Consider the following 57953-nt stretch of genomic DNA (forward strand, 5'->3'; position numbering starts at 1 on the left):
TCATGAGTATAAAGCGGTATCGGAGATTAGCAGATTGGATTGTTCGGGGTTCTCTGTAACGTATAGAGACCTATCGGTTGGGGCAAAAAGAATTTCGGCGAGCAGTCGAAGGACATCCGTATAGATTTACGGTATATTCTTGCAATCGTTTGTATTGCAACAGTCAAAAACTGATAGACTTGCTTGACTATCGGCGAATCTCCATACTACCTTCTACAGCCAGACGCCCGGCGCGTTCTTGAGTAGGAAAGTACATAATACGACATAAAGTGGTAAATTCGATGTGAAAGCTTGAGGTGGAAGGTATTGGATTTTATTTTATTTTATTTTTATTTTTATGGAAAACGAAAATAAAAATTTTGAAGGATTTTTGGGAGAAGTTTCTGGTGGGGAGTCTTCTAAAGGACAAGGTATGCACATGGATCCGTCTATTGCTAGTTTGTTTCAAGCCTTCTCATTGTCAATGCAGCAACAGCAAAGCAATGATCGAAAGGAAGCTTTGGCAACCAAAGCATTGCAAGCAGTGGTCAATAAAATTGATCAATTTGATGGGAGGAATATTTCAAGGTATTTAAGATGTTATGTTCATGAAATGGAATTAAATCGGGTTTCTGAGAAGAAAATGGTTGCACTATTTGGACTTGCTACGATACCGGAGATAAGGGACCACATTACATTGATTATGGATCGTTGAGGGAATTCATGGGAGGATTTTTCACATGCATTGAAAGACGAATATTTCTTGGAAGATGCTGATCGCGTTACTAAGAAGCAGTTTCTGGGATGGATTGAACGGCCCAATAAGAATTTGCAAGCAACAGAGCTACTAAGGGAATTTGAGAGGCAGTACTCTCAATTATCGAAGGTAGAAAAATTGACATTGGAGCCGAACAAAGTTGATCTATTTCTTCAAGCTGTTGATGGAGAATTGCAAGAGAAATTAGAACCCCTTCTTGAAGACAAAGAAGAAGATGAAGGATTGACAATGAAGTGGAAGAACGTTGAAGATGCGATGGGGTTGCTTACAAAAAATGAAAGGAGGAAGGATAGGAGCAATATTCCGAAAACAGTACAAGCACCCAAAGCTCCAGTATGTACAACACCACCGACAATGCCTACAGTTCAACCTTCGACATCCTTGTCAAAGAAAGCAGATATGGGTATGGAAGAAATTATACGAGGAATGCGAGATCTTCAAATCAAATTGGCAAGACTTGAAGAGAATACTTCTATAAATAATTCGAAGAATGTTTCAAAACAAGGATATGTACAAAGATGCATTTGGTGTGATGATGCTTCACACACTAGAAAAGATTGCAATGAATTTAATAATATGATACGGCAGGGAATTATTTGCTGGAAAGATGGGAAGATAGCATTGAAAGATAGGGAGGATCTTCTTCAAACCAATTTTGGCAAGGGAGGAATGAGAGCATTGGTTCAAGATTACTTAAAAGAGCATGAAACAGTAGTACGAGAAAGTGCAAGTTATGGTGCTAGAGTAGATAATGAAATTGGTGGAAGTACGGAAATAAGTGAGTTTTGGGCTTTTTCCATTTCTACAATGCAAGAAAGGAAATTACCTTGAGAAGCGTTATTGAGAACTGCAGCTACAATACGAGGAAGAACAAGTTGGGAGGATCCTGTTGAGTCTCTTTCAGTTCATGCATATATTGCTAAGAGCCAACATGAAGCTTTGATGGAAGAAAAAAGACGAGGAAATTTTGATGATACTAGAGAAGAAAATTCTTTTAAGAGGCAAACTCGAGGAGACAAGGCTCGGGAGGCAGCTTCACAAGAATTGCCTGTAAAGGATACCTCAGCATCATTGGGAGAAAAAACAACAGAGACAAAAGATAAGGGCAAATCAATTGCTTATAAGCTACTTTCTGACATTGAAGCGGCAACAAATTTGAAAGGGGTGTTGGAAGAACGTATATTAAACGCTAAGGTAGAATTCACATTGAAAGAAGTTTTGGAAATTACAAAGAAGAAGTTTCATGATGTTATCATTGACAGCATTAAGCGAAAGAGGCAATTAATGGACGAAACTGGAATGAGTCATGCTATTGATGCAAGAATATATAAAGATGAAGAAGAGGTTGATATTGGTTACAAGCAATCAACAAATGAAAAGAACAGATATAATCAACAAATACGTTTTGAAGATTATAGTGATAAGGAAATAGAAACTTTGAACCATTATACTCGAAAGTATTCGGCAAAGGCAACTACTGAGGTATTGGTGAAAGTAGGAGATATAGAAGAACCAATTGTTGCTTTGGTGGACCATGATTCTGAAATAAATCTCATGTCTAAAGATCTTTATAAGAAGCAAAAATGGCCAATTGATATGGAACATGGATGGGCAATACGAGCAGCTAATAACACACGAGGCGAATTATATGAAGCTTGTCCAGATGTCAAAATTCGGATTGGGGATGTTGCGACGGAGCAACATTTCTTCGTTCAAGATACAACGTCTTATCCGTTGATTTTAGGACAACCTTATATCACGGCAACACAGATGGAAACAAAGGTACTTGACGATGGTTCTGCTTATACAAGGGTACGGAGCGAAGATGGGAGGAAAGTTGTACAATTTCTAACAGTACCTCCTAACCATGAACGGAATCGAGATAGGTTGAGGGAGAAATCATTGCCAAAGATTGTTGAAGGATTTAAGGATTTTGGGGAGGTACCAGTGTAAAGCGAGATTATGGAGGTACAAAAGAGGAGGTACTCTCGCGAGATGAAGGTGCCTTTGATGCGAGTTTTATTGGCATATTGGAGAATGGAAATATTATGTATAAGAAAGTTGATGATTTTAAAAGAAAAGAAAGAAAAAGATTATATGATATTGAAGGACAATTATGCAAGATAGATACATTGCAAGATGATGAGAGGATTTTGGGTGTTTATGAAGAAAATGGGCTGGAAGATTCATTGGAATTGATTACATCTATTGGGTTAGGGGATAATGATAAGATTGTTGAGATTCATTCGAGAGAGGTTTATACCATGCTTGAATCTTTTCAAGTACCAGAAGTCACAGTAGAGACGAGATATAAAACGACAGATAAGAAAGTAAAGCCTATTGCCGGACCATTACCAGAGGATTCTAAAGAACAAATGGGAGAAGTATCAAAAGAAGCAAGTTTAAGAGATCCAATGAATATTGGACATCAGTTTACTGAAGAGACTTTTGAAGAATTGAAGATTGGTTCTGATGGTTCTTTATTGCCGGAGGAAATTACTTGCTTCAAAAAGATGTTGGCTAAACAAGGTAGATCGTTTGCCTTCGAATCTCATGAAATTGGGTGTGTGGATCCAAATATTATAACACCTATGGTTATCTTCATTGTACCGCATGTACCTTGGAATCTAAGACCGATTCCAGTACCGAGGGCACATTTACCTAAATTAGTGTAAGTATTGAAAGAAAAGATAAAGATGAAAATATTAGAACCTTCATTTGCGCCGTATTCTAGTCGATGGTTTACGATACCTAAGAAGAAAGGGTCACTATGGTTTATTCAAGATATGCAACTGATGAATGCAGTAACTGTCAGGAATGCAGGAATTGGACCAATTGTGGATGAATTTGTTGAGGCATTTGCTGGAAGGGCGATCTATTCAATGGGTGACTTGTATTCAGGTTATGATCAATTTCAACTTACCGAAGGAAATAGAGATATGACAACAATGAGGACACCATTTGGATTGGTTAGAATGTGCACTCTTCCTCAAGGTGCGACCAACTCAGTTGCGCATATGATGAATGGAATGAATAAGGTATTATGAGATTTTATTCCATAAAAGACTATGCCTTTTTGGGATGATGATCCTATAAAAGGGTGCAGAGAAGGAGACAAGAATGAAACTTTAGATAAGAGGGGGTGTCGCAAATATGTTGTTGATCATATACAAAATTGTGAAAAGATTTTAACTCAGCTTGGAAAAGTTCATCTTATATTATTGGGTATTGTAGAACGGGTAAATTAGTTAGTGCTAAAATTTTGACTTTAGTAGATTAGAACTGTTATTGATGAAATCAGGAAACCAAGAGTCATGTCAAAGGTTCCAAGATACAGTTAACTGACAAAAACCATTTGAAATCTGAAAAAGGATATAGTAGGAGAAAGATTGATTAGCTTAGGCCAGACTTGTGAGTCTTAGAGCCGGGGTATGCTTGGGTGCTACCTCTTTTTTTTCTATTTCTTTCCTTTTGTATTTTGATGTTTTGTTGTGTTTATAAAGAGAAGTTTATGAGAATTGTGTGTTGATCACAGTGTTACAGTGAATGCTGTATTGGACCAGAATTGGTTCTATACATTACACATGAAATAGTGTTATAGATTGAGAGATGATAGTTTGAAAATGATTGAATGACCATTGAGTTGGAAAATATAAATGAAGTTAGAATTATAGAGAATTGCTAAGAAATTGAGAATGTTATAATTGAAGTTATTAAATTAGACATGGTACTGAAGAATTAATATTATACAATTCAGTGATTGGGAATTAACTTATTGAATATCAAATGATTATATTCAATTAATGGTGACCATTATAATTAACTCATGCGACAGTTCTTTCCCTTGTGTTTGAACCGATTTAAACTATACTTAATTCAGAAATTGTGGCAATTCGGATTTCCTGACTACATTTTGGCGCCGCTGCCGGGAAAAGACAACAGTTATGAGTGTTGAGCATTAATTGAGAAATTTGATATTGAATGAGGAGTTATAAGATTGGAAAATTGTGGTAATTATGATATGATTAAGAAAGAAGGAGATTATGAAATAATAGGGAAATGATGTTATGATACATCAACATGATTTTGATTATGAAAGACGTATTAAACAAAAACGAGACCAACAATTGAGATTGGCCACAAGGAATATAAACCGTATTGTGGGAGAAGTATTACAGAAAAGGAGGAGACGACAGAGTTGGATTAAATTGTGGTTGCATGCATGTCGACATATACGATCATATTCAATTCCTGAGAGGAAGGCAATATTTCAGAATTACATTCTTTTATCTAAATTACCTCATTCATTGGCAGGAGACTCTTCTAGTTTAATAGTTAAGTCTGTCAAATGATTTATAAAGAAAAGAATATTTACCAAAGAATTCGGCTCATTATTTCAAGGAGCATTATTGCCAAATAAATTTAAACAATTGGAGTTACCTGCTGAGGTATTAAGTAGCCCGCTGGAAGAGATTATTAAAGACATTGAACGAATTACGGAATCAGAAACTATCACACTTTCGATTTTACCACCAATTGTATTATTACCAATGGCATCGGGAGGTGTACCCAGTGTTCCTACAGGACCACCGGTACCACCAATAGGGCCAATTGGACCAGCAGTACTAATTTCTGTTCCAATGGGCCAAGTAAGAGATCGAACTACAAGTATAGCACCACTACCAATTTTTAGCGGATGGCCCGGTGCTGATCCAGATTAACATCTATCCCAATTTTTGACCGCTTGTGTAGCTAATAATGGACGAACAGAAGATGTGTGGTTAAGATGGTTACTTGCAACTTTGAAGGATATTGCTTTCGAATGGTATAATCGACAACCAGCGGGTTCGTTTTCAAATTGGGAAGCTTTAAGAGCTGCTTTTCTTCTTCATTTTAGACCAATCGGATATGAAGACCAATTGAGAGAACAATTAATGCGAAGTCATATGATAACAGGAGAGGCTGTGGAGTCATATTATGGGCGAGTAGCTGACATAATTCACTGTTGGCCTAATAATCATTTACCTAAAAATTTCATTTTATCAATATTGATCAATGGGCTCTACCCACCAGAATTGAAAATGTTTGTTAAGGAAAATCAACCCGCCACATTTGCATTATCACTTGTTAGAGCCAAAGTGTGGGAGGAATGTCATTATGACCGAATCCTAAATTCAAACCTGACACTAATTCCTACTCAAGGATCTTCTAAGTTTCCAAATTGGAGTAATTTAGCCAATAGTATTATTGGAGCAATGGCACCTGCGACCCATTCTACCGTACCAATCCAAGGGATACTTAACCCAGTTCCGTTACAAGCTGTACCATCTCTGATGGCGAGCACTTACCCTCAATTTGCACCGTATCAACCGCCTGGCGTTAATACGCAGGAATTACCTACGTTACCAGGTTCGAAAGAAACCAACGAAACGCTGTTATTGAATTTAACCAAGAAAATGGAAGAGTTGGCAGTAAATATGGCCAAAAAAAAAGAGAAACGACCAAAGCAGACCAATTTCCGAACCAATGTATGGTGTACCAATTGTAAGGGACAAGGTCATATGGTTCAAGATTGTCCTTCACCAGGAAACATGAAAATTCAATGTATGAATTGTGGGGGGAAGCATCCGACTAATAACTGTTAGTATTTGTCAAATCCACATTTTAATAATACCATGTCACCACCAATGTCATGGGATGTAAATCAAATTCAAGGGAGCAACCGTAATGGATGGAATGGTAATCGATTTAATAATCAAAACCGCAATTATTCTAATAACCAAAATTTTGGACCTAATTCTCAGAAGTTCCACCCAAATTAACGAAATTATCAAGGAAATAACGGGTTTATGCCCGAGTCTTCCTTACAAACGGGTCAACCAGGATCATTTACTCAGGCTACTTGGAACATAATAAGTCGTTACATCCCAATTGAAACTTCCAATATACCCAGTGGGACGGGACAAAAACCAGTTCATTGTTTTCGATGTCGCCAGTATGGGCACTATGCGAATGAATGTTCTAACTCTAGTGCTTCGGAAGAATATGCATCAATTTGTGGAAATTGTAAACAATCGGGACATACAACAGCCCAATGTAACGCATATTTTAATTTTAATAATCGCAATCAGCAGGTTCAAATTCAAAGTTCCCAAGAGGATACCAATCCAGTTCTTCAAGACTCTCCAGTTAATCATATTGAAGTGGTCCAAGCAGTACAAACTCGAGGTCAACGGAACCTTCAATCAATTCTTAAAAAGGATAAAATTATTGAAGAACAACCTGAACCAATTCAAAAAAAGGCGACTATATTCGCAAAACCAGCGAACCAATTGCGACCAGTATTGATTCCTACCGATTCATTCAATTCGACTCCAATTGCACCAGGAGGAGTCAATTCTCAATGTCCAGTACAATCAATTCCAATAGAAACAGTACCAACGTTATCGCGTATTCCAATATCCGCACCAATCGAACCACCTAATTCTATTTCGCAATCCAATAAGGTTCCGATATCCAATCTAATTCAGAGTATGCCAATTTCTAAGGGATTGAAGTTTCCAAAGACTCGACGGAAGAAAGCGTTTGGCATTACTACTGATTTAACTCCATTTGATATATTAAAGGATCTTGATGAAATCCAACCAGCTATTACCATGAAGCAATTATTGGCTATAGCATCAGAGTGTCGTTCTACTCTAACTTCTTCATTGATACGACGAAGACATCGAGACAAAGAGATTCATGAGGTGAGTTTAAATCATAATCCTCGAGCACCTATAATTGATGTTACTATTGACGGAGTTTTAATCTCAGGTGTCCAAGTAGACGGTGGTTCTAGCGTCAATCTGATGACAGAGGATATCATGGAGAAATTGGGTTTGACTAGGTTATTGCCTACTACTTTATTACTACGTATGGCGGATCATAGTAAAGTCCATCCGATGGGAGTTCTGGTAGATGTGGAGGCAATTATTGTGGAAATTGCATACAAGATCGACTGTGTAGTCTTTCAATTGAAGAGTTCAGCGTTATCATACATAATTCTATTGGGTAGACCTTGGTTATTTCATGCGAAGGCTCGTAATGATTGGGGTCGGGGGACCTTGACGATTGGGAAAAAGCACAATAAAATTGTTTTGCAAAGGTATCCAGTTTCCTATCATGGCGAATCACAAGTACCCTGCATAGAATTTACTTCAGAAGGACATAGTGAATCAAGCGACGATGAGGATCCATTTCATGGAAACGAACAATATGAACAAATTCAATCTCTTACAAAACATATAGGAGTTATTTATCAATGTGGTGGACCAGGGGAGTACTTAATTCACCAAGAAGATACTGACAATTCTGACCATGCCATTGCAAGATGGATGAACAATTACGCAGTCAACCATATTAGTGCGATGGAGCCAGAAATGGATGGTGCCAATTCATCAGAATTGGTAACGAGTTCAGAACCGGATGAACAACTAGAAGCACCGGAATTGGTAGAACCAGTTTGTCAGGAGATTAATCTGGGATTAGAGACCCAGAGTCAACCCATTCAAGTTTATGGTGGTATACAAGGACGAGAGCTTCAAGATTGGATCAATTTTTTTCCATAAGCATAAACCTGCATTTGCTTGGACTTACAATGATTTACGAGGGATACCGGCGGAAATTGCAGAACATAGAATTGTGTTAGAAGAAACTGCGAGACCAATTCGCCAAAGACGCCATCGACTGAATCCGAAGTATTCGCTGTTAGTAAAAGAAGAATTGGATAAATTATTACGAGTTGGATTTATTGACGAAGTTCCATATAGTGAGTGGGTTTTCCCAATTGTAATGGTACCTAAAAAGAATGGAAAAATCCGCATTTGCCAAGATTATCGCAAATTGAATGCTGTTACTAAGAAAGATTATTTTCCATTACCCTTTACGGACAGTATATTGGATGCAGTCGCTGGACATGAGTGTTATTCCTTTTTAGATGGGTTTTCAGGATATAATCAAGTAAAGATTGCTAAGAATGACCAATTAAAGACCACGTTTACAACTGATTGGGGTACCTACGCATATACAGTTATGCCATTTGGGCTATGTAATGCTCCAGCTACATTTCAACGTGTTATGACTCAGGCTTTTCATAAATATTTGCGTAGTTCCATGGAAATTTTCTTAGATAATTTCTGCACATTTAGTAAACGTTGTAACCACTTGAAATGGCTAGGCAATTATTTGGATCAATGTGATCACTTCGGTATATCTTTGAATTCCGAAAAATGTACGTTTGGTGTTCCTTCAGGGAAACTATTGGGGCATATTGTTTCCAAAAAAGGAATTGCTACTGACCCAGATAAAGTGAAAAAAATAGCCAATTTACTTAGACCCGATACAGTTGCTGGTGTGCGAGGTTTTGTGGGACATGTTAGTTATTATCGAAGGTTTATCCAATCATTTGCAGTAATTTGCCAACCCTTAACTAATCTTTTAAAGAAGCCAACATCCGATGGGATGAGTCCTATTTGGACACGTGAGTGTACCGTTGCTTTCAAGGACTTAAAACGCAGATTGGTATCCGCTCCAATATTGGTCTCTCCTTGCTGGACTAAAGTTTTTCATGTATATGTGGATGCATCCAATGTTGCAATTGGTGCGGTCTTAAGTCAAAAAGATGAAAAGAATTGTGATCATCTAATTTATTATGCAAGTCGGCAATTGGTTGCTGCTGAACGTAATTATACCACCACTGAGCGAGAAGCTTTGGGAATGGTTTATTCAGTTCAAAAATTTCGGCATTATCTATTGGGATATTCTTTTGTGTTCCACGTAGATCATGATGCTTTAAAATATATGATTAATAAACCTCAATTAAGTGGACAAATTGCTTGTTGGGTATTATTGCTACAAGAATTTAATTTTACAGTTATTGTCAGACCTGGTAAATCTCATGCCAATGCCGATCATTTGTCACGATTAACTAAGGAGATGGGAGATGACCCCGTTCCAGATTCCCTACCTGATGCTAATTTGTTTGCTGTTGATATAATTTTGGAAGAGTATGCCGATTTAATTCAATATTTAACATCACAAACATTTCCTATAACTTTTACGAAGACAATGAAGAAGCAATTGCTTTATAAGAGCACTCCTTACACAATGATTGGAAATGTACTGTATAAATAGGGCAAAGATGATGTCTTACGACGGTGTATATATCAAAGTGAAGTTGACTTAATTTTAGAAGGGTGTCACATGGATAGTTGTAGTGGTCATTTTGCTGGAGATGCTACGGCTCGAAAGGCCTTATTGGCTGGTTATTGGTGGCCTACAATGTTTGCGGATACCCATCAATATGTCCAGCGTTGTGACCCATGTCAGCGAATTGGTAGACCAACTGTTACGTCTGCAATGCCACTAGTACCAATTCTAGCTCAAACACCTTTTGAAAAATGGGGTATTGACTTTGTGGGACCAATTGCACCGGCTTCTCGCAATGGACAAAAGCGATAAATATTGGTCGCTACGGATTATGTTACAAAATGGACTGAGGCTGTTGCTACTCGAACTGATAGTGCTGCCACTGTAGCCAATTTTCTGTATGAAAATATTATTACCCGGTTTGGATGCCCTAAGGAATTAGTCAGTGACCGTGAAACTCATTTTATTAATAACACTATCGCTGCGTTAACAAATAAGTACGAGATCAAGCATCGTAAAACTTCTCCTTATCACCCTCGGGCCAATGGTCAAACTGAAAAGACTAATGGAATTTTATGTAAAATATTAAAAAAGATAATTTTGGGTGCTGGCACCGATTGGGACACAAAATTGTTTGCGGCTTGATGGGCTTATCGTACTGCTTATAAGGTTACGACCAATTCTATGCCTTTCCAATTGGTGTATGGGCAAGAGGCTATTTTACCAATTGAATTGGAAGTACCCAGTTTACGGATTGCAGTGGATGAACGCTTAGGTCATACAGCGTCGCTTCAATTTAGGTTATCTGAATTGGAGAAATTCGATGAGAATCCAGCTCACGCTTTGATGGTTATGGAAGCCATTCAAAAACGACGGAAAAGTTATTACGATAGCAAATTACAATTGAAAACTATTAAACCCAATGATTTGGTTTTGCTGTATGATAGCCGGTTTCAGAATTTTCCAGAAAAATTTCAAGTACGATGGCATGGACCTTACAAAGTTATTGACTGTTATCCTAATAGATCAGTACAATTGGAAGATTTTTCTGGCATTAAATTGCCTACACGTATTAATGGTTATCGGTTAAAGTTATATCATATGTAATTGTCTAATCAGTCCAAATTCATTATTATTTCCTCTTAACCCGAGGACGGGTATGTTTAATGATGACGAGGGGAGACCTGTTAAGTACGCCGTAATTTTGATGTAACCCATTGCAACTGATAGGAGAGAGGCACTTCTGAATCAGTACCTTCATTCTTGCAATTGTAGCCGAGCAATTGAGTACACCCAGAGTATTGAGTGTTTAAGACAAGAGTAAGATTGTTCAGTTGAGAAGTATTTCGTGAGAAAATACCGAAAGAGGTGTTTTTGTGTTAGGGTGAGAGGTTTTGTTATTAAGGTTTCACAATGGAGAGACATCTACCCAATTCCAGGGTCAACACAGTTCTGGTGATAAATGGGGAAGTGCTAAAGAGATGCTGTTATATCAAGTGGAGACACTCTTACCCCAATTCAACAGGTTGCATAGAATGGTGCATGAATTACAAGATAGTGATGAGCTGAGTAAAGATTTGGAGAATCAGAAGAAATTGGTTGCAACTCAATAGAAGACAATTGCAGAATTGGAAGAGAAGTTGGCTGAGAAAGTGACGAAGTATACAGAATTGGAGGTTAGGTTAAACAAAATGGACGAGGATTGGCGGATGGATAGAATGCTTCATCAAGCTGCAGAAGATCTTTCGAAGCAGGAACGAGATCTAGCAAGGACACAATTGTAGGAATCCCTAGAGAAATGTGCAAAATTGGAGAAAGACCATCAACAGACGTTGTTAGAAGTTGCTACAATACGGGATCGCATTAGAAATTTGGAAGCAGAATTGGATTTAACAAGACAATCGGTGAGTACTTCCAATTCTGAAGAAGTTGCAGAATTGAAGACCAAGCTTGATGACCATCATAAGTATATTGCAAGGTTGGAAGAGCAAGTGCGAGTGTTGGGATTTGCTAATGAAGACTTAACTGAGCAATTGGAAAAGGCAGAAGAAGAAGAAGAAGAAGAGGAAATCGAAGAACTCAATTTTCAGGTGCAAGCACCAGTTGAAACGATCTTATTGGATGAATTATCCGAGCCAACCAATGCTGACAACCAATAATATTAGGAGAATTGGTTCTAGAATTGGATGTTTGCGAGGACGCGGTACAGTTAGGAGTGGGGCTATGTAGAACGGATAAATTAGTTAGTGCTAAAATTTTGACTTTAGTAGATTAGAACCGGTATTGATGAAATCAGGAAACCAATAGTCATGTTAAAGGTTCCAAGATACAGTTAACTGACAAAAACCGGTTGGAATCTGAAAAAAGGTATAGTAGGAGAAAGATTGATTAGCTTAGGGCCAGACTTGTGAGTCTTAGAGTTGGGGTATGCTTGGATGCTACCTCTATTTTTTCTATTTCTTTCTTTTTGTATTTTGATGTTTCGTTGTGTTTATAAAGAGAAGTTTATGAGAATTGTGTGTTGATCACAGTGTTACAGTGAATGTTGTATTGGACCAGAATTGGTTCTATACATCGCACATGAAATAGTGTTATAGATTGAGAGATGATAGTTTGAAAATGATTGAATGACCATTGAGTTGGAAAATATAAATGAAGTTAGAATTACAGAGAATTGCTAAGAAATTGAGAATGTTGTAATTGAAGTTATTAAATTAGACATGGTACTGAAGAATTAATATTATACAATTCAGTGATTGGGAATTAACTTATTGAATATCAAATGATTATATTCAATTAATGGTGACCTTAACAATTAACTCATGCGACAGTTCTTTCCCTTGTGTTTGAACCGATTAAAACTATACTTAATTCAGAAATTGTGGTAATTCGGATTTCCTGACTACAGGTATGAAGTCCATATTTGGAGTATGAGAGGTTGTGATTGTTGGACATTTATGTGGATCTAACGATGTCGTATTGTAACACGAGTATACAGTGAAAATAAAAAGAAAGGGGAATTTTATTAATATTCAGTTACCTCGAATATTGGGAGCATCGACCAACTCCAGTACAAATACTGAGTGGTCAAGTTCAGGCACTCCGTTACAGTCAGCCGGGGCATACTGAAATGCTCCATTCAATTCCAATAACGGGAGTCAACAGGAAGAGAAGGACCAATTCACACGACGGGATCGAAGAGCCAATTGGATCCAATTTCGATAATCCAATCCGGGTCCTCTTATCCAATATGAGACCTGAATTGGCCGGTCAACCCAATGGAGTCTAATTACGGGAAATCCAGGTCTTACTACGGGTCTTAGCCAATCTGACGCGAGGACCAATTTGACCCAATTACGGGAACATCCAGGTTACTACGAGCATCTTTCCCAATATAGGACCTGAATTGGTCGGGCGACTCAATGTGGTCCCGATTACGGGGTTCGATTTTGTTTCAGGCTGTCCTGTTCTCTGTGCCATTTCAGGGAACGTTGATTTCGGTAAAAGGATCTCTTAAAGGTAAAAACGGGGGGAGAAAAGCTCTGACGGCGAGAGCCAATTTCGGATCTAAGCCTTGATGGCGAGAGCCAATTCCGGATCCAAGACGGAAGATTGAAGAAATTTAGAGGATAAGTTTAGGAGAGAGAATGGTTTTTGGGGGGTTTTTTTTTGGAATCGGGGGAGCTAGTTTTTGTCAAGCTTTTGTAAGGTGACTAGTTCGGTTTTCATGGGAGTTTTTTGAAGATCAAGGGAATTAGAGAGAGAAGCTTCATGCTTCGGGTCGGGGAAGGAAAGACATAGAATTTGGATTTTTCTTCTTCGTAGAGTTTTGGGAAGACTGAGGCAATTGCTGCTAAAGTCAGTGTTGTAATGGTGAATCGGGATTTTTAAATGAAGTGGGTTTGAATACTCTTGACTGTTTTGTAAAATCGAGTTACGTCTGTGATTGAAGGATTAAAAGGATGTCTATAGGATTGAGTATGCGGAGTGAATGAAATTTATTGGGTTAATCTAACAGGACAGTCAGTGGATACAAGATCGTAAGTACAAAGGGGTATTGAAGATTAACAGTTTGGGTTGTTTGAGGTTCTTTGTAACGTCTAGAGACCTACCGGCTGGGGAGATAAAAAAAAAAAGAATTCGACAAGCAGTCGAAGAGCATCTGTAAAGATTTACGGTACATTGTTGTAGTCGTTTATATTCCAGCAGTCAAAAACTGATAGACTTGCTTGACTATCGGCGAATCTCCATACTACCTTCTACAGCCAGACGCCCGGCGCGTTCTTGAGTAGGAAAGTACATAATACGACATAAAGTGGTAAATTCGATGTGAAAGCTTGAGGTGGAAGGTATTGGATTTTATTTTATTTTATTTTTATTTTTATGGAAAACGAAAATAAAAATTTTGAAGGATTTTTGGGAGAAGTTTCTGGTGGGGAGTCTTCTAAAGGACAAGGTATGCACATGGATCCGTCTATTGCTAGTTTGTTTCAAGCCTTCTCATTGTCAATGCAGCAACAGCAAAGCAATGATCGAAAGGAAGCTTTGGCAACCAAAGCATTGCAAGCAGTGGTCAATAAAATTGATCAATTTGATGGGAGGAATATTTCAAGGTATTTAAGATGTTATGTTCATGAAATGGAATTAAATCGGGTTTCTGAGAAGAAAATGGTTGCACTATTTGGACTTGCTACGATACCGGAGATAAGGGACCACATTACATTGATTATGGATCGTTGAGGGAATTCATGGGAGGATTTTTCACATGCATTGAAAGACGAATATTTCTTGGAAGATGCTGATCGCGTTACTAAGAAGCAGTTTCTGGGATGGATTGAACGGCCCAATAAGAATTTGCAAGCAACAGAGCTACTAAGGGAATTTGAGAGGCAGTACTCTCAATTATCGAAGGTAGAAAAATTGACATTGGAGCCGAACAAAGTTGATCTATTTCTTCAAGCTGTTGATGGAGAATTGCAAGAGAAATTAGAACCCCTTCTTGAAGACAAAGAAGAAGATGAAGGATTGACAATGAAGTGGAAGAACGTTGAAGATGCGATGGGGTTGCTTACAAAAAATGAAAGGAGGAAGGATAGGAGCAATATTCCGAAAACAGTACAAGCACCCAAAGCTCCAGTATGTACAACACCACCGACAATGCCTACAGTTCAACCTTCGACATCCTTGTCAAAGAAAGCAGATATGGGTATGGAAGAAATTATACGAGGAATGCGAGATCTTCAAATCAAATTGGCAAGACTTGAAGAGAATACTTCTATAAATAATTCGAAGAATGTTTCAAAACAAGGATATGTACAAAGATGCATTTGGTGTGATGATGCTTCACACACTAGAAAAGATTGCAATGAATTTAATAATATGATACGGCAGGGAATTATTTGCTGGAAAGATGGGAAGATAGCATTGAAAGATAGGGAGGATCTTCTTCAAACCAATTTTGGCAAGGGAGGAATGAGAGCATTGGTTCAAGATTACTTAAAAGAGCATGAAACAGTAGTACGAGAAAGTGCAAGTTATGGTGCTAGAGTAGATAATGAAATTGGTGGAAGTACGGAAATAAGTGAGTTTTGGGCTTTTTCCATTTCTACAATGCAAGAAAGGAAATTACCTTGAGAAGCGTTATTGAGAACTGCAGCTACAATACGAGGAAGAACAAGTTGGGAGGATCCTGTTGAGTCTCTTTCAGTTCATGCATATATTGCTAAGAGCCAACATGAAGCTTTGATGGAAGAAAAAAGACGAGGAAATTTTGATGATACTAGAGAAGAAAATTCTTTTAAGAGGCAAACTCGAGGAGACAAGGCTCGGGAGGCAGCTTCACAAGAATTGCCTGTAAAGGATACCTCAGCATCATTGGGAGAAAAAACAACAGAGACAAAAGATAAGGGCAAATCAATTGCTTATAAGCTACTTTCTGACATTGAAGCGGCAACAAATTTGAAAGGGGTGTTGGAAGAACGTATATTAAACGCTAAGGTAGAATTCACATTGAAAGAAGTTTTGGAAATTACAAAGAAGAAGTTTCATGATGTTATCATTGACAGCATTAAGCGAAAGAGGCAATTAATGGACGAAACTGGAATGAGTCATGCTATTGATGCAAGAATATATAAAGATGAAGAAGAGGTTGATATTGGTTACAAGCAATCAACAAATGAAAAGAACAGATATAATCAACAAATACGTTTTGAAGATTATAGTGATAAGGAAATAGAAACTTTGAACCATTATACTCGAAAGTATTCGGCAAAGGCAACTACTGAGGTATTGGTGAAAGTAGGAGATATAGAAGAACCAATTGTTGCTTTGGTGGACCATGGTTCTGAAATAAATCTCATGTCTAAAGATCTTTATAAGAAGCAAAAATGGCCAATTGATATGGAACATGGATGGGCAATACGAGCAGCTAATAACACACGAGGCGAATTATATGAAGCTTGTCCAGATGTCAAAATTCGGATTGGGGATGTTGCGACGGAGCAACATTTCTTCGTTCAAGATACAACGTCTTATCCGTTGATTTTAGGACAACCTTATATCACGGCAACACAGATGGAAACAAAGGTACTTGACGATGGTTCTGCTTATACAAGGGTACGGAGCGAAGATGGGAGGAAAGTTGTACAATTTCTAACAGTACCTCCTAACCATGAACGGAATCGAGATAGGTTGAGGGAGAAATCATTGCCAAAGATTGTTGAAGGATTTAAGGATTTTGGGGAGGTACCAGTGTAAAGCGAGATTATGGAGGTACAAAAGAGGAGGTACTCTCGCGAGATGAAGGTGCCTTTGATGCGAGTTTTATTGGCATATTGGAGAATGGAAATATTATGTATAAGAAAGTTGATGATTTTAAAAGAAAAGAAAGAAAAAGATTATATGATATTGAAGGACAATTATGCAAGATAGGTACATTGCAAGATGATGAGAGGATTTTGGATGTTTATGAAGAAAATGGGCTGGAAGATTCATTGGAATTGATTACATCTATTGGGTTAGGGGATAATGATAAGATTGTTGAGATTCATTCGAGAGAGGTTTATACCATGCTTGAATCTTTTCAAGCACCAGAAGTCACAGTAGAGACGAGATATAAAACGGCAGATAAGAAAGTAAAGCCTATTGCCGGACCATTACCAGAGGATTCTAAAGAACAAATGGGAGAAGTATCAAAAGAAGCAAGTTTAAGAGATCCAATGAATATTGGACATCAGTTTACTGAAGAGACTTTTGAAGAATTGAAGATTGGTTCTGATGGTTCTTTATTGCCGGAGGAAATTACTTGCTTCAAAAAGATGTTGGCTAAACAAGGTAGATCGTTTGCCTTCGAATCTCATGAAATTGGGTGTGTGGATCCAAATATTATAATACCTATGGTTATCTTCATTGTACCGCATGTACCTTGGAATCTAAGACCGATTCCAGTACCGAGGGCACATTTACCTAAATTAGTGTAAGTATTGAAAGAAAAGATAAAGATGAAAATATTAGAACCTTCATTTGCGCCGTATTCTAGTCGATGGTTTACGATACCTAAGAAGAAAGGGTCACTATGGTTTATTCAAGATATGCAACTGATGAATGCAGTAACTGTCAGGAATGCAGGAATTGGACCAATTGTGGATGAATTTGTTGAGGCATTTGCTGGAAGGGCGATCTATTCAATGGGTGACTTGTATTCAGGTTATGATCAATTTCAACTTACCGAAGGAAATAGAGATATGACAACAATGAGGACACCATTTGGATTGGTTAGAATGTGCACTCTTCCTCAAGGTGCGACCAACTCAGTTGCGCATATGATAAATGGAATGAATAAGGTATTATGAGATTTTATTCCATAAAAGACTATGCCTTTTAGGGATGATGATCCTATAAAAGGGTGCAGAGAAGGAGACAAGAATGAAACTTTAGATAAGAGGGGGTGTCGCAAATATGTTGTTGATCATATACAAAATTGTGAAAAGATTTTAACTCAGCTTGGAAAAGTGCATCTTATATTATCGGGTATGAAGTCCGTATTTAGAGTGCGAGAGGTTGTAATTGTTGGACATTTATGCGGATCTTACAGAAGAAAACCAGATCCGACTAAAGTTGATGCAATTGGAAGGATGAAAGAGGATTGTGGTTCTTTAACAGAGGTTCGCAGGTTTTTGGATGCATGTGTATTTTATCAAATCTGGATCCCTCATTTTGCTCACATAGCGGATCCATTATATGAACTGTTACGCAAGGGTTACCGATTTGAATGGAAAAAAAGGATATTCAGGCAATGCAAAGATTGAAGAAATTATTGATGTCACCTCCAATATTGAAGAAGGTTGATTATAAGTGCAATAGACCAGTGATTCTTACTATGGACGCTAGTCCAATTGCCATTGGATGGGCTGTGGGTCATGATGATTTCAGTGGGAATAGATTTGCAGTTCGGTTTGGGGCTAAAGTTTTAAGTATTCGTCAGCGTGCATATTCGCAAGTCAAAAGAAAACTTTGGGGAGTCGTTTCGGCTATGAAAACTGAAAAGGACTATTTGATTGGGGCAGTAGTAATAATTAAAACAGATTGCTTGCCATTGCTTGGAATGATTATTAACTGTTCAACGCCAGATATTGCAATGTTGAGATGGATTGCTTATATTAAGTCACTAAATCCAGAATTTAAGCATATTACTGGGAAAGGCAATTTAGTAGTAGACATGTTATCTTGAGCAAGATACGAGAGGGAGGACGAAATGGTTGAAGACATTGATGACGTTGGATTGAAATTCTATTCAATATCAAATCTCAACAGAGAAGACAGGTATTTCTTGAAGAATCTCATGAAGGAGAATTATTGGATATTGGTCATTATTTGAATACCTTGACTAAGCAGGAGAATTGGTCTATAGAAAAATTCAAACAAATAAGAAAAAAAAGCATATGGATTTTTACTTCGAGATGGATTCTTATGGAAGAGACCGAAGAAAGGAATTGAGATGCCACAACGAGTGATAGGCAAAAGGGAAGAAAAACTAAAATTATTAAAGGAGTTTCATGATAGTTTATGGGCAGGGCATAGAGGAATCTGGGCTACTTTTGCTAAACTCAAGGAACGATATTGGTGGAAAAATATGTATCGAGATGTGCTCTCATTTGTAGAGTCATGTGAAATCTGTCAATCGTATTCTAATATCCGACATCGAGATGGTCTTCATCCTACGTATCCTCTGGCTATTCATTTTAAATGGGTTGTTGATTTGGTTATTATGTCGGTTGGGTTATGGCAGATGAGATATTTGGTTTTAGCTTGTGAAGATTTATCAAATCAAGTAGAAGGAAGAGCATTGAGGACAAAATCTACAGAGGGGATTTGTAGGTTTTTGCTTGAAGATGTCATTTGCCACTACGGATGCGTAGGAAAAATCTTTGGAGATCATGGAGAATTAAATGCACAAGAAGCTCGTAAGTTCGTTGAAAGATGTGGAGTTAAACTATCACTGACTACTGCTTATAATCCGGAAGGGAATGCAAAAAGCAAACGTTGTCACCCACCGATTGTGAAAGCATTAATTAAAGCTTGTAATGGGAAAGTTAAAGAGTGGCCACGGCTTTTGTCATTTGCATTATGGGCTGATCGAACAACACATAGTTCGGTGACAGGATATATGCCAGTAGAACTTATGACAGGTCAAAAACCAATTATGCCAATTGAATAAAAGGTACTTACTTGGAGTATGCTACCATGGGAAGATGGATTGACAAGAGAAGAACTTCTGGCTATTAGGATTCGACAATTGGAGCAAAGAACAGAAGATGTCCAGATAGCATTGGAAAGGTTAAAAAGAGCAAGGTTACAAAACAAAGCGCGATTTGATAAGCAACATCGATTGAGACCAAAAGCAATCGAGGAAGGTGACTGGGTACTTGTTTATGACAATAGTCTGGATAATCAACATAGTACTTTGCGGAAATTTTCAAAACGTTGGTTTGGACCATATGTTGTAACAACTGTTCATGATAATGCGACTTATTCATTATAGTAGTTAGATGGTACAAAATTGAAAATACCAATTGCAGAGAAGCGAGTAAAAATATTTAAACGAAGACATGCGGAGATGAATATGGAAGACCTTAATGAAGGTTTAAAGATTTCGCAACAAGAAGATGAAAGTGATTTGGATAATGAAGGTGACGAAGACGAACTGGACAAAGACGTAGAAGATGTATTCTAAATCAAACAGCAATTGGATAAATTGGTGCATGCCAGAGGATGCACAGGTTCAGAGGGGGTGGATGTCGTGTTGTAATATGAGTATACAGTGAAAATAAAAAGAAAGGAGAATTTTATTAATATTCAATTACCTCGAATATTGGGAGCATCGACCAACTCCAGTACAAATACTGAGTGGTCAGGTTCAGTCACTCCGTTATAGTCAGCCGGGGCATACTGAAATGCTCCGTTCGATTCCAATAACAGGAGACAACAGGAAGAGAAGGACCAATTCACATGACGGGTTCGAAGAGCCAATTGGATCCAATTTCGATAATCCAATCCGGGTCTTCTTATCCAATATGAGACCTGAATTGGCCGGTCAACCCAATGGAGTCTAATTACGGGAAATCCAGGTCTTACTACGGGTCTTAGCCAATCTGACGCGAGGATCAATTTGACCCAATTACGGGAACATCCAGGTTACTACGGGCATCTTTCCCAATATTGGACCTGAATTGGTCGGGCGACTCAATGTGGTCCCGATTACGGGGTTCGATTTTGTTTTAGGCTGTCCTGTTCTCTGTGCCGTTTCAGGGAACGTTTATTTCGGTAAAAGGATCTCTTAAAGGTAAAAACGGGGGGAGAAAAGCTCTGACAGCGAGAGCCAATTTCGGATCTAAGCCTTGATGGCGAGAGCCAATTCCGGATCCAAGACGGAAGATTGAAGAAATTTAGAGGATAAGTTTAGGAGAGAGAATGGTTTTTGGGGGGTTTTTTTTTGGAATCGGGGGAGCTAGTTTTTGTCAAGCTTTTGTAAGGTGACTAGTTCGGTTTTCATGGGAGTTTTTTGAAGATCAAGGGAATTAGAGAGAGAAGCTTCATGCTTCGGGTCGGGGAAGGAAAGACATAGAATTTGGATTTTTCTTCTTCGTAGAGTTTTGGGAAGATTGAGGCAATTGCTGCTGAAGTCAGTGTTGTAATGGTGAATCGGGATTTTTAAATGAAGTGGGTTTGAATACTCTTGACTATTTTGTAAAATCAAGTTACGTCTGTGATTGAAGGATTAAAAGGGTGTCTATAGGATTGAGTATGCGGAGTGAATGAAATTTATTGGGTTAATCTAACAGGACAGTCAGTGGATACAAGATCGTAAGTACAAAGGGATATTGAAGATTAACAGTTTGGGTTGTTCGGGGTTCTTTGTAACGTCTAGAGACCTATCGGCTGGGGGGATAAAAAAAAAAGGACTTCGACAAGCAGTCGAAGAGCATCCGTATAGATTTACGGTACATTGTTGCAGTCGTTTATATTCCAGCAGTCAAAAACTGATAGACTGCTTGACTAACAGCGAATCTCCATACTACCTTCTACAGCCAGACGCCCGGCGCGTTCTTGAGCAGGAAAGCACATAATACGACAACGGAAGAAAACCAGATCCGACTAAAGTTGATACAATTGGAAGAATGAAAGAGGATTGTGATTCTTTAACAGAGGTTCGTAGGTTTTTGGGTGCATATGTATTTTATCGAATCTGGATCCCTCATTTTGCTCACATAGCGGATCCATTATATGAACTGTTACGCAAGGGTTACCGATTTAAATGGAAAAAAGGCATATTCAGGCAATGCAAAGATTGAAGAAATTATTGATGTCACCTCCAATATTGAAGAAGGTTGATTATAAGTGCAATAGACCAGTGATTCTTACTATGGACGCTAGTCCAATTGCCATTGGATGGGCTGTGGGTCATGATGATTTCAGTGGGAATAGATTTGCAGTTCGGTTTGGGGCTAAAGTTTTAAGTATTCGTCAGCGTGCATATTCGCAAGTCAAAAGAAAACTTTGGGGAGTCGTTTCGGCTATGAAAACTGAAAAGGACTATTTGATTGGGGCAGTAGTAATAATTAAAACAGATTGCTTGCCATTGCTTGGAATGATTATTAACTGTTCAACGCCAGATATTGCAATGTTGAGATGGATTGCTTATATTAAGTCACTAAATCCAGAATTTAAACATATTACTGGGAAAGGCAATTTAGTAGTAGACATGTTATCTCGAGCAAGATACGAGAGGGAGGACGAAATGGTTGAAGACATTGATGACGTCGGATTGAAATTCTATTCAATATCAAATCTCAACAGAGAAGACAGGTATTTCTTGAAGAATCTCATGAAGGAGAATTATTGGATATTGGTCATTATTTGAATACCTTGACTAAGCAGGAGAATTGGTCTATAGAAAAATTCAAACAAATAAGAAAAAAAAGCATATGGATTTTTACTTCGAGATGGATTCTTATGGAAGAGACCGAAGAAAGGAATTGAGATGCCACAACGAGTGATAGGCAAAAGGGAAGAAAAACTAAAATTATTAAAGGAGTTTCATGATAGTTTATGGGCAGGGCATAGAGGAATCTGGGCTACTTTTGCTAAACTCAAGGAACGATATTGGTGGAAAAATATGTATCGAGATGTGCTCTCATTTGTAGAGTCATGTGAAATCTGTCAATCGTATTCTAATATCCGACATCGAGATGGTCTTCATCCTACGTATCCTCTGGCTATTCATTTTAAATGGGTTGTTGATTTGGTTATTATGTCGGTTGGATTATGGCAGATGAGATATTTGGTTTTAGCTTGTGAAGATTTATCAAATCAAGTAGAAGGAAGAGCATTGAGGACAAAATCTACAGAGGGGATTTGTAGGTTTTTGCTTGAAGATGTCATTTGCCACTACGGATGCGTAGGAAAAATCTTTGGAGATCATGGAGAATTAAATGCACAAGAAGCTCGTAAGTTCGTTGAAAGATGTGGAGTTAAACTATCACTGACTACTGCTTATAATCCGGAAGGGAATGCAAAAAGCAAACGTTGTCACCCACCGATTGTGAAAGCATTAATTAAAGCTTGTAATGGGAAAGTTAAAGAGTGGCCACGGCTTTTGTCATTTGCATTATGGGCTGATCGAACAACACATAGTTCGGTGACAGGATATATGCCAGTAGAACTTATGACAGGTCAAAAACCAATTATGCCAATTGAATAAAAGGTACTTACTTGGAGTATGCTACCATGGGAAGATGGATTGACAAGAGAAGAACTTCTGGCTATTAGGATTCGACAATTGGAGCAAAGAACAGAAGATGTCCAGATAGCATTGGAAAGGTTAAAAAGAGCAAGGTTACAAAACAAAGCGCGATTTGATAAGCAACATCGATTGAGACCAAAAGCAATCGAGGAAGGTGACTGGGTACTTGTTTATGACAATAGTCTGGATAATCAACATAGTACTTTGCGGAAATTTTCAAAACGTTGGTTTGGACCATATGTTGTAACAACTGTTCATGATAATGCGACTTATTCATTATAGTAGTTAGATGGTACAAAATTGAAAATACCAATTGCAGAGAAGCGAGTAAAAATATTTAAACGAAGACATGCGGAGATGAATATGGAAGACCTTAATGAAGGTTTAAAGATTTCGCAACAAGAAGATGAAAGTGATTTGGATAATGAAGGTGACGAAGACGAACTGGACAAAGACGTAGAGGATGTATTCTAAATCAAACAGCAATTGGATAAATTGGTGCATGCCAGAGGATGCACAAGTTCAGAGGGGGTGGATGTCGTGTTGTAATATGAGTATACAGTGAAAATATAAAGAAAGGGGACTTTTATTGATGTTCAGTTACCTTGAATATTGGGAGCAACAACCAATTCCAGTGCAAATACTGAGAGGCCAGGTTCAGTCACCCCGTTACAGTCAGCTGGGGCATACTGAAATGTTCTATTCGATTCCAATAACGGGAGTCAGCAGAAAGGGAAAGGACCAATTCAACGACGGGTGAGCCTGGTTCGAATAGCAAATTGGATCCAATTTCAAGACATCCAATTTAGGTCCTATTACGGGCCTCTTACCCAATATGAGACCTGACTTGGTCGGGCAACCCAATGTGGTCCAATTACAGGAACATCCAGATCTTACTACGGGCCTCTTAGCCAATATGAGACTTGAATTGGTCGGGCGACTCAATGTGGTCGTAATTACGGGGCTCCGATTCCGTTTCAGGTTGTTTCGTCCTTTGTACCGTTCCGGGAACGTCCTTTCGGTAAAAAGATCTCTTAAAGATAAAAACGAAGGAGAAAGCTCTAACGGCGAAGCCAATTCCGGATCCAAGACGGAAGATTGAAGAAATTTAGAGGCTAGGGTTTGAAAGAGGGAAGAATTAGGGTTAAAGGAGAGGATAGGTTAAGAAATGAGAGGGGAGAGAATAAGTTTTTTGAAGGGTCGGAAAGCTAGCTTCATGCTTCGGGCGGGGAAAAAAGACAGAGGATTGGGTTTTTTTTTTCTTCATAGGGTTTTGGGAAGACTGGGGCAATCGTTGTTGAATATTCGATGTGTTGTACTGGTGAATTGGAGTTTTAATGAAGTGGGTGTGATTATTCTTGACTGTTTTGTAAAATCGAAGTTATGTCTGTGATTGAAGAATTAAAAGGGTGTCTATAGGATTGAGTATGCGGAGTGAATGAAATTTATTGGGTTAATTTAACAAGACAGTCAGTGGATACAAGGTCATGAATATAAAGCGGTAACGGAGATTAGCAGATTCGGTTGTTCGGGGTTCTCTGTAATGTATGGAGACCTACTGGCTGGGACAAAAAGGATTTCGGCGAGCAGTCGAAGGACATCCGTATAGATTTACGATATATTCTTGCAATCGTTTGTATTCCAACAGTCAAAAACCGATAGACTGCTTGAATATTAGTGAATCTCCATACTACCTTCTACAGCCAAAGGCCCGGCGCGTTCTCGAGCAGGAAAGCACGTAATACGACACCGTCGCCCAGCAGATTCCAAAGGTTTTGATCCTTTGAATTCTTAACCATTTATTTCACTAACAACCTATTGTTATCAACTAAACTGCCTAACCATCAGTCTAATTCTCAAGGTTATTAATAACCAACCAATAACTTACTACAAAGTTTATTTGCCTATTCTACAGACACTTCTTTTATATTTTTTTATATGCAATAAAACATCTTTAATAGCCAGATGATACATTTAAGAATAATTGTAAGTCTACCCTATGTCAATGTCAAAAAATAATTCTTCAATATAACTTACATGTATTCACTTCTATATATTTAAGTAATATATTTGATGGTTAGAAGCATTTTTTTATATTAAAATTTGTAATCAAAAAATAAAAAAATTACTCAATTTTTTTTTTCTTATATATTAATACTTACATATTTTAAAATACATAAAAATCACAAATAGAAATCAAAGTGAAAGATTTTTATGAAAAATAAAATAAAGATAGTACTAATCTTTAATTTTTAAAATATTTTAGTAAAACTTTATTTTAATAATTATTTTAAAGAACAAACATATGTTTTTAAGTATTTTTAGTTGGAATATATTTTAATTTTAATTTTAAATATACAAAACATGTAGATTTTTGTGTTATGCTTATTTAGATATAATAAAAATTTATAAAAAAACAAATATAAATTATAAGTAATCAAATAAAAAGAATGCATTCTACTTATTAATAATTTAAAGATATTTTCTATCTTGTATAGATTTGTTTTTTTGAAATTTTAGAACTTTCTAATAAAACTTCTTTGAACTCAATTTATTATCAATATTTTAGAAAAAATTACAAAAATAATATTATTTAGATTTATAAAGTAAAATTAGAAATATATTTTATTCGTTTATTATAAAAATTATTAAAAATATTATCTACTATTAATTTTTTTAAATTTTTTTTATTGGCTAATATTTTATATTTTTTTTTGTATAATTATGTATTTCATTATGTTCCAAAGAAAAACTTTATTTCTAAGATATAATTTATTAACATAGTGTAATATAATAAATTATTTTTTAAATTTGATTCTTACTAGATTTATAATAAATGTCTTAGTGATTTGTAATTCAAATTATAAGCCTCTATATTAACATTTTTTATAACTTATTAATAATCAAAGAACTAAATAAAAAATGAATAAATAAATAAAAATGTGTTTTGAAATACTTAATTCTATTTTTGAAATTTCAGTATTAGATCAATGCAGTTACAAATTTATTTTTCCTAATTATATGATGAAAGTATTTTATATTGACATAATAACATTTTTTTACAAATCACACCAAGTTTTTCATAAATCATGTTTTATTGATATAATTAAAGTAGCATTGTTCTGCAATTTTAGCACTAAAAATGTAGCTTTAATGAACATACACAGTTCTAATGTTTGTTTTTAAGAGAAAAAATCTCATTACATAACCATGAGGAATGTCATGCTTTCAAAGTGTTGACTTATTGTCAAACAACCATGGTATTTATTTTACGACTGAAAATTTTCAAATATATTATTTGGTAGAACTTTAGTAGAGTGGCAGAATTTAACACACACACTTTGGCCATACACTACAAAAAATTATAATTAGTTACAATATGTGTTAAACAATCAACTTGTAAAAGTACCTCCAGAAATAACCCCATTCACGTATATCATACAATATATGGACTAGGATACTATATGAAGTAACCATTAAAAAAAACTATATTTTAACTCTATCTGGTCCAGGTTGATATATTGGTTGATATGTAATGATACCCTGGTATGTACCCGTTGGCGGATATCATCAATAACGGGAGAATGACTTTGGCTGAGACAGCAACAGAACAAATTCCTCTTCGGTAGAGGAAGTGCGTTACGTGAACGCTTTGAGTGGAATTTGAAATGCAAACCTAAACAAGTTTGGCTTTCATCCATTCCCGCGCGAAATGAGTCGATTTCCACGAGAGGCTTCGCTGTGAAGCTGTGCAGTTCGCTTCGGTGTGGCCTTACACCGCAATTCGGATTCCTGACAGCTTTCACATTGCTGCGACTCAGAATCTCCTGCGTGAATTCGAGTTGCGCACGGCAGAATTTTCATGTGTTCGTCTATGCCTGTGATTTTCTGAGTAATTTTTTTTACCTATGATTCGACATCGCAATTTTAGTTGCCGCAGTTGTCTCTGTGATTGGAATACACACTGTGTTGTGATCCTCGCGTAGGATTTTAAATCATATCTCGCGTCCAGAGACTGACGAGATCCATAATTTTGCACCCCCGCAGTTGGCCGTAGTTTAGTTCGTCCGCGTGCGTGGATGCGGGAACGAAGCGATATTGCTGTGCTTTGTTCCTTCCGATTGGTTGAATGGTGTTTCATCTAAATTTGGTCTTGTGTGAGGGTCATTCTGGTTCTTCACTAAGGTGCTAAGACATTCACTAGCACTGCTAGCATTCAAGCATTCACCAGCACGATCTATATTCGTTTATAAGTTACTCCTGGTCACCATTTGACTTCCTCAGGTTTTTTGTAGGATGTTCTTGCTGCTAGAAATTGTACCTTGCAAATCATCTGTATAGATCATAGGCCGTTGCAAGGAATGAAATGTCGAAGTCGGAGCTACACAGTGAAAGAGCATTGCGTCACCCTGAAATTGTTTCGTTTCAGCACTATTTAGGTTCTGACAGGATGTTCTGCTCTACTGATGCAGCTGCGTTGATTCTTAGTTCTTATGTCAATTTCGGTTGATTGAATCCTACGACGGTGCTATATGTTAGTGTATGCAAAGTTTTCATGTCCTAAGTAAATTGTGCAAAGCTGCACGTCGAGGTCTTCCTTTGTTCTGTACCTCGTCAGTTGTTGCCCACATATGCCCCTCGGATCATGAGTTAATCAATTATTCTCTTTCGTTTTGGTGAACTCAAGTCCAATGGAGTTCGACGATGAGATTGTTGAAGAGGTGTTGTCAGCAGGGTCCTCCCAGCTGACGGAAAAGCAACGTACCTTTGCAGAGCTTATATTATCCAGGAATGATGAAGTAATACTGGAAGCATTCGATAAGCGTTGTAGGAATGGGAATCCTGGACAAGCAGTGTTAGATTACACACGAGCATTATTTCGTTTCTTGATGCCTTTGGTAGATAAGGACGAATTTTCTAGGTCCGCCAAGCTTTTGGTTTTGGTGGTTGTGCGCGTCATTGAGTTAATAAATGATCAGAAGCTCTGCACAGACAGGAAGGTTTTGGAATGTCTTTCATTTTTTGCACAAGAGCTGAGCTCATTGCCCTGCCGTCTTCTTCCATCGGTCGTGGAAGCAGTAGTGTCAAATTTGGAGATCGATGGGGCCAACGATGAAGGCAGAAGCCTAGAGCTTCTCCCAAATTGCTTGTCGATAATATCATCGTCAACTGAACCGGTGCTCGTGTCTGGAGAACAGGTATACGTTTATTGGTCCTGATAGTTTGAGTCCTTGATTGTGCCTTATTTTTGTACAGTGTGTGAGGGTCTACTGTAGAATCTTTTACTAGTTCTATAGAACGGTAACATTGTTGTAGGACAAGATTGTAATGTTCTGGTGAGGGTGTGCACTCGGTTCGTAGCCTTTGTCGAATAATCTATCTTTCTTTGCCAAGCGTGATTTGATATGAGCAAAGTTGAAGGATGATTGTCATTGAATTGTGTGCAATTGTATATATATCGACCTTTTGTACTTACACCTTAAAGGAGCTCTGACTCGTAGTAATCTTCGCGTTGCATGGATCTAGGGCGACAACCTTCAAATAAGTGGAAGAGAATACAAGGAACACATTGTGTCTCGTTTCCTAGCTATTCCATGGTCCAAACGGCTGCTGACGAGGATGGCATGCATGGTGCGGGAGCTGCTCCTAGATTCGGATCAGACTGAAGATTTTCTCAAGAAAATTTTCAGTCACATGAAGGAAGTTGAGCCCCAAGATTTGCCATCTCTTGTCTATCAATTGATATTACTCGCTTCTCGTGGCCACAAACAAGTTATAATTCATGGAATTATGTCCTTCTTCAGCAAGTTACAATCCTCCGACTTGCAAGATATTGCACAAAACGGGTCAAAAAGTGGTAAGTTTCAATGCCGATCAAGCGCAAAGCTCCACTTGGATTAATATTTGTGGAGATACGTGTGATGTTGAATGTGAGGATTTGGCAAATGGGTATATGATCTCCTAATATCACAAAAGCAATATGGAGTGAAACATAATGTGGATCGCTTAGTGGAATCGACATATTTTGCGATTGATTTCATGCTTTGAAATGAACTGTTACTATTTATTTGGTTTTTACGAGCAGGAATTGATCTATTCCGTCAAGTGGAAGGAACCGTCATTCTTCATATCAACTTTGCCGTTAAGCAGGATCCGGCTCTTGGAGTCGAATGGCTTGCTGTTGCTCGATCTATTCAAGGAGCAGTTAGTCCTTTTTCGGTGGCTGTATTGCTTTCTCTAGCTCGAATCCAAAGGTTCGAGCAACAATGCTTTGATATTCTCAAAGCGGCTGCGGTGAGGCCTTTTCAAGATTGTGAGAGGTGCAGGTACGAAGGACAACTCCAATCTCAGAACAGTTCATGTACATGTGCTTGTTGAAGGGAACATGAACACTGTTGTGCTCAGGACCAAGACCATTAATTGACGACCTCCGTTACCATTTTTATTACTTATCTAATTTTATACCAACAGGGATTCATTGTGGACATCCTCAGTATTGGGTACCACGTGTCTGCGGACAGCCAAAGACACGGAATCGTCTTTCATGCGTACGGTAAGTCTTTCTTTCGTGATATCTCAAAGATATATATATATATATATATATATATGTGTGTGTGTGTGTGTGTGTGTGTGTGTAAATCTTTGAATGTGTATGTGTTATTTGTAATTTCTAGTGTGTATCTCTAGGTTATTAATTGAAATTCGAGTAGTGGTCTTTTGATGAGAAGTCATTCATACTGCACTTGCAGATTATTCGTGTTGTTTCGTCCTTGAACTGATATCACCATTTTTTGTATCAGGTTCAAAACAGTGCATTTGGATGGGACCACATAATACCCAGTGTTGTGCAGCTAGGCTTCATCTTTATTGAATCAGGAGCAGGTGGTCGATCCTTGCCAGCTGAGGACGTAGGACGTGCGGAACGCGCTACAGATACTCAGGACTTGGGCTTAAGGATTTTGGTAGCAGCTTTTAAAGTGCACGAAATAGCACGTGACGAAGTGAGTGTTATTCCTATCGTTGCTGCCCTTTCTTGCGTCTCCCAACCTTCCATATATACCTCAACACGCGATTGGATGTTCTGCTAAAAGTTTCAGTGATCGTTAGCATTCCTTAGGGTTGTTCGCACGTTCGCTGTCGGTGGGTGGCTGTGGTTGACAAGTCTTCACCTAGGCGTCGTTCTGTTGATAATGCTGACAGATAATAGTTTGACACTGTCCTCGTGAAAAATAGCTGGTAGGCAGAGAGTTCTGAAGAAGCTTTTTTCTTAGCTTTACAAAATCCTTTCAGCAAAAGTTTCTCCCTGCGAGTTTTAGATTGCTGAATATTTTTGAACCGTTTCGTCTAATTCAATTTCTTTCGTTTGCATCGAATATAGTAAGCTTTAGTTATCAAGCTTCGGATAAGGAATGGGGTTGTAAATAGGCTATGAGTTTTCCCTTGCCCTATATTAATGAAGATAGTTCTGAAATTCTAATAATTAATATTGTGTGTCCAGATCATTGAACAGAGTAAGTGCCGGATAATAGGTCTCAAGTCTCAACAGAGCACTTTAATCATCAGGCAAGTCATGGATCATGTTGGAACCTTTTGCCCTTTCAGTAGGAATATTATCTGATTCATGTGGAACATGGATGTAGCTGCCTATTTAGTTCCTCTCTATCGGATTCTATTGGCGCGAGCTGATATAGGAGATGCTAGAATGGAGATGGGTTGGCCTTGTCAAAAGCAATGGGGCTAAATAAGTCCCCTTGCTCAGGCAGAGGCAATCACCAGGAGTTGAATGCATGAGTTGTGTATGGTATGCACGTTTGCAGCATGCAGTTCAATATGCAGGTAGCATGTTTGTAGGGTTTCCAAGTTGTTAACGTTGGATCATGTACCATCATGCCTCCATATCACATGATAGTTAGACATTGTCGCCCATTCTGTTTAATTAAGTCCCTTGCTTTTGCTGCAGGATGTTGGCGGAACTTGTGCAAAAATATCCGTTACTAATGCTGGACCACTGTTCACGTCTGAAAGAATGTCTAGACTACTTCACTTTCTTGCCTAGCAATCCAGCTTCTTCTATAATTCAAGCTCTGTGCCCGTTATTTCAGCTCAGTCTAGATCTTCAGGTGGGCAATTTACGGGTAGAAGATAGGGTGTTTAGCAATAATAATACTTTAGTGTTCAGTTCATGTTTGAGAAATGCATACTGAAGGTTTGTTCGTTTGTTTGGTTTTGTCTAAACAGGATTACACAATTCTTGTATTGAGAAAGTCCATGTTCAGCCGTGAAGCGAATATTCGCATGATTGCTGCACAAGGACTGCTGGATTTGATCATCGCCGATAAACAAGCTCGTGTGCTTGTGAATAAGAGTTCAGAATCTGAGTCTTGGTTAAGGATGTCAATGAGTGAACCGAGCTCTAGTCAGTCCAGCCAACAAGTGCCAAGACGAGGTATGAATGGGCGCAACAAAAACCTTCTTCAGGAACTCCTCGGGCTGCTACGACGTTGTCTTTCTCAGCAGGTGTGCTGCTTCCTCCAATGTCCATCCTTAGTGATCAAGGGTTGCTAGTGACGTGCACGACTTATTATCCTCGTATCACCCTCTCGCGTTCGCGGCTGCTTCAGGGTCCTTCCAATGGTTGTTCGCAATTTGGGATTAATGGATGTCCAAGTCGTAATCTCTACTAGACAGAATCTAACCAGCTATCTTGTCCAGTTAGGTCTCTGTCAGGGAAGTTTTGTATAAACGACTTCCTAGTCTTCTACTTGTGGATCCTGCATCGGCTGAAGAAGTGTTTGATCTTGTTTGGCACCACTTTAGCCACTTCTACGAGGAAAAAGAGGTAAGCTCTAAATTCTTTCCATAGGACCTGAATGCTAACACCTGAACCAGAACAGTATGGGTAAAGAGCATTTTTTTTGATGCATCAACTTAGATAGTAGAATATACGGTTGTTATGGAAGCTCGAGACAAGTGATTCAGCTGGTACTTCGATCTGATCATCCTTGCGTTGGATTGAAGTTGCATTTAATTGATGCCTACTGAAATTTTATTTCAATGATCTCAGGATGACGCTGTTATTCTGAAATTAAATGACTGTGTCGTTATCCGAAATATGAATTTGCATGTGGAAGAGCCTCTCGATCATCTGGTGGCATGTGTCCATCACTTACTAACCTTGCAGCCACAAGGGTCGCCTGGAGATGATTCTGCAACTGCAGCAAACACGTTTGGTTTCACACTCTCTGAAGAACAAGATGTATGTGCCCATACCGATGAGATCTTTGATGCTGGATTTGATTGTGTGCTTGACGAATTCGTGATGTAATTCCTAAAGCTCCCAAAAAACGACTTAAGCAGAACATGATTCATAAGGTTTGCTTTTGGTTGCAGAAAAGACAGTTATCTAGTGGTGAGTTACTGGGTGCAGCTTTTTCCAAGATTCGAAAAGTTGTGCAAGTTGGTTCGTTAGGAGGTTGGTGTTTCTATTTCACTGCACCACAACGGATTGTTTTATGAGCTGCACTGTCTAGCTTATTTTTGGGATGTTACTTATAGTTGCCTTGTAATAGTGCGAATACCTTTTATGTGTAACATTGGTCCTTAAGGTGTGGATTGTTGGAGACAGCTGCTTATATTGTAAACTCACCACGTCAGAGGAAGGGGCGTACTTGATTCTTGAATTTATGCTCCTCATATTGTTCTTAATTGTACCGAATTCATTTCTCCAGCAAAAAGCTAAAGATTTATTTTTGGTATTCAGACTTTCAACTTGACAAAACAGAAAACTTCTCGCTTGAGACAGTGGAGGGTGAGCGAAAACTGGAGCAAGGGCGTCTTTTCTTGGGAATTTTGGAGGTGCTAATGGATGCAGCTGTATTGGAGCTGAACCGCGTAGATAAAGAGTCTCGTCAGAATGAAATCAAACAAGAACTTAAAAACTACCTTTCTCTGTTTGATTCTCTTTACCAAATTGTTAACCAGAAGCAGCACGTGAAAGCGTCTAAACATCTGTACAAGGCAAGCTCTACCGCTAAGGCTCCGAGCAGGAGAGGTCGCAAGCCAGCAGATTCAGGAGCCCAAGGTGGAAACGCAGTACAGGCTAGACAAGTGAAATTTGCAATGCCTCGAGCAGCACTAGACAAACGTGTTCCGTTCTTATCCGGTTCTTGCATTGCATACCTTCTCCATACCGCCACAGACCAGGAAGATTATGAACTTCTTTCGTTTGCTCTTTCGAGCTGTTTCAGACACTTAAAGGGGATTGCGAGAACGCCGTCAGATGAAAAAGAGGCCCAAACATCCTTAGAAGTTCACGGTCATGACTGGAAAATGATAGCGAACCCTCTTTTTAGGATTATTCTCTTGAACAAGACCGAGATTGCATCACCACATTCTCCAACTGAAAACCCTCAGGAGAAGCCGAAAAAGGGAAGAAAACCATCTGAGGACTTGGCAGAAGGACCCATGCTTAATGCTGTGAGATCTTTGGATGTTCTTTGTAGGATAGCGTTGCAGAGAGGCATTCTGCCAGAGATATTGCGTGATATAAGTCTGGACTTTAACAGTGAGGTGTATGATGACCTATTGGACGCTTCAAATATTCGTACTTTTGGAACCATGGAAGGAACTGATGCAAAACTTCTACATTACTGGATCTCCCATCATATGCAACCTTTGATTAAGGAGTTACTTGACCATTCGCAATTCAAAGAGATTGAGGTAAAGTTTCAGAAGTTGTGTTATCAAATTGAACATTGTTTCAAAGTCCATCGTTTCGGAGTGGGCATGGCCGTCAGTAACTGTAGGTCACTCAATATTTAATGCAATACCATTCTAATGGTTTTGTATCTATTTGGTTGTTATCTTTTAATATTCAATGCTGTCTTATGGTGGTCTAATTAACAACACAATGGTATTAAATGTTGGTTGACGCCATTTTCCTGCAGTATTCCATAGTGGTGTTTCTGCTTCATTTTAGTAAGGCACATTGCATGAAAATCCTTATTTTGGTGTTAATGTTGTTAAATGAACATTGGTTGCAGGTTTTGGCTAAGCTCGTACTTCTGCTTGGTCAAAAACTACCCCTATCGATGATGAAAAAGCAGGCGGTATGGGTAACCCGGATCTGCAAAGAAACGAGTGTATCAAATGTAGGGGTTGCATTGGCTTTGGCAGCCTTAGCATTATCCTTAAATGTTCCCCCGGAAGATCTTAATTTCGCAAGAGGATTGTCCTCAGAACTGCTTAAGGTGATGGGCTTTGAGGAGAGTCAGCCGCAAGAATCATCACTGAATTATCCAATCATGGATAGTACCACAAAGAATACATTAGCTGGTTTGCTCTTGCAACATGGTGAGAAGGTTTTGAAGGATGTGGAATGGTTGGTAACAAAGATCAAAACCTTCAAACCGGTGAGGCGTACCGAGACTAGAAGCACTATTGCAGGCTTCTTAGCAGCACCGAGGCGGGCACAATTGGAGGAAATGCTATACACACGCATGGAGGCGGTAGTGCTTATGCTTTCTGACTTCTGCACTTTGACTCTACCAGGTAACTGGTCTGTTGACACGCACCGAGGGCCCTGTAGTCAAGTTGAAACCCTGCAAAGGTCGCTGTTCTAATTCCTTCGTACCTCTCAATACCTCACGATGAATTTCATGAGTGCTACGGGAATTGAGGATCATCTTTAAAGATACTATGAGCAACAGTATATGGGATCGAGTCACTGCAGTGTTTCTAAGTCTGTTAGCTGTGGCTTATTTACCTGTTGATGATGAAACTATGCAGGGACACTGGCAGAGCAGTTTTTGAAATTTGCTACGCATTTGTATAAGTGCCTGGCAGCATCTACGAAAATGTGTATCGCGACCAAGGGTTTTATTCAAATACTACCTAGCAACCGATTTCAAAAGCTTGCTGAAGTAACTTGCACGAAGCTGACAGCACCGCTCTACCTTTTTATGGCTGTCATGCAGCGGGTATGACAGTTGCTAATGCCTTGGCTCTACTCTCTTTTTGCCTTCTTCCAAGAGATCAGAAGAAAATGTTACGAGGGTGTAGGAATCTTTACATTCATGGTAGTTCAATGCAACCTGATATACCGTCCGCTAATGGGTTGATTTCGCAGGACCAACACGAGAATCAATCTTTTTCGAAGATACGACGAGAAGGAAGAACCATCCCGAATCTAATCTATTACATTGAGGATTACGAGCGGTATTTGATTCAACTGAGTCGAATTACCAAGGTGAACCTTATGCGGCACGCAAAACGTAGCACTGCACGTGATTTTAAGATCATGGACACATTTAAGAAAGCCAGGACTGTGGTTCACAGAAACAGTGGGGAAGCTCAGCGGAGGGCTGAAGAACGTGAGCCAGATGAAGAGAGAGAAGAGGGAGAACAAGAGGAAGAAGAGAGGACGGGAGAGCAAGCTGTAGCAGGCGAAGAAGACGATGAACCTGTAAATGAATTTCCTCCTAATGAGGCGGGGGTGGATGAAGAAGAAACAGAAGATAATGTGGTAGAAGACATTGAGCCCGTGGAGATCGGTGCAGGTGATGGAGATCACGAAGAAAATGATGCCGTGGTTGAGGACAGTGACGAGGAGGGTATACAAGCAGTGCCATTGCACGTATCTGAAAGCCGACAGCACTCAAGAGGGTCAGCACTTAAACGAAGGAGCAGAGTAGTGGATTCAGATGAGGGATCTGATGATGATCTACCTGTTTCACACAAAGTATCTGCAAAGAGGCAGCGCAGCTTGTAATATTGTGTATTCTCAAAGAACAATTATCTTTGCAGAGTCGGTTTTCAGATTTTTCCTTTACATTCATGTTCTGGCGCAGCATGTTCTAAAGTTACTCCACTTTTCTCGTTTAGTGACAGATCTCTGTATGTAGCCTTGTGGACTGTTTCGCATGACCCCGGAGACAGTTTTGATGGGGCAGGTGACATGAAAGTTGGACATTGAACATCAACTTGCTGTAGTGGTCCTCGTAGCGGCGTCCGATAGTTTTTTTTTATCTTCAATTGTCTGTGCAGTTTGTCGAATTGGTATATTGTCAAATATGCGAACCCAACATTTTTGGATTGAATATTTCCCTCTAGCACATGATGTGCGTGACAGTTGGTCACATTGGGCGTGACCTTGAATGCCCCCTAATTGTAGGTTACGCAATGTTTGCTTCAGTGATAAAGCTTCCAGGAGATTATGTATGCCTCATTGCTTATTCAAACCTGATATTTGATGAAACATTGAAATATCCTTGTGAATAGATTATCATCCTAATGACAGCCACAAACTGATCTCACATGGACAGCTGAACCCGGTTCCACAAATTCAGGCTGCGGTACGTTGCATGGAAGCAGAGGCTTCTCTTATATGCTACTAACGATCCTGGTCATTTGCAACGACATTTTCTGTACGTGAGGTAACTCTTTCCACCACCATTCGTTAAAATGACTTTTGATTGAGGTCCGTCACTTTTTCCTGAAACCGGATTGGTGACGTGGGTGCAACGTCGTGTTCACGAGAGATTCTGATTAGGGTAGGGAGAATATGCCATTGAATATGAGAGGAGAGGGGGCCACGTTGGGGACATCTCCACACCAGGGACTCTCTATGGTTTACTTTTCTCCAATTTTGTTTTGTTTTGGACTATCATTATTTAATTCTGACATGGCTGGCTGGCACTTCTTCACATTGTCGAAACAGATTTTCTAAGCTGGTGGGTCGCCCTGCGGCTCAGTGAGCACTTTATTTTGGACCGGCCCACATTGTCCACCTTCCTTTCTATTGCAGTGACCACCCTGGCTATGGTGGCACTCTTGCCGCACACCACCACCATCTTCTTCTATCTCCCCTTCCCTCCTTCTCCCTCTTCTACTTTCTGTCCTCGCCAGGGTTGCATTAGGCTTGTTGGGTGCCACGGTAGGGTATTTGTGGCGAGGACTGTCTTGGCGTGCAGTTGCCTGGCTTGTTTTGCCCTCGTCTATGTCGTGATTGAGGGGTTAAGTTTTTTAGGCCTTTTTAGGGGTTCTAGGCTACTTGAGTTTGTGCGCTGGAAGGATCAGCGGCAAGGAATTGATTCAGAGTGTAGGGGCGGTATTAGACGTGGGAATATTTGTGTGGAAGAGTTGGTTAGGCGCGCTTTGGTATTATTGTGGAGACACGGGCTCCGTATTCGAACGTGGAGCTAGAGGAGGACGGAAGAGAAGGGGATGTCGTGGGCAGGACTTGACAACTTTCCTGCCACCTCCCTCGCCGATAATCTCGACAGTGAGTATCTCGCTTTTGATTTCATGCAGTAGCGTTTTTTTTTTTTTTTTTTTTTTTTTTTTTTTTTTTGACATTGTACGTTGCGCACAGTATAAGAGAAGAACAGTTAGCAGCGGTTTCAGGCATTCTTAAATCTGCTAGGCTATCTGACATGCTTTATGAGAGGTGAATTTTTGAAAGTCTTAACTTGGTCTGACCTCATTTTATCCTCCTTCATCTCTGTTCTGTTGACGTAGCATTCCATCATTGAATTGTTGATATCTGGACTCACAATGTTAGTGATGATCTTCTAGTTACAGCAGTAGTTCTTCTTCCTGTTATAATGAGTATGGTTTACCCTCATTTCAACGGGGATTTTCTGAATTTCGATGAATAATCTCTTATACCTGGATCCATCACTCTTTCAAGCGTGTATAGATCTCAAAATAATGACCATAGGTGGTTTTGGCTTTGCTCTATTTCAATTAGGGTATCCTACATTTTCCACTGTTGTCGTCGATGAGCCCTGGTAGCACCAGTCTGAGAAACTTCTTGACAGAATGTTCCTGCTTCTCAACCATAATGCCATTTAATTTGGTGGGATCTAGAATCATCGTGAAACAATAGAATTTCGAGTATCAATTAGTGTGCCAGTGCATGTCTTGAATTTGTAGTGACGACAATACTCGAAAAAATAACTTTTTACCTGGCCACATTGTGCCCAGTTTGATTCGCTTGAAGTTAGTCAAGTCTACGTGCAATCGATAGATTATGTTGTGTAGAGATTGAAATCCATATTTTAAAGCTGTCTATGGCTTCAGGAGGACTCAACTCTAAGATAGGGTACAGAGTTTTTCTGGTTCATCTCTATCATACTTAATGTGGCGCTTGGGGAAGTCTTTAAATATTTGCATTCAGTGTTTATTAATCTTATTTACGAGGGCTTTGCATATGAATTCAAATGAGTGATGCCATCCTGTAAGTTACAGTCTTCCAGAACACCTGTTTTCCTGAGTTGAGGAATGCTGATAATTGGCATGGCAGTTGGCAATTTGTTATTGAGCAGCCAGTACTGTTGCGTACGTAATTATATGTTAATTCACTCTCTCTAAAACGCGATAATTTTACGCCTGGGAAGTAATGCCTTTGCCACCGCATGTCCCCTCATCACGGTCTCTCTTTTGTTTGGTAACAATATCTTCGTGGGGATCGAAATTTACAGAGAAGCTGCTAGTGATACTGCGAGATGGAAAGAAGATAATCGGCATTCTCCGATCTTTCGATCAATTTGGTACGTATCTCAAACTCATGTGTTGCATCATTACATGTAAAAATCGTTTTAGTACTGTATTAAGTTTTTTTCTGCTTAAACATTTTTGTCATCCCAAGAACGTGCCTTGGGCAGACATTGATTGAAACTCATTTTTGGGCTGTTGGAGCATAACTTCTGTGATGATCCACTCTGTAAAACATTTGAATAGTGAAGCTTCATCGACTGGTTAGCAACTACGCACTACATGTTAGATTGAGGATATTGTGGTCTGTTTTGGAATTTGGGAAACAGCGAATGTTGTCTTGGAGGGAGCACTTGAAAGGATTACGGTTGGAGAGCTGTATTGTGATCTTCCTTTGGGTCTGTATATTATCCGGGGAGAAAATGTTGTTCTCATCGGTGAATTGGTGAGCTTTATTCTGATTCTCTATTGCACTTAGGCTGTATGTCTCTTTCATATCTATGTTCAATCCTATCCTGATTCTCTGTAGCTTGGTCGTAATTGGTCATTTGATTTTGTGTGGCAGCGGTTATGTAGAAGTGCGTACAGATCAGCTGTCTACCTTCCTTTTTTTACGATGGAATACTAACAGAACGGATTGTAGTGATATGGAAATGGATTATAGAACATAAACGAACAAACTATCACCTTAATTTAGTAAAAATAGTCGAATCATGTCGTTGGTACCGAAAATTTTGGAGTTTTCCGTGAACAGTTGGTTTTTGCCCTTTATTTGAATGAAATAAAAAATCAGGTGTGCCAACTTACCAACTTATTGGTTTAAGATGATTTTTTGAACTGGTTGGGTGATATAGGATCTGGGGAGGGAGGAGTTGCCCTCTTTTATGGTGCGTGTCACTCCAACAGAAATAAAACAGGTAATCCTTTCGTTTCTCTATCATAACTTGAGTAGCCCCACACTGGTTATGAAGTTGTATTTTGGCATCGTGCACAGTGATATATGTCCTCTGCAAGGTTTTTTTTGAAGCTATATCATGACTAAGAGATGTGTCGGTTCAGGCACAGAAAGCAGAAAAAGACGCGACAGAGCTGAAGGGTACAATGAGAAAGCGCATGGAGTTTCTGGATCTTGAGTGATCTGTGAAGTTGTTGAGAATTATGGAGATCTTCACTCTCCACCTTTATGGATGCTTACTAGCTTATGTGACTTGAAATGCATTCGAGGGAGGAACACGCGCCGCCAGTGTGGCGAGTTTTAAGTGTCATGCTGGCCCGCACATTTTATCGCGGATTTGCGTCCCTAGTGGTGGTATTTACTACAAAATCTACCCTCTAGGATGGCCTCTATCCTCATCTTAGTACTCCTGTTCTGTTCTTTCAGTGATGGGCCTCTTGTAATCCATGCTCTGTGTCACAGTTTCTTCTACCTACTTTCAACGAAGTGAATCGTTGGAATCTGCAACGGTTGTTCCTATGCACGTCTTATTGTAAAACTTGCATTCTAGGTTCGCTCTAATCCCCAGTTATTATTCACTTGAGTAATGTGCTTGCTTTTGATCGTAAGGTAGAAACGAATTTGTTCTTCGATATCGTCCTAGGCAGGTGCAAGGCCATGTCCTCCTCACGATTTGGTTAAGATAAGATGGTGTCATTTGAAATGTGAATATGTTTGAGAATCCTGAGTGTTGACAGAATTGGAGCTATGTAATGGTCGTGCCACACTGCGGGACAACATTCACAAAACAGTCGGCTCCATTAGTAAATCCCAGTCATATCCAGGTGACATCTTTCCATTATGACAAAATACTAACATCTCAGATGAATCCCGTGATGAATTTTCGCCTATGTCTGAACCTGAGCAAAGCCGCATTGGTTTCACACGGAGTTATCAGGAAGAATGTAGCTTGAAATGTGCACCAAGGACGTAAAGTTTTTAGAATTATGTATCTGCAGGAAATGTCGAGTGGTTTACGCTAGAGTAAGGATGACAGTGTGATTGTCACTGGGTGTGGAGTGTCGTTCATCATGGGGGTAGTCCCCTCAGTTTCCCTCCACCTCTGCTTCAATCTCCAACTGGCCTCCGTCCAACGTCCCCCTCTTGTGTTGAGGCGTGTTCCTTGGGCCACACCAACGCTCCAACGATGCTCGGTGTTGCTGACTGCTGGATCTTTTGTGATACACCACTGAGCTCTGTGCGGACATCGAGACACTGCCCTGCGTTGTCATAGTTGAGTTTCTCTTGTGAGGAATATGACATGATTGAGTGAATACCGTGGGTTTCGCAGAACCCCAATGCAGCCCGAGCATTGCTGGATCACGGATCACAAGGCCCGAACCCAAAACCTAGAGATACAATAACTGACATATGCGCGAAGGAGCACGACGTTTGGCACAGGAAGCCGGGGAGGAATTTACTGTAGTACTGCCGTATACCCAGTGTTAAATGCAAATGAAGAAACAGGCATGCAGTCCAGTTGATGCCAAGCACGGGATTCGTTTGTTCTTGAGATGGATACATTCTCTTTATCTTGTTGGTATCAATGTGAAGAATAATTGTAGAATCAAACTAAAATGTGGGCGTTTGGACACAGGTTGCTAGTGGTTGCATTTCATGCGCATCCTCGTGATGGAATTGACCGTGTGGTGGATCTGAACTCAAATTGAGGATCGTTCGAAAGTAGTTATTTTAACATTTTTAAAAAAATGATATTCGCTTGTGCATATGTATATGTATGTACGTATACATACACCCATATCTACGCACAGATTTAGAGGTAGGTCATTTCATAGTTGACTGGAACAGTTGGGTTGTGTTTGATAGAGCACAGGTGGTGATCCTATTGCGACTTGGGCACTTGCGCACCGGTTTCGGTAACACAACAGTCGTGTCCATGTACAGAATGGTGTGTCGAAGCATGGGCGCTGAGTTCCAATTGGCAAGTCTCGATGCTGAGTTTTGTTTGTGATTCCAGGCGGTTTCGCCAGGTGCTTCACATCCTTCGGTCCCATGATGGGTTCTCGCTCCGCATCTCTGTCTGCATGTGTGGCAGCCTCTGTTCTGTTTCGCCTCGCAGCATTCCTGTCATTTTGGCTTTCCTTTGTACGTAGCTTTATAATCCATCAATGCTAATTAATATATATATATATATATAGATATAGATATATATATTAATGATTTGGTGTGAAGAATTAAACAACAGATAAAAATACTTTCTATAATTGATAAAAGTATTAACAGTGTTTTATTCCATTTGGAAAAACTCACTTTTTTATCTTGGTGATTTTACCTAATTTAAAAGGTTTTGGGGCACAATGATGCTCTTGGAAGCGACGTTCTTTTGTAATGTCTTTTTTCTTTTTAAAGAAATTTACATGATGGTGATTGATTCAATCATCTGTGGAGCACGCAATTGTCATACGTTATAAAATATAATGTTTTATTTTGGAAGCTAAATTTTATTAGATTCAAATTTTATTCCAATAACTGGTCCTTTATTTCAACAACTTCCTAAAAGATCAAATTATGAGTGTAAAATACTCACAATTAGCCAAAATCCACCATGCATTCAATTCCATCATGAGAATATCATATTTGCATCTTATAATTCATGTGTATGTGAAATTAATTATTGTTTCTCTAAATATATGTATACTTTATTACATATATTTTCGTACACAAAAGATATATGTATATATATATATATATATATAATTCTTTAAAAATCTGTTGTAAGTTCTTTTTATTTCTTTGATTTAAAAAAAGTAATATAGTTTTTAAAACTAATTTTAAGAATCTTCAAGAAATTTAATTTAAATTTTTTTAAGTTTAATTTTAAAAATATATACAATCAAAAGTAGAGTGTATTTATGTAGTTTGCATTAAAGATCTTTTAAAAGTAGATATGTTATTTTATTTTAAAAAGTATTAGGTACTTTATGTATTATTCTACAAATGGAATTTTTGAATTTTTTATGTATTGATTCTTAAATAATTTTTATTAATGAGATTCTTATTTTAATAAATAATTTCACATACACATAAATTATAAGATGCAAATATAATTCTATTTTTATTTTCATCTTTATAATATTTTAATATAAATATATTTTTTGTAAAAAAATTGTTGTTTTTTTTAGTCAAAAAAACTCTACATTTGCATATGTTTCTAAAATATGTATATTAACCTTTAAATAATGTTTTTAGATGCTGATCATAATATTATATAAGAGAAAAGTTGGCCAATTTTATATAATAATTTTTTTTATAAAAAAGTATCCCTCCAAATTTTTTACCTTATATTGAAGGATTAGGAAATAAACTTATTTTTTTAAAAAAATATTTGATGATTAATTGCACTGAATATGCACGCTTTTTAAAACTTGAATGTGTTTTAAGATGCCGTCATTGGGCACAACAAGGTTTTAAACAATATTCTTCTAATGACTTCTAATATAACCTCAAGTTAGATGTTATGCAAAATAAATATTAATCAAAATGATGAATATACAATAGACTCTATATTCTCAATAAATAAATAAAAATGTATATTCTAAATAACTAACAATGTAATAATTTAACATATATATAGTTGTAAAAACTTATTACAAATAATTTTGACTAACTTTAACTAGAATTTATTAAAATCAGATCATAAATTGTTATTAGTCAGAAATTTGTTTTACTTTAAAACTCAAATAATGATTTCAGTCTTTCAATCGAAACAACTGAAGAGGAAACCATTCTTAATAGTTGTTTAAAAGTCAATAACATTTACATAAGTTACAAATACAATCACAGTATATTATTGTATGAAAATTTAACATAACATATTTCAAGTGTGTTCAGTCTGGTTAACTCGACATTATCAATGAAGTCATTCATCAACAAATGCAAACATTCTAACATCTTATCAACAACCGACTAATACTAAATCACAAAATAATAAAAGAAACATCCCTATTCTCTGTCAGTGAAGTGATTTCCACAGAAACGCAAAGCATCTGAATAACACACACAACAAAAGAAAGATTCCGATTTCGTAGAAAGTATGGCCTCCAGAGAGAAAGCCCTGCGACTGGGACGCAAGCTCCGCGACTGAAATCGAAGGCATGTTCAGACTCTCTCTCGATCGATCAGTAACTTAACTTAAGTCTGTCTGGATCAGTGTCTGGATCTGGTCCCTTCGTCTGACAAATTCATCCACCAGAGTGTGTGCTGACAGATTCGACGGCATTTGTCAGAGATTGTCTAGCACATCGCCTGCTTCTGCAGCAGCAGCTGCTGCAGGTTCTCCATCAGTCGTCGTCGTCGTCTTGTTCCGTTGCCTTCCAACTTGTGCGGCATTCAATTTCCAGTCCTCGGTACCCACAGTTGGATCCCTCAGTGGGTAGTCATACCCAACTCCGATTTTTTGTCTCTAACGTTGCGCTGATCATGGAACGTCTCGGTTTCTGGAACGCCAGCAAGCTGTTGGCCCATTTGGGTCTCCTTGGATTTGCTCACATCACCGAAGACGACACATGCTTGTGGACTTGATGTGTTTGACCACGACTTGTTGAACGCAGTAAACTATACTAAAATATAAAAATCATCTGGATATTCATACATTGAAATATAATATGCGGAGTCTGAGTATATTAACTGCAGTAGAGATGAGTTTGTTAGGTGGATTTGTGCGATTTGGATACCGACTCTGAAGACTGGGCGTGTATCTGGTGATTAGCTATCGAGGAGATTGTTAGTGTAGTGTTTGATTGTGTTTTACGATACTGTGTGGCTGCTGCATCATTGAGTAACGGAATGGACATTTATGAGATGGGCTCTGTCTCGGTGGTGTCAATCATGGGACTTGTTTTAATGATCACTCAGAGCTTCACCGTTACATTCTTCAGCAACACTCTATGGGGGAACCTTTTAAAAGTGTTGAAACCTATAATTAAGTTGAATACCTGTTTGAGACACATAATCATCTTGAGAGGTAAATTAACAAGGAAGGGTATACAACAAAAACATTGTTATAACGTGATATGCTTAATTTGAAATGAAAGAGTATAATCCATCTTAAACTGAAAAGCTGTTGTGGTTAAATTATGTTCGCAAAAACTTCATATTGTGGAAATGGAGTAACAAACAAATCTTAGCCTGGAAAAGTCAGTCCACTGTTAAGCTGGTCATCGGATGCTGTGGCAGCGACGATTGCAGTCTGCACCCAACACCAACCAGGGTCTGTTCTCCTCTTCCTTTTCTTCTGCAACAGATTGTTTTCTTACGATCTTATATTCGTTGATACGTGCTTCCTAGTTTGACCATCACGATTGTATTTAGTGTTCCTTAAGATTTTGCGATGACGTGTTTTGTCAGCTGTCTCAACCTTCATAGTGGAGCGGAGAGGACGAGGAGCTGAGGCATAGAAATCGAGTTTTTCTTCGGAAGGAGACGTTGCCTTATGAGGATTGTCAAACCCATATCAAAATCGACTTGATAGGGAAATTAGCTAGCGCACGCTCTACAGCTGATTCCTAACACCATTGTCGCGTGCAGGACGTCATTGGCAAACAGGGTTCCAATGCCAAGACTCCGCGATGTGAAGAATTCTGGAGATGGAGTTCGGTGGGAACCCAAGTGACAGACATTTGAGAATGCAGTCCGGCTTGAGACAAGCGAGTCAGGGGGGATATGGTTCCATAGATGTGGTTTTGAAGTCTAAGGATTCTCTGCAACTGGGTCCACTGTATAGCCAACAGCAGCAGGTGACACAGTAGCAACTTGGCAGCGTACCATCTAGAAGGAGGAGATTCCAAGGGCCAGCTACAAACGAGTGCAAGTGACATGAGTCCTTCAGGTCGCTGATACGATGGATACGCATTGGGTGTGGGTGTGGCTCACAGTCTTGTGCACTGGGTGCTTCGTGCAAACAACTCAGTCTCTGTTAGGTGAATAGCTGACATCAGTATACTCATCTTTCATTTTGTGGACAATGTTTCCGTGCATTCATATTGGCCTTACTCTTGCGTTTTTGCCCCGCGTTTGTGTCATAAGATCCTGTTACAAGAAGTGTCCTCATTTTTTCGATTGTCGCCAGTGACAAAGTAGCGTGTGGCGTTAAGAACAGGATTTGTCTTGTGTGTAGGCTCGGATGGTTTGTGCCCCTTAGACTTCAGCGGGCTGGATTTTACCTCCACTGTGGCAGCGTGTGCAAATTTCAGCTATGGCAGCTGCTGCGACCACTCCAAAGCGCTTGTTGCAGTGGCCATGTCGCAATATACTCGAAACTCCAGCAATTTACATCTCCCTCCTGACCTACTTGAGCATTGCAAGGTCTTCATCAGTGCCACTTTTCAGAATAGAAACATTGAATTGCCGGTGGCAACTTGGTGTGCGCTCAATGCGAGCCTCCTCGTAGACCCACCGTGCGAAGGTCTTAGGGATGTACGATCGATCCACAAATCACCAAATTATAGTCCGGTCGAGGTGTCTTGCGGTCCGCTTCAAAGTCGTGCTGGAACTGCGTCATGTCGAAATTGTTTGGACTCTCAAGCGGGGTTTATAGGCACTTTGACGAAGAACCGCACGGTTTCAGAATCATGGCGGTCATGTGCGGATACTATATTCTTGTCAGTTGCAAGTCTTGGAGACTCAGATTACGCCATGGAGCATGCTAATTGCTTTTTCCAGTTTCACGAGTCAGATGCGCAACTACTGCCTCAGTCTCGTAAGCCAGCTGCCCCCAAACTTCTCTGATGTTTTACCAGTCTCTTGGTATGTATACAAGTGCGATGCCAGTGGTGTAGTCATCGGATTCTAATGCTTTTCGTAATTGATGTGTTGTCAGGATGCCCAGTGACACTCCAGCCAGACAAGATTACCGCCATAGTCGAGACTTGCGATGCTCAGAAAGGGAATCAATACAAGTGTTGTGCTTCAGCACTACTGGCTTTGCGCATCAGCATTACACATGCAACTCCAGTGTCCACCACCTTCTCCATATCTGAGAAGCAGGGCGCTGCTTGCCTCAAAGACCTTAGCTCTGATTTGGCCATTCTCGACATGCACTCACGCTTCCAAACCTGCAATATCGCTGCTGAAGAGATTTTTCATACCTCCACACACGGATGTCATGGGATCTCTACCGTGAAACAGATTCACGAACTACTTCGTAAGCAAAAGATTGACTACCGTCTCATCCAAGAGTCTTGTAGCGTGGCAGCGACTTCGTGTGAGCCTTGCCGTCGAGCAATGCTGGACGTCACATTTGTTCTGGCGTCTGCAAGGGGCTCTGGTATGAAAGCCAAGGTGATTCAAAGCTGCAGTGACCTTGTGTTTCTTGCCATCACAAGCAACTTTACTGAAGCAAAGGCCTATGAAATCGGCTCTTGCTTGTTTACCATTCAAGGTGAGCTGTCTTCCTTCTGGTGAAACAATCCTCACGTTTAATCATAATTCATCAAAATATCAGGATCTATGGTTAAATGAAATCAAGGTTTTAACGTCTCCAGCAATCACAGAATCGAGATGTTCCTTACCATAGCCATAACACAATACCTCGGCTCTCTGACATGAAGAAGATGGTGACCTTCGAAGCTTGCCTGGTTTTCTCATGGCAACTTGCTTCACTCTATGACAGCAAAAACTCATGCGGTGTAGTTTTCGTGCCAGAATTTGCTCCGCATCTCCATCCGCAATTTCAAATGCTTGCTCCAGCTCCAGGACCAAGTAGCCCAAGTGGAGTGTTTTCTTCAAGGGCAGTGATGCAATCATTCACCCGGTTGATCATTGTTCTTGGAATTTGTATCGTATTTATGGGGCTTGTGCTATTCCTGCTCATAATGCTGGTTGTCATAGTCCATCGGAAGCGGAAAGCCTTTCAATCTCCAGAAGATCAAAAGCCATTAACTGGCAAGCGATTACCAACCATCCGTAGCAAAGATGGAACCTGTGCAATATCGAAGGGTCGCAATTGCCGAAAAGGTGAGACAAAATGTATATACTGGTCATCGTTAAGCATCCCGCGAAGGCAGAGAATGTATAGGGTGAAGATTCTAACCTAATTGGTTTTAGGTGTTAATTGACAGGAATACGTTGTCTTGATTGTGTGGACATTCGTTTTTCAGATTGCACACCTCTTTTTAGACACTTCAAGCTCGTAGAAATCCAGGGTGCTACGGACAATTTCAGTACAATCATAGGGCGAGGTGGATTTGGAACCGTGTACAAGGCACGGTTTCACGATGGCCTCGTGGCTGCCGTTAAGCGCATGAACAAGGGCACATCGCAAGGAGAGCAGGAGTTTTGCAAGGAAATGGAACTTCTCGGGCGTTTGCATCACCGCCATCTTGTTAGTCTGCGAGGTTACTGTGCTGAGCGCCATGAAAGGTACTCCATCGAAAACAAAAGCTCCAACGAAGTCTTTTCTCATTAAGTTCAATGCGTTTCACTTTTTCAAGAGAATGATTCTTCTGGTAATGAGTTAATACCCAACCATTTTATGACATGCAATTTATAATTCGTGGAATAGAAAGTGTGCATGTCACGAACTGGTTTAGAGGAGCATGTGAAACTTACATGGCTGGTAACCTTTTCTGTTTTGGTGCAGGCTTTTAGTTTACGAATACTGTGAGAATGGGAGCCTGAAGGAACATATACATGGTGCACATCCATAACCTCACCTGCTTATTGACACTGAATTTTGGTTCTGATCTAAAGACTGTTTCTAGATCAGTAGTCAGTGCTTTTAAAATAATGGCTTAATGGACCTAAATAATAATCAAGAGCCGAATTCGTGTCTGGTAACTCATAAATTGCGTGTGCGGATTCGCAGGCCAAGTGAAGCCGGTTCTTACTTGGCAAAGGCGGCTGCAGATCGCCTTGGATGTTGCAACTGGCCTCGTAAATTTCTGCGGAAAACTCTTATTTTAGGTTTTTCTTTCTAGATGATGACTTTGCAATCACTCCAGTAATCTGTGTAACAATATCGTCCTTTTTGTTTCTTTAACGACGACAGAAGTTGCTCAAGAGTGCCGACTGAGAATTTTGTGTTTCCTGGAACAATGCAGGAATATCTTCATTCATATTGTGAACCACCATTGTGTCACCGTGACATAAAATCCAGCAACATTCTACTGAACGAAACCTTTACAGCAAAGGTAATCCATCGGTTGTTCAAGCCCTGCTAATGCTTTGAAACGTATTGATACATCAATCAATTGTGAAGCTTATCTGGCGAGCTTGTACTGATGTTCACCTTCCTAGTCGTCAGAAGTTGGATGAAGTAGTTATTGAAGAGCACTACTCGGATTGTGGCTCACAGGTGGCTGACTTTGGATTAGCTCGTGGGGGAAGAAATGGAGCTGCTAAGTTCGAGCCAGTAACTACTGAAGTCCGTGGAACTCCAGGTGTGTCCATCATCTGGTCTTATGAATTCAGGAGACTGATAATATTCATAGACGGAGAAAATAATCAAGACCAGGTTAACTTCTTGGTTGTGCTGCTGATCTGGATCTTACATTTGGTTGAATTTAAGTCGCGGGAGGATATTAATCACTTTCAAAAAATTGCAAATTCTGACTCGAGCTTGTTAACTGTTGCGCCTGTGACCAGGTTACATGGATCCAGAGTATGAGCTCACACAGAAATTGGCAGAAAAAAGTGATGTCTACAGCTTTGGTGTGCTTTTGTTAGAGCTCGTCACTGCTAGACGAGCCATCAATGACAACATGAGACTGGTGGACTGGGCTCAGAAATACATGAACAATGAATCAAAAGTTGCCTTCCTTGTCGATTCAGACTTGGAACATGAATACAACATGGATGAACTCAAGTCACTCATCTCCATCATCAAGCTGTGCACTCAGGTACACTCATTCTTATCATGTACGCAATCACTGACTTTCAGGAATGACTTGTTTGTGTGAAACGCTTCACACAAAAAGCTTTAGTACATGTGCCCACTTTCCTGAATCTTGCTCAATCCTTGCTATGCTTAACCTTGGACAGAACTTAACAGAAATAAGGAAATTTTGGCTTGCAGGTTGATGGGACATTACGACCAACAATGCGACAGATTGCCAGGGTTTTGTACGATCTAAGTTCAGGGTTGAATTCTTCATTAAGTGGCTCACATTTTAGCCCCCAGTATTCCCTCCAACTGGGTGAAGTTCCATCCATATCAGCGGAGTTGAGCATGGTGAGCATTGAAGCTGGGTCAAACCAGCCTGCTTCCTCATCTGCTCAGGAACTGCTCATGATATGCCCGGCATACCCTAAAGTGTGGCCATGACCGAGTTTTGGCTACTAACTAACGTCCTCTATTGATTAGTCTTTGGAAACTTAATCAGGTTCTTAAACGACTTTTACGCCACATCTTCAAACTGACAGTCCAAATGCTTTAGTGCACGAGGCGATCGAAAGGAAGTTTATCAGGTTACGCACAAATTTTTTGCACTGGGTGGAATTGCTTTTGTTGTTAATGTATCACCTCAACCTAGATGAATTCAGTCTTCTTTGTAAGCATCAAATGAATCATGTGCACTCAAGAAAAGGCATTCAATCTTGTGAAGAATGTATTAAGGGTTTACATATTATTGAAAGTAGATACTTGAATCGTTGGGACACAAGGGATGGATATAGAAAGGGAATTTTTACAGATGAGTAAAAGATTTCAATGGTGTTGTTAATTGTCATTTTCAATAGGGGGTTTCAAACATTGGAGAGATTTCAAAATCAAATAACTTGAATTCAGTACATGATAATTCTAGGATCATTCAAAATATCATATCTAAATATCACTGGTCAAATCTTACTACCCCTTGATATTTTGATGAAGTATGAAGTGATATCAAGTCAATCTAGCATGTTGACTTAACATTTTACATCCATTCTTTTTCACTCTTTTTTTGCTATTCCTTATGCCTCAAAATAAGATCCCTAGCACTATAAACTATGGCAAAGGAGATTATTTTGAAAGAACTAAGTATATTGTAATTGTTTATTGGCTAAAAGATCCAACAAACTTTTAAAAGTTGCATGGTTCAATTGGGAATACCATCTTTTCTATTAAAAAAAAAAAAAGATTCAGCCACTTGTTTTAAAGTTCAAACAAGAACCTCTAAAAGGGCATCATACAATTGCCAATGCATTTGTAGAGTCATTACAATTGAAAACATTTGTAATGATAAAGTACTTGGTTTTATTAAAGTAAAATATTGAAAGAATTGAGGCTTGTTTATAAAAAGAATTAGAAATAATAATAAAAAAAAACTTGAGAGAAATAAGTTAGCATTTGAAAGAGGAATTGACCATAGAGTAGGAAGAAATGGAAGTGATTTACAAATATAAGAGAGAAGACAAGCTCTTTGATTTATTTTAGTCTTAATTAAGTCAAAGAAAGAGTATGCAATAAATAGAATAGATGATAGTCTTATTGAAGAATGCATATAAATAAAAAATTGGTTTGTAAGTTAAATTTTGGTTTACATATCATGTCTCATATTTAAGAGTTTGTATTATAAGGCTATACTATTGTCCTTCCTAAAACTTGACACATTGGCCTATATATGATTGTGTAAGATGAGAATGGAAAGAGATGAAAAAGACAAAAGAAAGAACCAATTTGTTGGATGGTTTGTAATAAGTGGCTTCATTTGGATTGATAAAGGATAGCAACTTTGAGTCAAACCTTGCAATCATGAGTCCAAGATAGAATATATTTAGATTTTAATGTTTTAGTTGTAATGATAGGAGTGTAAGATTATAGAGGCCTTGGATTTTGGAAGTGATGTCCTTGTGAACTACTACATAAGAAAATAGAAGTTGATAGATTCTATCTTATATACTTGTAGCGCTGGCCGCAATTGCATCACAATTTAATGTAAATTCTAAAAACAATAAGTAATAATCTCTTGTTTGAGGACTTGTTGGTTTTTTTTTAATGTAAGAATTTTTTTATACAAATCAAATCAATAGTACAAAATTCTATAATACATTTTATAACAATATAAAGAAGAAAAATATTGTGGCAAGTCTCAAAATTAGATAAATAATTACAAATTTTTCTATTTATAGAATATGATAAAAAAATAAATAAAAAAATTATTTTAGAATATAATACAAAATAAGTTGAGAAATTTTATGAGATGAAATCTTGTAAAGAAGAAACAACCTCAAGAGCTTGATTTATATGCAAAATTTTGCATATAAATACCACTATAAGTCTTCTACGTGCTTAAAAAAATTCAATCCAATCAAACTTATAAATTGTAAAAAAATAATTAAAAAATTGTGGTAATTTTACTTAACTGCCAATTGAAAAGTTGATATTAATGTTCCAATAGCAATTTCTTCTTCTCTAATTATTAAATTTAGCTCAAAATTGGTATAGACCTTGATCTTTAAGTCTTCTAATATTATGCCAAATTTCACCTTGTTCCAACTTATAGATCTTTAAATATCATAGAAATCCAACTTCCAATATCCTCTTGTATCAAAAATTAGATATCTCTCAATCACATTGTTAGATTAATTCAAAATTGTACACACACTTAGTACACCAAATCAACCAAGTACTACCAAATTTTGAACTGTAGATGTAATAGCAATTGCAAGAACTAGATGAAAGTGCTAGTCCTAATTGTAGTGCATAAATCCAAAGTTACTATTACAAATCCTAACTTTGAACAATAATTGCAAAGTCATTCCAAATCCTATAAAAATAAGCCTTATGGCTTTGAAATAAGCTTGTAGCAAACTCTTTTTTTTCAATTACCAATCTCTAAATGTATCTATATTTTGCCCTAAGCAACTATTTTAGTAGCTAGAGATTTTATTTTAATCCTATCCTACAAACGATCAACCTCCAAGTATCAATTCAACTTATCCTAGGAATTTTTTAGCCCAACCCTAATTTCAACTTAATTTTAGTATCAATTATAATAATTATTTATTTCTTCTACTTAATGTTTATTAATTTATGGTATTTTTAAGGTAATAAAAGAATCTATATAACCTAAAAGATAAAATTACTAATCAACCTTTAATCTATTAATTATTAAGACAAGAAAATAAACTAAGAGGCTTTTATAAAAGCCATGTTTAAATATCTTGACATATTATTGAATCAAGATAATTAGATATTAATTTGAAATTTATTTTTGATTATATTTTTATTATAAAATTGTATTATAATACAACATTGTGTGGTTGAAATCATCTGCAATACCTAGTAAAGGTCCTATTCTTTCTTCAAATCCATCACCTTATTTTATAATAGATGTCCATTTAGGAGCTAAAAATCACAAAGTCTTTGCTTTATTAGATTTAGTAGCCTCAATTTGTTTAATAAACAAAGATTTGGTCAAAAAATAAGAAATGTTTTTAGTCAAGAAAACTAAATCTGTATATCTAGAAGTCATAGATGGTCGTTTCTTGTCTTTTGGAGATGTTATCTATGAAATTATTCCTTTAGATATAATAATTAAAGATTATAATAGTGTTGTTGTATTACATAAAATCTGCTTGAGAATGTATTAGATATTAGGCTATAGAAGGAAAAAATGGAACTTGCAACATGATGTTCTTAACATAATATTTAAAAATCTTTCTTTAAGTCTACTTTCAAACCTCATTCTTTAATTTTCAAAAGAAACTTGACAATGACAAAGGTACTTGATTTTGTACCTCAAGATATGATTTTGACCTTAGTTGACAACTAGTCCTTTTTGGATATCAATTCTTATCTTCATGAGATAATTTTTACTAAAATCAACTTTTAACTTCTTCTTACATATGCCTATATTTTTTATTTTTTTAATCTACCTTGTTTTGCTTTATTTTCGGTCCTACAAAGTAAATAGAATCCATTTTCCTAAAAGTTAGTTTTAATACTATAAGATTTTATTACGTATATATCTTTTATCTTTATTTTTTTACTATATATTTTAAATTAGGCTCTTTTATCATAATTTTTTTCTTTCATCTAATAGCTATACTACTATATAATAATATAATAATATTTACGTGATAAGATCTTCCTTCAAAACAATTATTTTAGGATTATTGTACTTAAAAAAATATAATCTTCAAATAGATTGGATTTTTTGTAACCTTGACTTTTCTTTTAGTTTAATCCAAAATTTAATTAGTTAAGTAGAAATACATAAGTCTAGTACTTTCAAATCCTTATTGGTAGGTACAAGAGTTTTTATATATGTGACAAAAAAAATATTATCTTTTCTTATATATGCCATGCCTATTTTTGATGATAGAAAGACATAAAGTAATTTTCCTACCCAATATCAAGATTTTCAAGATGTTTTTGAAAAAAAGAATACTAATATTCTTCCAAAACATCAATCCTATGTTTTTTTGATTAATCTTTAAGAAGGAACTCAACCACCATTTAGACCAATCTACAGTTTATTGCAAAACAAGTTGGATGTATTAAAAGAATATATTGACAAGAACTTGGCTAAGAATTTTATATGCCATTTAAAATCTCTAATAGGAGCTCATATTATAATTGTGACAAAAAAAGATAGATCTCTATAGATATGCAAAGACTATCAAAGACTTATCAAGATTACCATTAAGAATAGCTATTATTTTATCTTTAATTTTAAAACCTTTTGACCAACTTAATGTCAAGGACAAAGACTCCATGAGGGAAAATATACACAAAAAGGCTATCTCGATATAATAAGTCAAAATATAAACAAGTAGGTATATTAAAAGGAAACTGGAATGGCTATTGCCACAAGACAAGAAACTAAAGACTCTTGAACCTGGACTAGAAGCAAGAAAGGAGTTGACAAGAGTGAAGAAGCCTTCATTCTTGTCTCTATATATACTATCTAACTAGGGGCTACGTGGCGACGTTCTATAGGACCTATAATATGTGTTGACTTTGTAGGACACATGCCTTGACTTACAAGGCAAGTTTTTCTACGTGTGGGCCACATAGTTAGCTTGATCTTCAAGCTAACAACATGTGTGGCACATGGCCAACTTGTTGACCACGTTTCTAATCCAAAAAGTCAAATAAGGACACCTATGAAGTCAAAGCAGCGTCTAAGAAGTTTCTAGGAAGCTTCTATATTAAATATTATAGAATTAACTTACTTTTATTTACTTTTACTTACTTCTACCTATTTCTATATGTAATTATTAGCTTACATGATTATGGCCGTGACATTACCCCCCCTTCTAGAGACGAGTTCCACAAAGAGCGGTCATCATATGTTGAGGAAATCTATGATGCGACGAATTATATTCGCCACATACTCTGATCTCTGTTCTCTTCGAAGATGATTGATAGGGCCTCTCAACCATCGGTAGTGTTCCATACCAGGGCGAGAAGACCACCCTGTTATTTGATTATTATTGAGGCCGTCATAACTTCCTTCAAATAATACATTTGAAACACCATCAGCAGTCGTTCCTATCTCCAGTAATATCACCAAACATCGAGAATCTCTTCTAAGGTCGTGATACCAAACACGTTGTATCTCACCATCTATTCGAGAAAGAACATGTCGTTCTTGAGGGTCTTCATCTCGGTTGCGTCGTCTTGAAGGTTGTGACAATCTTAATGTCTCGTCCGACAGGTCAGTAAACGAAGGTTCTTGAGTTGAATCCGCTGGTTGTTGGCTCTCCATCTAATTAGCGTCACAAATGCAAAGAAGTTACAAACAAGGATAGGAAATTGAATGTTATCTTGCCTCAATCTTGTCTCTTTTATAAGAGAGATTTTCATCTTGGTTTCGATGGATGTCGTTGATGAAAAACTTTGACTTTAGCTGATGCATTTGCTAGATTCCTGGATGGCTCCCATGTGCGTTCACTAATATCATATCCGCACCAATGAACAAGATATTTCAGCTTATTTTGGCGCCGCCTTGAGTCTAATATCTCTTCCACCTCAAATTCTTCATTATTATCTACTTCTATAGGAGGCGGTGGCATTTGTCTTCTTTCTTGTATATCCATTGTCTTATATGGTTCAAGAAGAGATACGTGGAATACAGGATGGATCTTCATTGACTCCGGTAGATGTAACCGATATGCAACTGGGTTGATCTGTTCAGAAACAGAAAAGGGGCCAAGCCTACGATAGTCCAACTTGTCACAAGGTCGAGTAGTCTTGATATTGCGACGAGGTAGCCATACCTTATCACCCACGTTGAGTTGTGGTTGCTCCTTACGATATAGATCTGCGTTTATCTTTTATCATTCTTGAGCTTTCTTCAATTGCGTCTTCATTATTGCATGTAACTCTGACAACCGATTTGCCATATCTTCTGCTGCAGGATTATCAACTTTTGAAAAATCAAAAGTATCAAGTCGTGGATGATAGCCATAATTGGCAAAGAAAGGTGTTTGTTGCATGGAAGAATGTACCGTATTATTATAAGCAAACTCTGCCAATGGCAGAAGGGTTGTCCAATCATCTTGTTGGTAGTTGATAGTACACCTTAAATATTGCTCCAAGACTTGGTTTACGCGCTCTGTTTGTCCATCAGTTTGAGGATGGAAAGCCGAAGATAGCTTTATGTCCACTTTTAAAATCTTGAAAAGGGTCCTCCAAAATCTTGACACAAATTGAGTTCCCCTATCTAATATGATATCTTTAGGTAATCCATGATAGCAATAGATATTATCAATGAAAAGCTTAGCTGTTTCTTCACCTGTGATAGATTTTGTACATGGCACAAAATGTGCCATCTTGGTGAAACGATCTACTATCACAAATATAGAATCATAAGATCTTGAGCTTGGAAGATCTGTGATGAAATCCATAGAAACAGAAGACCATGGTTGTTCTGGTATAGGTAATGGCTGAAGAAGTCCGTAAGGTCGATGACGAGGAATTTTTGATCTTGAACAAATATCACATGATTGTACAAAGTCTTTGACTGACTTCCACATTTGTGGCCACCAAAAATCTCTTGATATGAGTTCCAAAGTCTTATTATATCCAAAGTGCCCTGCTGCTGGAAAGTCATGACGTGCTTGAAGAACACGTAAACGTGCTTCTCCTTCTGGAACATATAGGCGTCCTTCAAAATATAATAGATTATTCTTGAACTCGAACTTAGAAGGATCATGAGACTTGGAAGAATTATTCTCGATATCATGAACAAGAGGGTCTGAGGACATACTGGACTGGATTTGCTTGAGAAAAGTTGAATCAACAGTCAATGTTGATTTCATTGCTCGGAGATGAAATTGCTCCGGTTTCAAGAGGACCGTTCTTTGTTGTTCAAAAGCTGCATCTCCTTCTTTTGGTGCAAAATAAGAACGTCTAGATAGGGCATCGGACAAACCTTGTTGTTTTCCTGGCCGATAAGTGATAATGAACTCGAATCTTGACAAAGACATACTCCAACGAGCTTGACGATAATTCAACACGCGTGCTCACATGAAATACTCGAGGTTCTTGTGATCTGTATACACAGTGACTGGACTAGAAGCGCCTTCTAGATAATGACGCCATTCTTGAAAGGAATCCACGATCGCAAGAAGTTCTTTATCGTGGATCTCATAATTGATCTCGGCTGCTGAGAATTTTCTTGAATGAAAAGCTATCGGATGAAGTTTTTCATTTGTTCCCATTTGTGATAAAACTGCACCCAAGGCAAAATTTGATGCATCTGTTTCCATAAAAAATGCCTTGGAAAAGTCAACACGATATAAGACTGGTGCAGAGACAAACGATGTCTTCAAGGCTTCAAATGCTGCTTCTGCTTCTTGATTCCATTGAAATTTATCTTTACTAGTCAAGCGTGTAAGTGGAGCTGCAACTCATGAAAAATCTTTGATGAAGATCCGATAGTAATTGGCAAATCCCAAGAAACATTGGACATCTCTTACTGTCCTTGGAATCTTCCAATCCATGATTGTTTGGACTTTCTTAGAATCCATCATGAGACCATCATTTGAAATGATGTATCCTAAAAAGTCAACTTGAGTAGTGTGAAATACACACTTTTCCATCTTGGCGTACAATCCTGCATCTCTAAGTTTTTGTAATACTTGACGAACATGTATTTCATGTTCTTTGACGTTCTTAGAATAGATCAAGATATCGTCTGGATAGTAGACGACAAAATTATCTAAGAATTCATGAAATACATCATTCATGAGATGTTGAAAAGTAGCTGGTGCATTCGTGAGTCCAAAGGGCATGACATTATATTCGAAATGTCCATACCTGGTTCGAA

The 57953-nt window shown here is 38.2% G+C and overlaps 4 protein-coding genes and 1 long non-coding RNA gene across 11 annotated transcripts; 4 read left to right on the forward strand and 1 right to left on the reverse strand.

Annotated features, from left to right (window-relative positions):
• Positions 1-26936: 26936 nt before the first annotated feature.
• LOC112290788 (uncharacterized) lies at positions 26937-36411 on the forward strand. The gene is made up of 15 exons (XM_024537466.3): positions 26937-28444; positions 28773-29103; positions 29332-29572; positions 29718-29799; positions 30047-30247; positions 30745-30809; positions 31207-31366; positions 31485-31763; positions 31963-32085; positions 32311-32502; positions 32637-32718; positions 33007-33965; positions 34289-34796; positions 35034-35224; positions 35374-36411. Exons 1-15 carry the CDS (start codon positions 27938-27940, stop codon positions 36013-36015), a joined length of 4563 nt encoding a protein of 1520 aa, XP_024393234.1. The 5' UTR covers positions 26937-27937; the 3' UTR covers positions 36016-36411.
• A 489-nt stretch (positions 36412-36900) lies between these two features.
• LOC112290859 (sm-like protein LSM1B) lies at positions 36901-40257 on the forward strand. Its single transcript, XM_024537642.3, has 5 exons — positions 36901-37527; positions 38729-38797; positions 39071-39186; positions 39596-39658; positions 39801-40257. Exons 1-5 carry the CDS (start codon positions 37470-37472, stop codon positions 39876-39878), a joined length of 384 nt encoding a protein of 127 aa, XP_024393410.1. The 5' UTR covers positions 36901-37469; the 3' UTR covers positions 39879-40257.
• LOC141046094 (uncharacterized) lies at positions 39911-42099 on the forward strand. Of its 7 annotated transcripts, none has more exons than XR_012218784.2 (5): positions 39911-40050; positions 40159-40246; positions 40434-40520; positions 41027-41202; positions 41333-42099. XR_012218784.2 is itself a non-coding variant. In XM_073538168.2 (4 exons), exons 1-4 carry the CDS (start codon positions 39955-39957, stop codon positions 41086-41088), a joined length of 333 nt encoding a protein of 110 aa, XP_073394269.1. In that variant the 5' UTR covers positions 39911-39954; the 3' UTR covers positions 41089-42099. The 7 variants fall into 7 exon arrangements, 3 of the variants coding, with proteins under 3 accessions (XP_073394269.1, XP_073394271.1, XP_073394270.1); XR_012218785.2 differs by lacking the exon at positions 40159-40246 and having other exon boundaries at positions 39913-40050; positions 41333-41418; positions 41563-42099; XR_012218786.2 differs by lacking the exon at positions 40159-40246 and having other exon boundaries at positions 39913-40050; positions 41333-41418; positions 41641-42099.
• LOC141046095 (uncharacterized) lies at positions 39962-41030 on the reverse strand. Its single transcript, XR_012218788.2, has 2 exons — positions 40714-41030; positions 39962-40462 (listed from the first exon to the last, which is right to left on the reverse strand). It is a non-coding gene; the product is annotated as an uncharacterized LOC141046095 (long non-coding RNA).
• Positions 42100-45025: 2926 nt separating the features above from the next.
• LOC112290257 (putative receptor-like protein kinase At1g49730) lies at positions 45026-50278 on the forward strand. The gene is made up of 11 exons (XM_024536369.3): positions 45026-45674; positions 45872-46453; positions 46574-47134; positions 47398-47709; positions 47853-48114; positions 48335-48387; positions 48560-48627; positions 48795-48884; positions 49049-49133; positions 49339-49592; positions 49769-50278. The coding sequence occupies exons 1-11, from the start codon at positions 45596-45598 to the stop codon at positions 50015-50017; spliced, it is 2595 nt and encodes an 864-aa protein (XP_024392137.1). The 5' UTR covers positions 45026-45595; the 3' UTR covers positions 50018-50278.
• The last annotated feature ends 7675 nt before the right edge of the window (positions 50279-57953 follow it).

Source organism: Physcomitrium patens, chromosome 13 (genome assembly GCF_059467195.1).
Source record: "Physcomitrium patens ecotype Gransden chromosome 13, ASM5946719v1, whole genome shotgun sequence".
Classification (NCBI taxonomy): Eukaryota; Viridiplantae; Streptophyta; class Bryopsida; order Funariales; family Funariaceae; genus Physcomitrium; species Physcomitrium patens.

Bases quoted from the DNA above. Each gene is read 5' to 3' on its own strand.
- LOC112290788 (XM_024537466.3), top strand. From the start codon at position 27,938: ATGGAGTTCGACGATGAGATTGTTGAAGAGGTGTTGTCAGCAGGGTCC. The intron at 31,764-31,962 runs GTGTGCTGCTTC...TTGTCCAGTTAG, and splicing joins GACGTTGTCTTTCTCAGCAG to GTCTCTGTCAGGGAAGTTTT. The intron at 32,719-33,006 runs GTTGGTGTTTCT...TTTGGTATTCAG, and splicing joins GCAAGTTGGTTCGTTAGGAG to ACTTTCAACTTGACAAAACA.
- LOC112290859 (XM_024537642.3), top strand. From the start codon at position 37,470: ATGTCGTGGGCAGGACTTGACAACTTTCCTGCCACCTCCCTCGCCGAT. The intron at 38,798-39,070 runs GTACGTATCTCA...TTTGGGAAACAG, and splicing joins CCGATCTTTCGATCAATTTG to CGAATGTTGTCTTGGAGGGA. The intron at 39,659-39,800 runs GTAATCCTTTCG...GTGTCGGTTCAG, and splicing joins CTCCAACAGAAATAAAACAG to GCACAGAAAGCAGAAAAAGA.
- LOC141046094 (XM_073538168.2), top strand. From the start codon at position 39,955: ATGCATTCGAGGGAGGAACACGCGCCGCCAGTGTGGCGAGTTTTAAGT. The intron at 40,247-40,433 runs GTTCGCTCTAAT...GAGTGTTGACAG, and splicing joins TTGTAAAACTTGCATTCTAG to AATTGGAGCTATGTAATGGT. The intron at 40,521-41,026 runs GTGACATCTTTC...TGGGTTTCGCAG, and splicing joins TAAATCCCAGTCATATCCAG to AACCCCAATGCAGCCCGAGC.
- LOC112290257 (XM_024536369.3), top strand. From the start codon at position 45,596: ATGGATACGCATTGGGTGTGGGTGTGGCTCACAGTCTTGTGCACTGGG. The intron at 46,454-46,573 runs GTAAGCCAGCTG...ATGTGTTGTCAG, and splicing joins GCAACTACTGCCTCAGTCTC to GATGCCCAGTGACACTCCAG. The intron at 49,593-49,768 runs GTACACTCATTC...TTTGGCTTGCAG, and splicing joins TCATCAAGCTGTGCACTCAG to GTTGATGGGACATTACGACC.